This window comes from Lathyrus oleraceus, chromosome 2 (genome assembly GCF_024323335.1).
Source record: "Lathyrus oleraceus cultivar Zhongwan6 chromosome 2, CAAS_Psat_ZW6_1.0, whole genome shotgun sequence".
NCBI classification, from domain to species: domain Eukaryota; kingdom Viridiplantae; phylum Streptophyta; class Magnoliopsida; order Fabales; family Fabaceae; genus Lathyrus; species Lathyrus oleraceus.
Genome location: NC_066580.1, coordinates 5,238,395 through 5,310,483, shown reverse-complemented (window position 1 = coordinate 5,310,483; position 72,089 = coordinate 5,238,395). Strand labels below are relative to the sequence as shown.

The 72,089-nt window shown below is 34.1% G+C and overlaps 4 protein-coding genes across 4 annotated transcripts; 3 read left to right on the top strand and 1 right to left on the bottom strand.

Annotated features, from left to right (window-relative positions):
- Positions 1-978: 978 nt before the first annotated feature.
- Positions 979-4,657, top strand: LOC127117537 (cytochrome c oxidase assembly protein COX15). The gene is made up of 7 exons (XM_051047588.1): positions 979-1,284; positions 2,466-2,764; positions 3,089-3,314; positions 3,399-3,644; positions 3,758-3,868; positions 3,967-4,098; positions 4,293-4,657. The coding sequence occupies exons 1-7, from the start codon at positions 1,084-1,086 to the stop codon at positions 4,461-4,463; spliced, it is 1,386 nt and encodes a 461-aa protein (XP_050903545.1). The 5' UTR covers positions 979-1,083; the 3' UTR covers positions 4,464-4,657.
- A 476-nt stretch (positions 4,658-5,133) lies between these two features.
- LOC127117536 (probable amino acid permease 7) lies at positions 5,134-8,303 on the top strand. Its single transcript, XM_051047587.1, has 7 exons — positions 5,134-5,422; positions 5,742-5,978; positions 6,097-6,190; positions 6,282-6,496; positions 7,168-7,301; positions 7,430-7,657; positions 7,741-8,303. The coding sequence occupies exons 1-7, from the start codon at positions 5,329-5,331 to the stop codon at positions 8,140-8,142; spliced, it is 1,404 nt and encodes a 467-aa protein (XP_050903544.1). The 5' UTR covers positions 5,134-5,328; the 3' UTR covers positions 8,143-8,303.
- Positions 8,304-23,742: 15,439 nt separating this feature from the next.
- Positions 23,743-27,224, top strand: LOC127117535 (probable amino acid permease 7). The gene is made up of 7 exons (XM_051047586.1): positions 23,743-24,062; positions 24,166-24,402; positions 25,402-25,495; positions 25,641-25,855; positions 26,019-26,152; positions 26,245-26,472; positions 26,641-27,224. The coding sequence occupies exons 1-7, from the start codon at positions 23,966-23,968 to the stop codon at positions 27,040-27,042; spliced, it is 1,407 nt and encodes a 468-aa protein (XP_050903543.1). The 5' UTR covers positions 23,743-23,965; the 3' UTR covers positions 27,043-27,224.
- A 19,009-nt stretch (positions 27,225-46,233) lies between these two features.
- Positions 46,234-46,623, bottom strand: LOC127121005 (cyclin-dependent protein kinase inhibitor SMR9). Its single transcript, XM_051051626.1, has one exon. It carries the CDS (start codon positions 46,621-46,623, stop codon positions 46,234-46,236), a length of 390 nt encoding a protein of 129 aa, XP_050907583.1.
- Between the last annotated feature and the right edge of the window lie 25,466 nt (positions 46,624-72,089).

Sequence of the window (72,089 nt, the reverse complement as noted above, 5' to 3'; positions counted from 1 at the left end):
CGCAAACACTGCACTCTTTAAGTTTAAAAATGCAAAAATTTAAGTAAATATATGTGTCCGTAAAAGCTCGCGAAAAAAACGGGGCGGGACAGACACATTAGAGGGTGAGAACCTAAATCCTTGATCTGCCCCGCACTAAAGTACGGGTAAAACGGGCATGCCCAGCGCCATATCCGTTTTGCCAGCTCTAACTAAATGCCACCTTTCCAGCATCATGATGACATTCTATCTAAATTGAGAACTAATCCATTAGACTTTTGGATGGTTATCTATGAATTCTCCCTTGTATTTCACAAATATTTGTGTACTTTAAACTATTTTTTTCATTTAATTATAATTTTAATTCTTTATTTTACTTAATTTATAAAATTATCCTTATTTTAAATTTTAATAGTTTTGATCATTCTTTTTTATTTTTGCATTTAAAATTAAAAATATTTTCATTTTTTAAATTGTGAAACATAATAAATCACTGTATATGATTTTATTGTAGAATTTTATAGATAAAAATATAAGTTAAAAAACAAATATCTTATCTATTTTCTATGAAAAATCGGGAGAAAAAGATCAAAATTATTTGAATTTAAAATAAAAAAATTAATTTTATAAATCAAATAAAATTGAAAGACTAAAATAGTAATTTAGCCTTTTTTCCCTTTTTTTTCTTTCTTTTATATAATTAAAAATGGTTGTTTTTTCTTTTATATATATGTAATTTCTATTTGATTGAGTAAATATAGACATAATTATAAATAAAATTAGAAGAAAATAATGACACCAAGAGTCAATTATTTGACAGAATAAAAACGGCTAATTTATAAATAAAATAGTTTAAATAATTAAAAATAACTTACACAAAAAGTTGCATCCCTTATATATAATTAAATAATAAATTTTTTACTAATTTGGTTGATTAAAAAAATTACAAACAAAATTAAAGAAAAAGAACTTTGGTACGAGTCTCATTCATATTTTCATTCTCGGCTTAGAAAACGACACGTTGAAGCAATAAACGACAATAGAAATTCAGAGAGAACAAAACCTTGGTTAAACCCTGAAACTGAAAGTTTCATACAGAGAAAGATGTTTGGCAGAAACGCAATTGGATCAATTCTGAAGCGCAGCAAAGAAGCGTGTTTGATTCAGAAGCTTACCGGAAGGAGCAAAACGACGGCGTTTCCTTTCTCTCATCCATCTATCGCCGAACAGCAATCGTTCAAGTTTCTCAATCCCTCCGTTTCCACCCATTTCTTTCGAACTTTCCGATCTCATCTTGTTCCGAAGGTTCTCTATTCTATGTTTGCATTTGTGTAATATATTCAATTTATCATATTTATTGTTAATTTTTAGTTGATTCAAATTTTAGAGTTGTGAATTTTATGAATGTTTGTAAATATCTCTTCAAAATAATGCAAAAAATAATAATTTTTGGGCATTAGAGATTGGTAAATGAGTAAAGAACAAAGGTTTAAAAAAGTGATGTATAAAAGCTGGTTTGAAATTTTAAACTTGTATGTTTGGTTTCAAGATTGGAACAATTTAGAATTGATTCTCGATTGTAGAATTGATTTTGACATGTTTGGGTAGAAATGATTCTGCTTTCTAGAATTGATTTTAGTTGAATCTGGAATTTATAACTTTTGAGTCTAGTTAAAAGTGAGTTGAAGGTAAAGTGATTTATGTTTTGATAAATTCATGTAGAAGTGAGTTGAACAGTAAATTTCAATGTAAAAATCACGTTTAAACTCAAAATCTACAAATTTTAGCTTCAACTAGAATCAATTCTGGACTCTGGGGGCATAATCAATTCTGTTTTAGAAGAATCAAACACCTCAAAATCATTCCAAAATCAATTCTACATCACCTCTAGAGTTGCTTTTGGCTCTTCCAAAAGCTAAACCAAACATACACTAAACTTGAATTTTACACTTAAATGTATTGTTCAAGTTCAACTCACTTTTGCAAGAATTTATCAAAATATAAATCACTTTACCTTTAACCAGTGTTATCAAATTGCGGCGCCATGGCCGCTATGGAGGATATACATTGCAGTTTTTGGGTTCGCTGCAATGGTAAATATCGGCCGCTATTGCAGGTTTTTCCTCCATAATCCGCAATAATGGCGCCACGGAGTGGCCGGTATGGCGGGATTTTGGCTCTCCGCCATCCGCTATCAACAACACTTCCTTTAACTCACTTTCGGCCATAATTAATTTTACAAAATCAATTCGCTCATAATCAACTTTTTTTCATTGCAGAACCAAATACACACCTATAGTCATTGAAATATACTTTTAAACTTATTCTTTCTATAGCTGTTTGTTGTGAGATGTTTTATTTGAATTGATTTTTATGTGTGAAAATGTCAATGGCATTATGGGAAGTTACCTACTATGTTCATTGTGTGAATATATAGTATGTATAGTTAGTTATGTGTTCTGAGAAAACAATTATGATGCTATTAGGGTCATCATGTGCCATTCACGAGGAACTTTTCTAAGACGGTGTCTGCTGCGGCCGGACATAAGGAGGGGTTGAAGCTGCTCGTGACAGGAGGTTCTCGTGCACAGAAGGCCATTGGAATATGGCTGTTTAGCTCTGCCGCATGGGTGTTTAGCATGGTGATACTTGGTGGTTTAACGAGACTTACTAGATCTGGTCTTTCAATGACTGATTGGAAATTTACGGGTGAGTTCCCTCCTTTGACAGATGAGGCATGGTTGCTAGAGTTTGAGAAATATCAGCAGTCACCTGAATACAAGCGGTAAATTGCAAACACTTGCTTCACCTCCTGAGCATATGCTGTAATCAACTTATTTTTCTACACCGACAATTTTTCATGAAGTCTCTCTTCTAAACTGATCATTGTAAGAAAACAGATTGATTTACCAAATTCATTTTCTTTTTGGGACCAGCTTTCTGAAACTGTGCATATGAAAATACTTGTTACTGATAGTTACAGTTTTAGTAATGATTATGCATTTATTACAAAAATCAATGTATTAGAAGTGAATTGAGACTCAGTCGGAAAGAATTGTTTTAGTTTTTACAGATGTTATAGTAATGTTTCATTGCACGCTTCTTGCAGTGTTAACAAAGGGATGAAGATTGAAGAATTCAAGTTCATATATTGGATGGAATATGGACATCGTATGTGGGGGAGGGCATTGGGATTAATGTTTGCTTTACCGTATTCATATTTTCTCCATAAAGGGTATATTACAGTGAGATTAGGACTGAGACTCTCTGTTTTGTTTGGCCTGGGTGCCGGGCAGGGTCTCATCGGCTGGTGGATGGTTAAAAGTGGTTTAGAGGTTGGAATATAAAGAAAATAATTTGATTGTTTCAAGTCCGATTGATCACCACAGCTAGATTCTAATAGTGTTTTCCTTCCTCAGGAACCACCAACTGAATATTCTCAGCCAAGAGTAAGCCCTTATCGTCTTGCAGCTCACCTTACATCAGCATTTGCTATTTATTGCGGTCTCTTTTGGACTGCACTTTCTGTTGTTATGCCTGAGCCACCTGCCGAATCACTAACATGGGTCCGTGGGGCAGCTAAAGTGAAGAGGCTTGCGTTGCCTGTCAGCATTCTCGTTGGTCTTACTGCCGTCTCCGGTGCATTTGTTGCAGGAAATGATGCTGTATGTTAGCTTGTGCAACAATTTTGATGCCCAGTTTATTTGTACTTGAAATTATAATTGAGTTGTTGATGAGAAATAAAAGATGATCATTCTGTTTACATGTTGATGGCCAGGGGCATGCATTTAATACTTTTCCAAAGATGGGCGATACATGGATCCCAGAAGGCATTCTTGAAATGAAACCGCTGATTCGAAATTTCTTTGAGAATACATCGACTGTACAGGTCAATATTGTTACTTGTTAGACCCTTAAACTGGACTGTCATTCCGCCTATGCATGGAAATTTTGCAACATAATTTTTTAACACTTTTATCTTAACAGCTCAATCACCGGATCCTTGCTACTGCAACTCTAATTTCAGTGAGTGCCTTATGGCTGTTAACAAGGAAACTACACATACATCCTGCAGTGCGGTCTGTGATCGGAGGTGTCTTTGGCATGGCATCTCTTCAGGTTATTATTTCAATTTTCAATTTTATGTATCTGTACCATTTATCTTTGAATAGTGAATATTGTTAGGACCCTTTTGAGCCGAATACTCAAACGCCAAATCTGCTGCTCCATCTTCTTTCAATGTTTCATAAAGTTTTTAACATATATCGTTAGATATGTTTTGGATATATTATAATTGGTTTGTATTGTTACAGGTCACCTTGGGAATTTCAACCCTTCTTTCATATGTACCTGTTTCATTGGGTACTGCGCATCAGGCCGGAGCCTTAACGCTTTTGACGTTTATGTTACTGCTTAATCACACAGTTCGAAAGCCGTCCTTGGCGCTTCTCAAATCTCTGCCTCAGGCTGTCAAGGCACACTAATTTTCAAGACTTGAGACAATTGTTTATTTATTTTTGAAAGGATTTAGACTGTTATTATTTCCAGTCTAAGCTTGGTATTGAGCTCTTTGTCGTCCATTTTCGGAATCTTTTTCATTTGATTTGTACATTTGAAGCCTGAAAATTCATGATGACACAATTGATCTGTTAATAATGTCATGTACTATATTTATGTATTTGATTCTGAAAATTAATTATGTAATGTAAATCAATACATTTTCAAGGCACAGAAGTCTAGAATAATGCCTTGTTGTTTAAGTCACATAGTAGAAACTTTCCTAGTTGAATATTTGTTGATGATAGCATCTGTGTCAACAAGAATAGTTTGGCAATTGACTTTTCAAAAATATTTTAAATGGGAATCTCAAATTTGAAAATAATATTAAGAGTTAATTAATCAATAGTATGTGTTTTTGCCTCATACTTCAATAGAGTGGTCAAATATAAACAAGTTTCTGTCAAAATTTAATGACTTTGTCACATATGATGTAAATATGGTTGTGATTCCTTTTACAAGTTGTGATTCCTAACATCCTTGCGTGTTGGAAATTGGAATCTTAGATGAAAGTCAATTCATTTAATAACGTTTGGTTTTAGTTAGCTAACTTGTTCATTTATTCTTAAATTGGATGGTCTTTTTTATTCACAAGTAAACAACTGGTTTGTACGATAATGATGTATTGCACTAATATAAGACTGTGAGAACCATTGATTTTTTATTTTAGATTTTAATCTTATGTTTCATACATATCACTCAACTCCTTAATTTCAACAGCTTTATATATATATTGTTCATACTTCACACCTGCCATTGAAGGAGGGAAGGAAGAAAGAATCTTAGAAACTAATGGGAGAGGAAGGAGTTATAGACAACACTCCCTTGATTGATCACTACTCATCTTCTGGCGAAGTTTTTGTTAACGAGTCTTTCAAAAGAACAGGTAAACTAACTTCTGCTTATAATTCTATTCTATGTATGATTATGATTATTAATAATCTGTATTTTGTCTCTCAAAAGTGCTTTTGCATATAGAAGATTATTGTGACTAGATCTTGTTATTTCCTCCTAACAACTTCTACATGTACTCTTCCATGCACAAGCTCTGCAATAATCTGATAGTTTATTGATTAGACAAAAACAGTGGAATATAAGTTGGACTGGTTGGTGTATACGTGTGAATGGCAGATACCATGCAGCTATATAAACTATAGCCTATACTATAGTACCTAACTTCAATTATTTGTTCGTAACGTGATCAGGTAATGTGTGGAGCGCGGCGGCGCATATAATAACCGGAGTGATAGGAGCAGGTGTACTGTCACTAGCATGGTCTGTGGCGCAATTAGGATGGATTGCAGGTCCTATCTGTATTCTAATATTTGCAGCCACTACCCTCATTTCAACATACCTTCTTTCTGATTGTTATAGATTTCACCATCCTCAACATGGGAGCATTAGGTGCTCCTCCTACACGGATGCTGTCAATTTGTACCTTGGTTAGTCCCTAGAATCACATGATCAAGTTTCTAAAATGATATTTGAAATTGCAAAATCTTAACTAAGTATCTTTGATTAAGAATGTATCCTTATCATTATGATGATGATGATAATTAGGAGAAATAAAGGGAAAGGTGTGTGGAGTGTTGGTGCTTGTGAGCTTATATGGTGCTGCATGTGCCTATGTCATTACATCTGCTACCAGCATCAGGTATAAGCTATGGTTAATTTGGCTACCATTTCTTGTTGAGAAACTATCGTACTCGAATTATGTTGACATTCATGGTCTTTTCTGCAAACAGAGCGATTTTGAAATCAAATTGTTACCATAAGGAAGGACATGAAGCACCTTGTAAATATGGGGATGCTATGTATATGTTGCTGTTTGGAGTTGTTCAGGTCATAATGTCATTCATACCAGATTTCCACAACATGGCATTGCTTTCGGTTGTTGCAGCTATTATGTCTTTTTCATACTCATCTATTGGACTAGGACTCGGCATCACAAAAGTCATAGGTAAGGTTGATGTTGATGTCTATGTAATTAATAGTATGAGATGGACTTTTTTCCTATATAATACATCTTTCGTAGTGCTATTCAAACGCACGATTTAACCTAAATGTCTCTTAGTCTCTCCCAATTCAATAGGGTATCAGAGCCTCGCTTAAGATCTGGTGGGCCACCTACTATGGTTTCTGCTATCGGGCCACCCACCATTTATTAGTAGGTGGTTTCCGCTATCGGGCCACCCACCATTTATTTTCACGCTCCAGTTGTCTAATCCTGAGTGTGAGGGGGTGTATTAAGAGTCCCATATCAGATGATATATGACCTTAACATGTGTTTATAAGTGGAGACAATCCTCACTCTACCAATCGGTTTTGTAGGGTTGAGTTAGGTCCAACCACATTTTCTTAACAATGTTAAAGATTGTTTTTATAAACTCTTTAAAAAAGTCTTATAGTATTTATATCATTTTATATAGGTAGAAACAAAATATAATATGATACTCCCTCCGGAGTGAAATATAAGTAAAAGTGGTATGTGAAAAATTGATATATCTGGTTAAAAACAAAGATTACACACATCAACTTTTCAAATACCCTTTTTTGCTTAAATTTCATTCAGAGGGAAAACGCTATAGGAGAGCGACGAATCATCAGACTCATACATTATTGGACTTGTAGAAAATGGAAGAGTTATGGGGAGCGTAACTGGAATACCAGCTTCAAATATTTCAGATAAGTTATGGTTAGTCTTCCAAGCACTTGGTGATATTGCTTTTGCCTATCCATACACTGTCATCCTCCTTGAGATACAGGTAACCTTTACTTCCGCTTTCTCAAATTATTACTAGTGCCGATGTTTCAGTTCCGTGTCTATGTCTGTGTTTGTATCAGAAGCATGTTTTGGACGTTGATTTTTTTTTTTTTTTTGTATTGAACAAAGGATACTTTAAAGTCTCCTCCATCAGAAGACAAGACCATGAAAAAGGCTTCCATAATTGCAATCTCCATTACAACATTCTTCTACCTTTGTTGCGGGTGTTTTGGATACGCAGCTTTTGGAAACCAAACACCCGGAAACCTCTTGACAGGTTTTGGTTTTTACGAACCTTATTGGCTCATCGACTTTGCTAATGCTTGCATTGTTCTTCATTTGGTTGGAGGATATCAGGTAATTATAGTCCTAAATGCTAATAATCAAAGTTGACAATTCAGATTCTTCAATATGATTTTACTTGATTTTTCTCAATTCAGATTTATAGTCAACCGATATATAGTGCTGCGGATAAATGGTGTTCAAGAAGATATCCCGACAGCGGTTTTGTGAATAGTTTCTTCAGATTGAAACTGCCTTTTTTACCGGCTTTTCAGCTAAACATGTCGCGGATATGTTTTAGAACAGCTTATGTGATTTCCACAACTGGACTTGCAATCATGTTTCCTTACTTCAATCAAGTTCTAGGAGTTCTAGGAGCAATAGGATTTTGGCCATTGATTATATATTTTCCAGTAGAGATGCACTTTGTACAGAATAAAGTTGAAGCTTGGTCTACAAAATGGATTCTTCTTAGGATTTTTAGCTTTGTTTGCTTTTTGATCACACTAATGAGTCTTGTTGGATCACTTGAAGGAATCATAAGTCAGAAACTAAGCTGAAAGGTTTATACCAATACCCTTAAAGTTGATTGACTTATTTCATGTAATTTGTTAATGCTACATAAACAACTATATACACATGTAAAAGTCTATACTGTTCATTGTTTATAGTATCTTTAATATCAATGAAAAATACATGTCTAAAATTTATAGTAGTGAAATTTGTCTAAAGTATTAAGATAACAAACAATCATGTGTGAATAACACAATGAATCATCAAATAATTGTGTCATAGATATTGATGTAAAAATACGAAATATCTATAACAAGATTCGTCAGGTTATCCATTTTTATTTAATTTGTCGAAATTGATGAAGTGAATCGAAATTAAAGTTTAATATGTTCACACTCGCATAAGAATTTATTTATGCAACTATTATTATTATTATTATTATTATTATTATTATTATTATTATTATTATTATTATTATTATTATTATTATTATTATTATTATGACATCTTGTTGTTTAAGTTTTTGCAGAAATTCCTCAACAAAGAATTTAATAATTTTTAGATTTGATTGATAACTTATTGGTAATTTAATGACTGTCAGATTAAAAGAGATCACTTCACACATATTTAGATTGAACTTGATGAATGGTAAAAGAATTCTATCATGGATAAAAGTACAAAATTATTTTAAAGGAGTGTATTTGCATGATATTTTAAACAGAAATGATATGTTTACACTTACTTATACACCTATACCGTAAGAACAATACAATAAGACTGTTTTTTTTTGTAATTCATTAAATTAATTAGGGTAACTTGGTCATTTGCGCTTTATGTTTTAGAGTAACTTAAACACACAACCAAAAGCAGTAGCGTACGATGCTGAAGGATTATAACTCCTCTCTCGAAAAGTGGTAAAACGACACTCTCCGTCTCCGTCTCAATGTCCTTTCGTCTTCATCTTCTTCGTGTCACCGTCTGTTCGTCTTCATCTTCTTCGTCTCAAGGTTAGATGGTTCCACTTCCACCATATTAACAGGAACATTAGAAATTTAGGGTTTAATCCTTTTAGACACCATTTATAGTGGAATCAAAAGCATGTACAAGAGTCCTTTGAAATTTAGGATTTAATCCTGTTAGATTAGTGTAATAATTTTTTTTAATTCCACGGTTGTTGTACTGATTATGTGTTTTTTGGTTTTGTTTTGTTATTAGGTTGAGTGATTTATTGATGAAACTATGACATCATCAAAAAATGACGACGAAACTGAAGTAAGTAATAGGCATAAGTTTAAACTTTTATTTGTTTACATATTCTAGTTGGCCTGTGTAGTTGATTAATCAAGTTTTTTCATGAAGTTAAGGTGCGAATGAGGCATAACTGTATCTCGGTGAATTTGAGCAGCAATGAAAAGTTAACAAAAACTCAACGTGCTCACATCGAATGCACCCCATTCAAATGGGCGATGGATATTTCTAACAACTTCTCAATCTCAGGTGGTTTATTATGGGAGTTAGTAAGTAGATGAGACGTACGTAGTAGGAGATTTAGGGTTAGGGATATAATAATTCCCTTTACTCCAATTGATGTTTCTTTTGCTCTTGGAGTGTCTATTGTTGGTAAGTCTCTAGTAGTAGAAGAAGATCAACAATGTCAAACATTAGATTTATTTAAAGGGGCTGAGGTAACTGTAATACCCCAAAATTTACCCTTCATTTTTCATGGAAGCATGAGATTGTGTTTCACATTGCATTAGCATCATACTACGTCATACTCATTGCATACTGCATCAGTGGCTTTGGAAATCAGGGTTTGATTGATCACTCCTTACCAGAGGGAGCCCACACAAAGCAGGACTGAGAATTGGACTTCATTTTCTATGTATACAAGTCTCAAGGGTCTCAAGGGGTTCCATATGTCTTATTATGGTCCTCAGTTCATCAGTGGAAGATTCAGAGCTCTCAGAGGGTGCATCTGCACTTAATCAAGAAATTAGGGTTTCATGGCTATCTGCAACAGGCAATGTTTGGTGGGAAGAAAAGGGGGCTCATTCATGTCATGATTATAGAGGCATTTTGGCCTAAGAAGATCCACAATTATCTCACAAAGATCTATTGGCAATTAGTGCAATCAGTTCCTAGTCATTTTACTCCTAAACTAGGGTTTGGTATAAAATCAGTCTATTTCGGATTCCTTGGGTGAAACTCATTTCCATGGCCCTCCATATCTCCACAAGGGTCTACATACAAAAAAATAAACTCTTTATTTGAGCCAGAGGTGCTTCAATTGATCAATAGAATCGGGAATCAGACAGATTGGAAAAAGTCAACTGTGGGGCCAGAAAAGTCAACTCCTGACATTTTGAAAGTGGAATCCCAAAATTCATGTCTAAGGGAGCCTACATGTGAAATTTGATCAAGGTTGGATCATGGATTCATCATTTAATCAGGAGTTGGAAAAGTTACCAAATTTGGAAATAGTTGACTTTCCATATAGGGCAAGTTTTTATGGTTTTTGCACCCACTTTAAGCCTATATTCCATCAAGATGAAAGCTCCATTTGAAAATTTCTCCAACATGAAAGTTGTTCCTCTTGTTCCAATATTTCTAGAGATATAAAGTTTGTTTCATTTGGATTAAAATTGAGAAAGTTATGCTTGGTCAAAGTAAGACATTATTTTAGGACACTTAGAAAATTTTCTAAGTCCAAAATCTTCAAGATTTGTCAAGACTTATGTGCCAGATTTCTTGTACTTCAAGGCATATTTTGAAAATACTTTCTTCATGACAGTTGTATCTTGTTATGTCCTCTTTCACATCCTTTTGGAATCATGCCATTTGGATCATTAGTTTGAAAGATACACTCATCAAAAGTTGGTATCATAGACTGAATTTTTTTGACAGCATTTAGGCCAAACTGGCCCAACCATTTTGCAGCTATGGAACCTGAACTTTATAGCCATTTTTCACCTCTTTCCACTCATCATTTCAACTTGTGTTCAACATGAAAGATGTTAAGCTCCATGCCCTCTTTCTACTATTTGCATTACCTTGCCATTTGGTTACATATTCATCAAGATACAAAGCCTCAAAGTCACCCTGTTGGACTTATTTCCATGCCATGCTGCACAAACCAAAAACGACCAACACACACTTTTTACCTCATTTGGCCATTTGCTTTTGGTTCACTCACTTAAGTTTTGCCACATTTATCCATTTCTTTTCACACATCATTTTTGCACCTTTTGTTCATAAACCAAACCAAGCATTGCAAGCCCATTAAGACACACTAAACCCTACATATTTAAACATCAAAAACCTTAACTTGAAGAGTAGTGGTGGCTGCAAAAAGTTCAGAGCAACGCAAACAAGAGATTTCTCATTCCTTTCCATTTTCACAAGTTCTAAAATTTCTCAAAGCACAAAGTAGCATCTTTCTCTTCCTTTTCTCCATCCTCAAGGGGCAGTGGACCTTGCATCCACTAGGTAAACCTTTACTCACTCTCTTCCATGGCTTTGTTCATTTCATTTCATGCTTGTTCACAACTATTTGTCATGCCTACCATGCTTGTTTCATGTTAGTTTTCATTTATGCCATGATTGTTTGCCATTATTTCCATGCTTATTTTTTATGTTGTTATTGTGCCATGCTTGTCCATGAACCCTTCAATATGAGACATTGCTTTTAAGTTGGATTTTGTAACATTTATTTTTTGTTGAATCTGGGTGCATGAAGCCCCCTTGTTGTTCACTTTTCTACATGCTAAGGCCATTATTTTCATCGAAACAAAGCACCATTGTGTTCTACATGTTCCATACTTGAATTTTGGTTTTTACATCATCCCATTTGGTGCACTGAGTTGAGAGATTTGTTGTGTGGAAAAATGGAAAAATCGCTGGTTTTTTACGTGCATGCATGGTTGAGTTTTTGTTATTCCATGAAGAGACGACGTGGCGCCCTCGTGACCGCCTGATCCGCGCGTCCAGCATTAATCCTGAGCGTCCGTCCCTTTTTGTCTTCTTATGACTTAAATATGCCTTGCCCAATTGGTGTATGTGTCACATGATTATTTTAAATGAACATTATTTTTCTGCTGTCACACTTAAATAAATACCGACCTGGGCCTGGCACACGCGCTACCAGCACCCCCATCCGGCCCATCATCACCATTTATTCCTTTATTTTATTTTCATTTTTTTTATTTCTATTTTATTTTTCTGTTTTGCTTTTTAATTAATAAAAATATTTTATTTGTTCATAAAAATATCGAAAAATACCTTTTACATTTCTTAATGTTTTATTTAATTTATTTAATTTTAATTTTTATATTTTATTTAATGTTAATATTTTATTTTAATTATTTGTTTCAAATAGTCCATTTTAACACACTTATTTGTATTAATTTTATTTTCATGACTTAAAATTATTTTTAGATTCTGATTTTTGGGATGAAGGTTGACCAATGTCTCATGGTCAATTTGACCTTTTCTTGGGATTTTATTTCTCATTTTTACTTTATTTTGGATTTATTTTTGACCTAGTTTGCTTGGTTGACTTTTCATTTGACTTCTGTTTTATTTCAATTAATTTATACACTAATTTTCTTTATTTTTAAAATCTTTTTGGGGGATGATAATGTCCTGACCCCACCTAACTTATTTTAATTTTTCATAATTTTTGTGATTAATTTACTATTTATTTGATAATTTTCAAGGTGACTTAGACTTTTCAGTTGACTTTTCTATGATTGATGTTTGACTTAGGGATTGCTTAGGGCAATTGAAGAGATCTTTTGATCCTCCCTTGTTCATCTCATATGCCATATATTAGAGGCCTTTCATCTTGATTTTATTTGATCCTTGCATCATTTCCCGATTAAATTATTCATTGATCCTTTGTGTGCATAGTTGCATTTGTCTGATTCATCTGATATTTTCTATACTTGTTTCTTTCATCCATGCTTCTATTGTTTGATTGCTAAACATGTCTATACTTCTCATACATTGTTTAATATTCATTACTTCATTATTTGATTCTTTGACTTGATCATATACTTGTTTATATATCTGATTGTTTGATAACTATGGCCTACTTGTATGTTGTATGAGGCATATATTATTGTTGTTTGATTGCCATGAACAATCCCCATTCATAACAAATGTACCCCTTTCCCATGAATTGTATAATGTTTATTCTTTCATTCTTTATTCATCTGTTAATACAAGAAGTAAAATGAACATCCGATAACCATTTCAAAACAAGATCAAAACCTCGATCCAACGTCGAGTAGTCATTTTTCAAACTTAACAGAACCAGCACGTATTCATCCATTCTTTTGTAAGTCGATTGCTTCATGCATCGCCATTTCTCTTGTAAGTCGATTGCTTTAGGCATCGCCATCTACCTGTAAGTCGATTGCTTCGTGCATCGCCATCTATCCTTGTCTATAGCACCTCTCCTTGCCCCATTCGTCGATTCTTGTTCTGTTTAGGTAGCACCCATTAGGTAGAACCCTTTGTATGATAACATTAGGTAGAATTCCCTCATTCTTTTGTATGATAACATTAGGTAGAATTCCCTCATTCTTTTGTATGATAACATAGGTAGAATTCCCTTATTTTTTTGTATGATAACATAGGTAGAATTCCCTTATTCTTTGCATGCTAACATTAGGTAGATGTTCCCAGTTGTAAATCCTAACACATAGGTCCACATTGCATGACAACTCTAGGGCAGAGCTTCCCCATTTTTAGACCTTCTGTGCGTCTCCGATCCTGTGGCATGTCATTTCGTTCTATTGCAAAGAGGTAACTGCCTAAGACTCGATTCAGTGAGCTGCGACACCTGCTGCTAGGACGTGAACACATTGCCCACTTTCCTTTGACAGAACTGGTGTCCTCCTTTGTAAGTCTATGTTCAGATGGCAATCCCTATGTAGCCGAACTACAACAACTCTGATTCTCATTCCAGATGAGATACGTAGGCACAAGATGCGATGTCTTGCCAAGTTTTGACTAGCAACTAACAACTAATCCTTGTTTGCTTTCGCCTTCGTTGCGATTCTTTTCTCTCGCCCTCGTTGCGATCGAGACCTTCCCTTTCTCTTGCCCTAGTTGCAATCGAGACCTTTATTCCCGTAGTTAGTTGAACTACGTTTTGCTCTGATTCTCATTCCAGATGAGATACGTAGGCATAAGACGCGATGTCTTAGCGAGCACACTTCTCTTTCACCCATAGGTAGCCGAGCTACGAAGACTCTGATTCTCATACTCAGATGAGATACATATGCAGTGGATGCGACATCCGTGCGAGTCATTTTTCTTTTGATCCCTTCTTTTAGCAAATAACACATTAGATAAACACACACCCTTTAGACAAGAACAACAAGAGTGGATCCCGTAGAGTACTACGGATGCGTAGGGGTGTTAATACCTTCCCTTCCCATAATCGACTCCCGAACCCAAGATTTGGTTGCGAGACCTTGTCTTTTCCTTTCCTTTCTCCAGGTTTACTTCGAGCGTTTCCTTTCCCTCCTTTGGGATAAATAACGCACAGTGGTGACTCTTATGTCATTTCTTTTCTCGCCGGTTGTTTTTTCGCAGGTTGCGACAGTAACCATCAACAATATCCGCAAACAGTTTCCATAAGAAAAAATTAGTTAATTTTGTTAGACCTTACATATTACTTGCATTTGCGGAGTTTTACTTTCCCAAAATAGGGAATAAGGTATTTACAGGATTTCTTAAACAATTGGATGATTTGAATTCCCTTGATGCCCATAGTTGGGAAATTGCTGTTCATAACTTTGTGGTTTCTAGTTTATGTGAGTCTTCAGTTGTGTTGAAGGAGGGAAAAAAATAAGGCACAAAGACATTTAAACGGGTGTGCTGCCATATTGCAGGTAAATATATTATACACCTTTATAGTTCCATCTTGTGTTTTGAAACTTTGAAATTTTGAAATTTACAACTTCTAATATTTGTTATAGATTTGGGCATTCAATCACTTATCTTTGAGGAAAGCACATGTTGTTTCTAGGTTTAGTTTTCCACGTGTATTGAATTGGCCGGTTATAAGTATCCAGAAGAAAAATATTGAAAAAGAATTTGAAAAAAATATGGTAAGATTTTGTATTTGAATTGAGAAAAATAGATTTTCTATTGTTGTGTGTTGATTGACTTTTTTTTTGTTAGATAATTGATAGAGTGGTTGCAAGGAAGAACTAAAATATGACATAGTCAAGCTGCTCTGTTTGAACAAGGACAACAGTTTGTGGATGTTATTGATTATCATATATTGGTGGTTGTGAATAAAGATTTTAAAGAGAGGATAACAATTCTTGAGTATGAAGTGAGGATGATGAAAGAGGCGAGAGTTAACACTCCGTTTGAGGACGAGGTTGTTCAAGATGATCGACAACTTATGAACTTTATCACTGAAGATGAAGTAGGAACTTTGGCTGGAGATGTTATGCATAACACTCTATTTAATGATGATGTCAATATTGCGGAAATTCAATCAAAGTCTAAACCCAACATGGCTACAAATTTTAAATTCAAAATTTACTCCTTTGGGTTATTCGAGGGATAACCCCTCACATTTTAGTTTTTCGTTTTTTAAAATTTTGCATTGCGTAACATTTTACTTATATTAAAATGACTTTTTCGTACGAGAAATTTTATCCCTACATAGATTTTTGGTGATGAATGTGTTTTCTTATAATATAAAGTTTCATATATTTCAATATTGTTAAAAAGAAAAAAAATCATGAAATTCAAACACATGTTTCATGGCCACATATCAAAAATAAAAAACAAAAACAAATAATAGAGAATAAATTGAAATAATTCTAAATAAACTAAACATGAAGATATGTCACAATACCACTTGTTAGGATTAATCCAATAATTAATTTTACAAGATAAGCTTCCTAACAAGAATTATAATTATAATCATATTTTAGTGCAGAAGTAACATACCTATAAATTAGAATTTACAATATATTGATCTATTAAAGATTAATATATATATATATATATATATATATATATATATATATATATATATATATATATATATATATATATATATTTATATATATATATATATATATATATATATATATATATAAATAAATAAAAATCAAAATAATTATTAAAATATAAGATAAAAAATATTATATATTTATTTTTAAAATGATTGATTTTGTCATTTACAAAAGAAGTAGCAACACAATTTTTATCCGTTTACTTGTTATTTATGTATAATTTTTTATTTTTTGATATCAAATCCAATTGATTTTAAAAAAATTAAAAAAATTAAAATTTCAATAATAATGTACTAACTCATAAGTGCTAGAAAAAAGATAAATAGCAATATGAGAAAAAGTTATATTAATTCTCTACCTACAATTTCAGATTAAGTTGTCTAGTGCATTAATTTTCTGTTTTAATTTGTGTTGTTTTGTGGACATATAGTTTGTTATAACTTTTGGTTTGGCTAACGTACCCTTAGTTTCTTTTCAAGAATTAATTATTGAGGTTTACTTGTTCCTCTAAGAGACGTGTTACCTACCAATGTGAAGAATTATAACTGTATTTATATATATTTTTTAGTATTTTGTAAATGAGACTTCTTTATTTTTTCTAAAAAATTTGTTCAAAAATATATTTTCAAATTTCAGAAATATAATAGTGTTCCATCCTTAATGAGTTTGATGTATAAGCTATATTGTGATTAGATATTGGATGCGTTATTTAACTTGGAACTCTTTACATATGATTGACTTTTTAAGAATTTTCTATATCTATATTAATTGCAATTAAAACTAGTAACATATATATGATCATTTTTAATATATATATATATATATATATATATATATATATATATATATATATATATATATATATAATATGATTTTTTAATTTATTGTCGGCCTACTAGGAAGTGGGGTTACACTACCATATGATATGTCTTGCAAAAAAATTCTCTGACAACAACATGATATACAATGAAGTCATTTTGTGCTACTTAATTATATTTTATGGTACCGCATTTCGGAATACATTTATGGATATTTTCTTTTAATTAAATAGAGCTGTCTCACTTGCAATGTTTTTATTTATATAATTTTTGATGTATTAGTGTTGGCATATTTAATTCGGCGGTTAATATATGGGAGCATTTTTATATTTCTTGTGGTCTTTTTCTACGAGCAACAAACCTAATGATAGACACAATACATTATCACCTAAAACCTTAAGATAACATATGTGTGAATCCTCTCACTTATAGATGCTCAAGTCTCCACTTTTCTAATCAATGTGGGATTTTTCCACACTTTATTTTTCAAAGTTTCTAACCCACACTTGTTATTCTTGTTGGAACATAAAACATAAAACTGAAAATTGAAGGTTCAACAATGGTGGAAGAAAAGAAGATTGGGGAAGATGAAGTTGAGAGAGAAAAATAGAGTGAATAGAGTAATATTTGGATGAGTATGTATTTTTGCATTAACCTTGAATTGGAATGATACAAATGTATTTATACATTAGGAATAAAAGCTACAACTAAAGTGACTCTAAAGAAAATAAAATCTGTTAATTTTGGAAGGAAAAAAACAGAATTTTGATTTTCAATTAACACACCACCTCACTTTAGTTGCTCCAAGTCCACCATGCTCAAGCACTTCTTTAGCCTCTTGAACACATCATTTGTCACACCCTTTGTCAACAAATCCGCAACTTGGTCTTCGCTTCGGCAATAGCTCAATCTAAGCTTTCCATCACCAACCAATTCCCTCAAATAATGAAATCACATCTCAATATGCTTGCTCCTTCCGTGTGCAATCGGGTTCTTCGCAAGATTTATTGCGGAAACATTGTCTACAAACAGTGTGGTGGCAACATCATCACCACATCCCAATTCCTTCAATAGATTCATAAGCCACATAGCTTGGCACACACCTAACGACGCCGCAATGTACTCGGCCTTACAAGAAGAGAATGCTACAACCGGTTCCTTTTTCGAACACCAAGAGATTGGTGTACTACCAAACATAAAGATGTACGCCGCCGTCGATTTTCGGTCATCTTTATCTCCGCACCAATTGGAATCAGTGTAGCCAAGTAAATTGCACTTACGCCCCGTGTTCGATGCGGGAAAGAGAATTCTGCAACCAAGAGTACCTTTCACATATCTAAGGATCCTCTTGACCGCCGCCAAGTGAGACACATTCAGTCTCTCCATGAATCTACTCGCAATACCGACACTAAAAGCCAAATCCGGTCGCGTATTGCACAAATACCGTAACGATCCAATCAAGCTCCGGTAAAGCGTTGGATCGACATCATCCTTCTCATCACTTTTGGACAGCTGCACTCTAGCCTCACAAGGTGTAATGCAAGCATTACAATGCTCCATATCAAACTTCTTCAAAATATCTAGAGCATACCTCCTTTGGTGCATAAGCAGCCCCACTTTTGACTTGTGAAACTCTATGCCAAGGAAGTAATTCATGACACCAAGGTCTGTCATCTCAAACTCTCTCATGAGCTCACCTTTGAACCTTGAAACACTCTTGTCATGACTGCCCGTAATCAAGAGATCATCAACATACAAGAAAAGTATAATCACACCATCATTCATATCCGATCTCACATAAACTCCATGTTCGGATACGCATCGTTTGAAACCAATATCGACAAGAAAGTCGTCAATACGTTTGTTCCAAGCTCTTGGAGCTTGTTTCAAACCATACAACGCCTTGTGCAGCTTGTAATACTTCATCTCTTGATCTTTTATCACGAAACCGGGTGGCTGCCCCACATAGACTTCCTCAACAAGAGGACCATTAAAAAATGCAGATTTGACATCCATTTGGTAAACCATCCAATTATTGCTATGCGCAATACCAACAACCAAACGAATAGTCTCTAATCTAGCCACCGGTGTGAATACCTCCTCATAGTCTATATCTTCTCGTTGCAAGAACCCCTTCGCCACTAATCGAGCTTTGTGCTTGATTACTTCACCTTTGGGATTTGCTTTAACCTTATAGACCCATCACACACCTATCGATTTCTTTCCAAGTGGTAAGTCGACCAAATCCCAAGTACCGTTTTTCTCAATAGATTCCAGCTCCTCTTTCATTGCACATATCCACTTAGGATCACTTAAGGTTTCTTCCTCATTTACCGGTTCAGATTCGACCATAAGCGCGAAATGAACAAAGTCACCATCGTTATTCACTTCGTTATCTTGGAATCTTTCGTAATCTCGGAGTCTATGAGGCAAGGCTCTTTGCCTCACTGGTCAACCATCATTAACAACATCATTTTGCACTACTGTAGGTGCTGGTACAACTGTGTCATTAGCCTCAGGATCAGAGAACTCAAAAAACTACTACTGCTGCAAATCTTCTCTGTGTAACCGGTTACTGCAATTTGGGTAACCGGTTACTGCAACATTTTCTGTGAGTAACGGGTTACTGCTATTTGGGTAACCGGTTACTGCAACATTTTCTGCATTTTTTACTTCATCAAAAGTCACATTGCGGGTTATGACGACCTTCCGATTTCTTCCATCGAACAACTTGTACCCTCCAGTAGAGTGATATCCTACAAATATCAGCTTCTCACCTTTATCATCCAATTTCTTCCGAAGTTGATCTGGTACATGACGATATGAAATCGATCCAAAAACGCGCAAATGATTCAAATTTGGTTTGAAGCCACTCCAAGCCTCTTCCGGTGTGAGTTTCTCCAGCTTCTTAGTGGGACACCTATTCAACAAGTAGGTGGCTGTAGACACGGCCTCACCCCACAATTCCTTAGGCAAATTCTTCCCACAAAGCATACTACGCACCATATTCATTATTGTACGATTTTTTCTCTCGGCAGCCCCGTTTTGTTGAGGCGTATACGGAGGCACCACCTCACGCACAATTCCCTCAAGATCACAAAACGTCCCAAACTAACTAGAGGCATACTCACCTTCATCATCCGTTTTGAGAATTTTGAGCTTCCGACCGCTTTGGCGCTCCACCATGGATTTGAAATTCTTGAAAACTCCAAATACTTCATCTTTTCTCTTGATAAGATATGTCCAAAGCTTCCTACTAAAATCGTCAATGAACGTAACAAAATATCGATTGCCACCATAAGTCTCTACTTGCATCGGGCCGCAAATGTCGGAATATACCACCTCAAGTAAGCCTTTGGTTCTTCGACTCGCATCTTTGCTAAACACATTCTTGTACTATAACTATTTTGCTGAGTGTTCAAAAAATTGGAAATAGACCCTGACTCTGAAGATGTCCAGAATCTGAACCAAAGGATAAAAGCGTCTTTACAAACAAGTCAATTCTGATGCTTAAAGTCAACTTTTATCGATCAAAGTCAACATTTCTGAACAGAAACCAACCATATAGATTCTGATAAAGATTACGACTTCCTACCTCTGAAAGTCTCAGAACCCAGTTCTCTAAAGACTCTGAAGTCTCACCGAGTTCTAAAGACAAACTCTGATATTTACTTAAACTTCATCAACTTGCATAAGAAGCCTATGACTAGAAGATTTATATCAAAAGGTCAACGCTGATTGATGTGACAATAGTATAAAAGCAAATCTACTTTCTACGTAAAGTGTTGTACTTAGTACGAAAGAAGCTTCTCACGTCTCATCATCCTCTCCAACTCTCTGCTCCAAACGCCACTTTGTTGTTGCATATGAAGTGACCTTCATACAACGGATATGTTGAGGATAATTCCAACTTCACCTCCGACGGATCTATTTGCTACTATATAAAGAGGACTTTGAAGTTTGAAAAGAAATGAAGAACATAGAGAGAAGAAACACTGAACATATATCAATGTTTACACTCAAAGAAAATTCATAAATAGAGATAAACAAACTAAGTGTTTCTCACACTTATACACTTAGAACATAAACTCTTTGAATATTTTTTTTAAGTGTAACATTTGGTTTAAACTTGTGTATCTGCTTGTTGAAGCATCTTGTAAACACAAAACCTGTTATGTTAACTTTAGTTGATTTCCTTTAGAGACTAAGTGTAATCAGAGTTCTTAAGAAGTCATTGATAGCTAGTCTTTGAGGTTGTTTTCCTTGAGAGACTAGGGTATAGTCATAATTTCTCAAGAAGTCTTATACAACTGTTCTTTGAGTTGTATAATCATTTTGATTATTGGGTTAAGTCCTTTTTGAAGGCAAAATCTCTCAGGTGGGTGGACTAGACGTAGTTTCGTTAACAGCGAACCATGATAAAAATACTTATGTTATTTATCTTTGATGTTTGATATATTGGGTGGCAAAAAAATTTAAATCCAGAACCCAATTCAAACTCTCAATTTCTTGTGTTTCTTGTACCTTCACAATATTCCAGACAAGTCTTGTTGGCTGCTTGGTGATGGATCTAAAGTTAAATTTTGAAATTTTCTTTGGTGTGGTGAGCCTCTCATTAATTCCATCAAAAGTCTCCGATTTTATTCAAGATAACAAACGGTATTTCCCTATGGTCTGGTTGGATTTATTCCTCTTTTTAGAGGGTAAGGCATAACAAATAATATTAAATTATAATGATTATAGTGATCAACTAATACAACCTTCAGAGAGATCATCCATTTATCTTTAAAGGAAGCTTACATCAGTAAATAAATTTGGCCAGTTGGCGTTCCACCTTCTAAATAGTCTATTATTTGGAGATTAATGAATAGTAAAATATTCACGGATAAGATGATGTAGTTTAGAGTATGTTAAATGGCTTCCATATACTGTCTTTGTAAAAGCAACACTAAAGTAGCCATGGTATTCTTCATTAATGAAATTGGGATGCTAGGAACAATGCAATTATCAAAAATCAAATAATTCCTTTTAATTATATTTACTCAAATACATTGGTCTACGTTAAGTTAACAAGTAATAAATATACTCTAACCTCTAGATCCACTATGGATGTTTTTGTCATTTTTAAAACTTTCAATACAACAGTACATCCTCCAAAGGCCCATTCAATTAAAGAAGTGATTTGTAGTCCTCCTTATTTAGATTGGATCAAGTGCAATGTTGAAGGAACATATACATCTAACCTTTGTTGTGTTAGGTATGAATGTATATTCAGAGATCACAATGGTTCTTTCTTATCTAACTTTGTTGAGCATTTGATGTGGGATAATTCTCTTTTAGCTAAATTATGTGGTTTGATGAGATTAATTGGGATAGCTAGAGATAAAGGTTGGTCCAGGCTCTGGGTGAAATGCGACTCTTTTTTAATTATCAAGGTTTTTATTAATATCTACTCTGATTTGGTGCATACGGAATCAAGAAATGTGTGGAATGCTTAGATTAGAATTACTATTAAATATATTTTTTCAAATCATTTTGCATATATTTAGATAAGAGAATAGTTGTACGGATTTTTTTATCAATATATATCACATTTCCATCTCCCTAATTTATTTTGATTCCATTTCTTTGGATATAAGTCAAGACTCTAAAAACGAAATTACCTAATATTAACTCATCAAGCACCTACCTCCCTTCTTTCTTACATCCTAGTTTTCTCTTTTAATTTTTTCATCCACAAAAGCGGGGTAATTTTAAAATCAATTTTTGATCCAAAATCACGCATCTAAATTATTTCTTTCTCATTTTCATTCAAATAAATGATTGCACATAGATTTTTAGTTTTTTTTTCTTCGTGATTTCGTCGTCTTAGTGCGACATTGTGTTGATCGTCGTCTTATTACAGTATTATTTTATTTTTCCGTCTTGGTGCGATGTTTGTTCCGTCTCGATTGACAAATTAGTTTCGATTCATTGCATACTCAATCAATGAGTTTGACATATTCAACATTGCAGACTCAGAAATATAGATATTCCGCGCATTTTAATTTCGTCATATTTATATGTTTTGTCATTTGTAAACATTTTACCATTATATATTATTAACATGAATGCTAATTTGTTCGCATATTCATTCTTTTTGATTTATAATAATTTTAAATTTGTATTATTCGATATATTTTATTGATTTGAATCGTTTTTAGTAAAAAAAAACGCTAAATTTAATTGTTTTTTTAAGACGGAAATCTCATTAAATGAGTTTTGAGACAGAAATCTCTTTTTTTTTACCTATCAATCTATTTTCTTGGAATATAGAAGCTTTAATGAAAAAAACAAAAAGTGTAATAAATGTGATAAAGAAATAATTGAAAGAAAAGCAATCATGTGACGAAGACAATGGAAGCTAAAATATAGACAAGTGCCTTATCTAGAAAGCTTGTTTAATAGAGCCCACAAGTGTCACCTTAGCATAACTTAATAAAAATACATCAAATTATCATAATGAAATATCATATTATATTGCACAATTTATTGTACCAAATCATAAATATATCTTCAATAATAAATTTTCAAATTTAACAAAAATAAAAACTATCAAATGAAAATAAGAATTTCTTCAAAATCAAATTACATTAAATTACATTCTATTTAAAAAATATTTTTTCAATAATTTTATTTATTTTAGAATATACATTTTTTATCTGTATTTTAAACTTCTGCAATTATTTTAATGATGGTTGTTATTTTAGACTCAAATTTTTTTAATAATGTCAATCAATCCTGCAAAACACATTTCAAATTAAGATTTTGTATGGATTATACAAAAACAGATAAGAACAAAAATGAACAGATAATATGAAAAGCAAAAAAAAATATAATATAATCCCTTCAATCCTTATTATAAGAAAAAAAATATATATTTAACACATTGAACAATAATTGTATATATATAATCTATATGAATCATATAGAGTCTCATCCCAGGAAATATTTTTGATTTGAAGATGGGATTAGAATCTTCTGATTCAAGTGATGACAACCTCAACAACAACCTTAGCAACCCTTTGTTACTCTCTGAATCTCATTATCCTAAAAGAACAGGTTTTTTTTTTGTGTGTTGTTAATCTAAGATGTTTGTACTATGTTGATGTTTATTGTTGTTTTTTTAATGATGTTTTGTTATTGTTATTGTTTATGATATTAGGGACTGTTTGGACTGCCGTTGCACACATAGTGACAGGTGTGATAGGATCTGGAGTGTTGTCTCTTCCATGGAGTATTGCACAACTTGGTTGGATTGTGGGACCATTCTCCATTCTTCTTATTGCTTCTTCAACTCTCTTTTCCGCTTTTCTACTGTGTAATACTTATCGTTCTCCTAATCCTGAATATGGTCCTCATAGAAGTGCTTCTTATCTTGATGTTGTCAATTTTAATTTAGGTAAGTTTCTTGCAACCCTTTTCAGTTTCAGTTCTTTTGCATCAGTCATGATCTGATAGGATTTGATTGATACCTGCTAAGAAATTGATAAAGATTATGTTAGTAGTAATTTTGAACATTTTATTAAAGACGTGTAGATTCTGTGGTAAGGAGAGTAGATCAGATGGAGATGAATCAAACAGTCAAAGGTAGAGAGATTCTGTAGTAAGGAGAATAGATCATATGGATTGGAGTCAAACAGCTAGAGGTAGAGGGTAGAGGAAGACTTAGAAAATCTATAAGTTACTAAAAACGATCTCGAGATTAACAGTTTAGATAGAAGCACGGTCCTGGATAGAATATTACGGCGGAAGTTGATCTATGTAGCTGATTCACTTAATGCTTGGTTGTTTGTTGTTGTTATGTTTCATATATATAGTACATGTGTAACACCACCATGATGTGATCCAAGACATAGTCGACGGGTCCTAATATTGATATCTTCGTGCCGCGGAGAATTAGTCTTTAGTTTCTGGCTTAGGGAAATCTTTGGCAACCCAAAAATCAATACATGTGTAACAAAACTCAGATAGGAAAAAGAGAGGAAAGATAAGGTATCATATGAGGGGAAAATTATTATTAATAACGGTGATACTAATGACCATTTTTACGACGTTCCATGTAAGATTTGAACCATGTCCTCCAAGGTTACAAAGTCAAGTTCTTTTCGCGGATCTGACACCTCTTTGAAAAACATATTAACCTAGGTTGTCGATAGCGCGCTATAGCGGCATAGCGTAGCGGAACCGGACCTCACCGCGATGCTTTTGGGCTGCTAAGCGCTATCCGCGTTAGCGGGAATAGCGGTTAGCAACCATGGCATTATCTTCTACAAGTGTCACAAACTTCATACTCTCGTAACAAAGAGAGTGAAACTCGTATAATTTAGCGGTTCTCGTCTAAATTTCACATCTGTTTAGATATTTTTTTCCTTCTAAGATTTTGGTTTGGTGGTTGCAGGAGTTGGGAATGGACGATTATGTGGCCTTCTTGTGAATATATGTATTTACGGTTTTGGAATTGCCTTTGTCATTACATCATCTATCAGCTTAAGGTATGTCACAATGATCTATATAACGTCATTTCGTTCCATTCAACCTGTTGGAAAATGATATACTTGTTTTACTTTACTCAATGAAAACCGGTAGACCTATATTGGTACTAACGATTTTGACGTCGATTTGTTCTTGTGGATGTAGAGCAATCCAAAGCTCAATTTCTCATCATGACAAAGACAAGGAAGCAACAAGTGAATTTGCAGATGCATATTATATGCTGCTTTTTGGGATTCTCCAAATTGTTCTCTCGCAGATACCAAACTTACATGACATCAATTGGCTCTCAGTTGTCGCTGCGATGACGTCTTTTGCTTATTGTTTCATTGGAATGGGACTTGCCATCATGCAAATCATGGGTGAGCTTCGTCATCTGATTAATTTGATTAACCGAGTCTTTCCTTAGGCTTAGCTGTCATATACTGGCTTGTGCGTGAATTCTCGCTAGAAAATGTATATTGTCGCGATTATTAGTTTTGGCACCAATAAATACATATAACTTTCGAATAATCATTTTCTCAGAAAATGGATATGCTAAGGGTAGTATTGAAGGAATCAGTACCTCTAGTGGAACTGAGAAGTTGTGGTTGATTTCCCAAGCGCTTGGTGACGTGTCATTCTCGTATCCTTTCTCGACTATTATGATGGAAATACAGGTATCTATCTACCTCTTGAATCTCGATTTGTCAGAATACGAAGTTCGCTTGGTGACGTTTTATTGTTACATAACTTTTGGTAATTCTTGAAGGATACTTTGAAGACGCCTCCGCCAGAAAACCAAACCATGAAAAAGGCCTCAACCATATCAGTCTCTATCACATCATTCTTTTACCTCTGTTGTGGATGTGCCGGATACGCTGCATTTGGCGATAATACACCAGGAAACCTTTTAACCGGATTCGGACTCTCAAGGTTTCAATGGCTAGTGAACTTCGCTAATGCTTGTATTGTGATTCATCTAGTTGGTTCATATCAGGTACATATATATACTCAATGTACTATCATCAAATTTTATAATCGTGCTCGCTCACGTTTTTACGTCTCTTTGATTCCTATAGCATAGAATGTTACGAAATCATCTTAGCTTTAGACATTTCGTGTTTTCTGCATAAAGGGTAATATATATGACGTGTTTTAAATGCAGGTATACTGCCAGCCACTGTTTGGCAATGCCGAGAGTTGGTTACGTTTTAGATTCGCTGACAGTGAATTTGTGAATCACACATATACTTTGAAACTCCCATTGCTGCCAGCTTTTGAACTAAGTTTTCTCAGCTTATCATTCAGAACTGCTTATGTTGCATCAACCGTTGGGATTGCAATGATCTTTCCTTACTTCAACCAGATTCTCGGAGTTTTAGGTAGCATAAGCTTTTGGCCATTGACCGTATATTTTCCAGTGGAAATATACTTGAGTAGGTCGAATACCGATTCGTGGACTGCTAAGTGGATTATGCTTCAAACTTTCAACATTTTTGGATTTGTATTTGGATTGTTCACTCTGGTTGGATCCATTAGAGGACTCGTTACCGAAAGATTAGGCTAAGAAGTTCAGATTGGCATCGATGAATGCGGGCATTATTCTATAGTTGTAAGTTGTTTTGCAGGTCAGGTTTTTGAAGTTGGACCTGTAGAGTGGAATAAAGAAAAGTATGACTTGTTGGACAAAATCTGAGTTGTGTAACTTTTGTTTGAAGTCTTGGTAATATGAGATTAATTTTGAATGAATGTGTTTAGAAAACTCACTGATAGTCCTTTTGTTACTTGATGGTTAGAGAGATAAAGTTACAGAAATCTTTTAGAACAAAAACAAACACACCTCCCCAGGGTAGGGCAACATGCCCTTAAGTTGCCATTAGTTCATTTTTAGGTTAAAGTCTTTCTGCCATTCTTAGAAAGTGCAAGAGAAGTATTTAGTTTGGTTTTTATATCGATGAGAAGTACGACGTTGCAGATCCGAAATTGAAGTGGGAGTTTTCCGCTATTGAAATACACAAATATAAGGTGGGAGATATGCATTCATTCTCGGGTTGTTGTTTGTTTTGTAGAAAATATGGATTGAGAGACACCCTATTTATATAAGTATTGAGTTGCTTTGGACCTTAGAAACTTTATCATGACATCATGTCACTTTTCGGAGATGCATCTCCGGTTAAACCCTGATTGTTTACGAAAAAAGAGTGTTTTCGAATATGCATATCCGAAAAGTTTCTTGATGGTTTTTTTAAAATATTTGTGCAATTTAATCAGACACTCACATTTCTCGATCTGATGTCATCATGTTTCAACTTCCGAATCGGTGGAACATACGTGCCACTTCTCTCGCATCTCATGGTTACAAATGCTTGCCTTCTATTAGAATCACTATCGGACCTTCAAATTACAATGCCAAACCTCAATTTCATGCCCTCCATGCGGACACACTCAAGTATATGTTCACGAGCAGGAAATAGTTAATTTCTAATTTGTTGACCAACATCTAACTTGACATCAAGCGATCTAGCACATGATTTAACATCATCATTCATCTCATCCAGTTTAACATCATTACTTACAACAACTTTGGAAAATCAATTCGAGTGCACCATATCTAATACAAAGCAAAACCGAAAAACAGTTAAAAAAATTCATAGTCACAGGCAACTACGGAGATGCATCTCTGAAACAGATAGTAGGTGAATTCAGATATGCATCTCCGAATTTAAAATTAATTTTTTCCAACTCAAGAACAAGATTAATGCAAGCAATGAGGTATGAAATGAATGAATTTTATCTTAAGTTGCAACTTCTTTATCTCCCTTTAATGTGATAAAACACAAGAATGGTGATTAGGAGTCAAAAAGTTGATTAACAATGATTTTTTTAAGGATTTTGGGTTATGAAAGAGGTATGGAACATGAAAGAGATGATCATGTAAAGTGGTCATATATTCAATTTCCTAGTTTGAGATTTTTGAAGATGTATATCCAAAAATATTATTGAATGGTTAAATGATAAATCATCTTAATAAAACCGTTGTTAAATGGCTTCGGGAGTATTTTCGGGGATGCATCTCCGAACTAAATTTTGTCAAAAATAAGTTTTTGTGCGTCCGGAGATTCATCTCCAAAAAAACCGGAGGCATTTTTGAATTTTCAGAAATGCGACCCATACCATAAGCGTGAAATCAATTGGTCCCTTATTTCGTGGTTACAAACGAACATGATTATGTCAAATCAATCAAACTCATTACAATTACTGGTTTGCTTCTTTCATCTATAATGCATAGACCCAAATTTCTCCACATATCTCCTGTCCCATATCCTCTTATGTACTCCTCTCCATACCTCCTTTTCATACTCATCGATATTTTCTTCAACTTATCAATCTAACTGCATCTTCATCCCTTACCATCCTACCATCTCTTTTGCTATAAACACTTAACAATTACAAACTTTTAACAATTACAAACTTTCAAGTATAGAAAAATGATATATTGTTCAAGACATTCATACATAATTATATATTGAAATGAACGGGTGGAACAATGGTGTTAATTAACATGTCATCCATGATATACCAATAAAGATCAAATCTTTATGTGAAATTATTTCCAATAAATGGAAGAAAGATCTTTTAGTAGGTATAGTGATATATCCAACTCTTTTATTATTATGAAACATTTGATTTTTCACACACACTCTTATATTCTTTTTTGTTGATTACTAATCTTTTACATGTTACCTCAGATATCATTAGGACTTAGGATAATTATGTAACAAAATATTCAAGAATCCAAGGTAAATTTTCACTTATTTATTATTAAAGAAAATGAATGACCATGTTGCTACATCTAACTATGTTTTCATCTAAATTTGAATCAGCTGCCAACATCTCCTCCTTATATGAGTGTAAACTTAATGCAGGTCTATTTTGATTGATCACCCAATCTTTTTTCATCTCATGTTTATGTAATCATGTTTTACACTTTCTTATCAATATAAATTATATTTTTTTAGATTAAGTAAAGTGTTGATGAGGCTATTGTTGGATATGATTAGAGTGCTATAACAATAAGAATTGATTAATTAACCTCTCACTTAAGTTCTACATATATCTATAATGCATCGGTGATTTTTAATTATATTATTAACCTTGAAAGTATGTTAACGTTGGAATCAAACCTCAATCTTGAAGATAGTTCGAATTAATCCTGATGAACAAGAATCAATCTTTCTTATAGATTACGCATCTTATTCTTCACCCTTTACTTGAAATCAACCACACCATAGTTGTGAGATGATTCTACTTTGCACTTAGATTTAAAGAAATGAAAAGAAAAGATAAATTCATATTTGAGAGAATACAAAATTGTGGAGGAAGAAGAAGAATGTATTGCAGTGTGCAACTACAATGAATTATATTACAAAAGTAATAATATAGTGATGATATATATCTTTAACTACATATAGTCTCCTCATATTTATAATGAGATTACTTGCATTCTAAGTAATCTCAAAATAATTAACTCAACTGTTACACAAAAGTATTAAGTTCAACTCTATCAAATTCTAGCTGATTCGACTCTATTGAATATACGTTTTTTTAGACTTTATCGAAGTAAACTTCTTCGACAACTTCATACAGACTTCGACACTGTCGAATACAATCTTACCTAATACAAAGAATTACATATTTATCAGTTATCTAATTGTGTCATCCGTTAACCGGTTTTAATTTTCAATGAAAGTTAGGAGTTAGAAATAACATCCAAACATAATCCTGAACCGTTCACACCAGTTGCATATGCAAAAAAAAGGTTACACACCATAATTCGCACAAATGTGATCATCAACACCATGGAGGATCACTACTCACTCTCCGGATTCCCCATAGTTCATTAAAATATATAAGTGTCACAGACCATCAAGGTAAGAGTAGATGGACCGAAAATTCGAATAAAGTTGATTAAAACAACATTCCATAAATATTAGTTATGCAGGAATTATGAACCCTTTGGAAGTATATAATTGAAAGTCATCCATATATACATGCTTAAAAAAGGGATGTTAGAAAGACGTCTCCTTACAAATTATACCGTCACCCCAAAGATTTTTACACAAAAATCCCACGACGACAAGATATGGCTAAAGAGAATGAATGAAGCCAACACTCCTAGATGAAGGTGGTGAAGTTGCCACCGATACATATTGGTCATGCTACAGGAAAAAAGACACACTTCCACAAATAAAAGTCAAACATTATAAGCAAAGGGCTACCATCATTATAACGTAAAGTTGAATCCTAGGATATAAACATAGAAATCTATCGTCTTATATGTCTGTTACACCTGCAATTTTTGACAGAGTAAATTAAGGTTTAAGATATGCATCCTCTATTATGTTTGTATCGTCTTGCCTCGTTTTTATGGACATTGGCGAGTGCTACCATTAATAAGGCGAACATGGATTTTTACCATTTTTAAGCGCTAGAAATGCATGACCCACAGGCTCGCCCGCCCCAATTTTTACAGGGAGGGCAAAGCTTTTCGATCCACATTTTTTTACTATGTTCGCCTCATCCCATTTGTTTGTGGGATGAATGTAAATGAGGATGACATGCAAATTTGCCACCCCTACGTTCGACACGTGCATGAAATTAATTGAAACTAGAATATAACTCGCGAGTTGCGTTGTTGATCTATAATATATTAATGTCATTGTATATGAAATTTTAAACTTCATCAAAATTTTAGATTTTTTTTATTGAGTAATTTTAAAATAATTATATTTGAATAATTATTATATGTAGTTTTATAAACACATATTTGAAAAAAAGTTGAATTTTAAGAGTAATAGAGAAAATCAATTGATTATTTTGATAGAATTTTTTTTCTAGTAAATTTATTTGAATAACTATTTTATGAGTTTATTAGGACATTTGAGAATAATTTAAATTTTAAGGAGTAATAAAAAAGACCGATGTAATTGTAAATAATATAAGAATTATACTAAATTTTATCAATTAGTTTGTATCTTAAAAATTTAATGATTTTAATGATTGAATAATAGATAATAGAATAATGGTTAAATTTTTAATTTAGTTTAATTTATTTTTATTCAAAGAGAATAATTGATTGATTGGCATTACAAAGCAATAATAATTGTACTAAAATATAATGAAAAAAACACTTTCAAATTTTTTAATATTACATTAATTGTTGAGTTAAAAATTGGAATTGTAGATAATTATTATCAATAATAAGTAAGAAATATAATTTTAAAATTTCTAATAGTCCTTAATTATAGGTTGTGGATTTAGATTGATAGATAATTAGTAAATAGTGAGAAATTGAGATTCAATTTGATTTTTTTAAATATGATACTAACTACAAAATTAAAATTTTGATTGGTAGATAATGTTACTAATATTGTAAAATGGAGCTTCCGTTTTATTTAGAGTCAGAATTTGGATGGATGAATAATTAAAATAATGAGAAATGAATTTTAATTTTTTTAAAGTCATTAGTGATTAAATATGAATGTGGAATCATAGATTATTATTGGCCACAGTTAGAAAGAAATAAAAAATAAAACTTCATAACAATTGAAACGAAAATTAAATATTATCTATATGTATTAATTATAGTATTGTTAGAAATAAAAATTAAATATTATCTATATGCAATAATTATAGTATTGTTAGAAATAGTTTGTCTAAAGAAATAAAATATTTTTTATAAAGAATAAAAATATCAACTATTCCATATCGCTAAATCACAAAAATGTTTTAAAATCGAGGGAAGGAAATTAAACCAAAGAATAACTTCGTAACAATTAAATGAAAATTAAACAAAAAATAATAATCTAATTGGTATTGTTATATCTTGACGAAAATATGTGTATTATAGTTCAAAAAATTTGACGATCTAAATGATTATTATTCATAGAGACGATAGACTTTCAAATTGAAGACCCGGAAATTTATGTGAACTTTCAAATTAAAGACCCTTAAATTTATTTGCATCTTTGTTACAAAGACAATATATATCAAAATAATTCTGAGTATAAAATATAATTAAGATAATAATTAGAATTTATACTAAAGAAATAAATAAGAATTTATATCCGAAAGAAAGCATAAATACTACAATTCTAAAATTACGAAGAGGAAGGAAATTAAACCAAAAAAATTAAATAAAAATCAATACAAAAAATAAAAATATCTGAACAAAAGCATATATATTGCATTTTCTAGAATTGTGATGCTTCAAATGATTGTAAGAGACGTGTATTTCAATTTTCGTTCTAAGATTGTTGTTTGTAGGAGTTGAGACCGATTGAACTCTCACTCAAATTGCAAAACCTGCAAAATAATAATTAAAAATTATGTTAGACAATATAAATATGAGTATGAAATGAATTTAAATATGATAAAAATAATATTTATGAAATGAATTTGAATATGACAAAAACAAAAAAATTAAAATTTATACGAAAAAAATATGGGTAGAAAATTGATTTGAATAGATGTAAAACAAAAAGATGAAACCTTCCAAGAGCTTTTGGATTAGATAAAGATAAAAAAATCAATTTCTTTTTTGAATCGGTGTTGAATATTTCATCCATTCATCTCATTTTATGTCTGATTATGCATCAAGTTTTAAATATCCCTTTCATAAAACTCTTCCTTTTCTAAACATTAATTTTTTATAATAATTAAAAGAGTATAACTAAAAACTTGTAACTAATATTTATACCAAAAATAAATTGCAACTAATATACAATATAATAATGATAATATTAAAAACTAAAAACAAAAAATTAAATATGTTAGTAATTACTACTAACACACAATTTTCAACTAAATAAATAAAATAAGAATAAAATTATCAGTTACTTTATATAAAATCTGAATACTTCGTTATTTTTCAAAAGTATTTGTAAAATAGTTATTAGAAATTTTACTGTAGTATCAAAATCTCTCTTTTAAGCATTCTCTCTTTTATTTTATAAATAATATTATTTTTAATAGTGATATCTAGATATTATATTATTATTATTAGCCAAATATTATATTATTATTTATTATTTTTATTAATATTATTGTTGATAGTGGTGATTGTTTTGGTACTTTAAGAGTCAAAAAATGAATGTTGATAAATAATGGTGTTTTGATTGATGGTTTAATAGAAGATATACACATAAGCTAATAGGATGATGTAATTATTTTTGAAGAAGACTGTGTTAAGTGTCGCAATATAGTTTAAAGCATTGGATTTAATATATATAAAATGGTTATTAGAAACTTTACTGATAGTAAAAAAAAAAATATTCTTTGAAGATTTTAAGAATAAAATAATATAATAACATTTGAAAAAACTAATTAATTAATTAGATCAAAATCTATCTTCTAAACATTCTCTTTTATTTTATAAATAATATTATTTTTAATAGTGATATCTAAATATTATATTATTATTATTATTATTATTATTATTAACCAAATATTGTATTAATATTATTGTTAATAGTGGTGACTGTTATGGTACTTTAAGAGTCAACAAATAAATGTTGATAAATAATGGTGTTTTGATTGATGGTTTAGTAAAAGATATACACATACACTAATATGATGATGTTGATTGTTTTTGAAGAAGATTGTATTAAATTTAAAGTATTGGATTTAATATATATAAATAGAAATAGATATCTATATAGTCAAAAACATTTTTGAGAATGTCTTCCATAAACATCAACTAATTTACATAGACATCAACTAATTTAATGATTTATAAATATTTATTTTATTTAAAATAAATAAAAGTAAAGTGTAATGAATTTAAGTGTAGAAAGTTTATTAATTTTTATAAATCACAAATTTTAATTTTAAAAATAAAATTAATTATAGTAATCAAACAATTTTTTTTAACTATGATTAATTCAAACATAAAACTAAATATACATTTTTAGTGGAATTTGAATCTTTTATATATATATATATATATATATATATATATATATATATATATATATATATATATATATATATATATATATATATATATATATTATTTTTTCTTTCCTAAACTTATGTCTAAGTTTATGTAAGGGTAAATAATTGAGGGAAGGATTGGCACTAGTGACCAAACAAATACAAGTTCTGTCGCATTAAGGAAGAAAAAGTTGGATATTATTACACATGTAAACAAATACAACATAGGATTCCTCTTAGATTCCGTTGTCTATGCTTTCAACGACTCTATTTTACAAAGGCACTTTTTTCTTCTTATTTACCTTAACTAAGATTTTTAAGAAACTATTCTTGATATAGATAATTTAACAATAATTTTTGGTTTAGAAAACCATAAATCATGTTTAAATACAAGGTAGGCAGCCTCGGATCCTAGAAAAGTTTTTAGTATATTTTAAGAAAAACAAAATCATGAATCCATATGCACGTGTGACATTTTTCTTTACAATTAACTATATTTATTTTATATATAGTTATAGTTAAATGTTTTTAAACATATGTTGTATTTGAAAGAAAATGAGAGAGCCGCACGAGAGTTAGTACATTGGATTCTCAAAGATATGTGAGGCAGAATCCAAAGACACATGCATGCAATATAGCACCTGACACAATGATTTCATTTTTTCTTAATCAAACATTTCAACTTTTGTTTTGCTTTAAACAAACAAACAAAATCCTTTTCTCTTGTCTTGTCTTGTATAGACATAAATTTGAAAGATTAGCAACCGACTTAACGGCACCTACCACTGAGAACATGCACAAGTCTTTTGGTTGTAAAGAAAAACATGCACAAGTTTTGAGACAAGTGGTGTATGTTGCACAAATATTCCTAATCTTTCAATTTATTCATTCAGACACTTGTATAAGTATTATATCATAGATTTTCAATATATTACTTCCATCTATCCATTAGATTCTTTTGGAATAAAAGAGTATCTTGAGCTATTTCAATTTACAATATTTTCTTTCAATTCTACCATCTAACTAATATCATTTTTATTATTCTTAATATTTGACAATGATACTTTAGTAAAAAAATATTATTATATATTTTTTTTATTCTTTTCTTTAATTTGTGTGAAATGATCAATTGAATCATTTAATACTGTTGGTCAAAATAAAAGAGAGATAAAGAGAGTATGAAGAAGAAACAAGAAAAATAATAGTAAAAAGAAACAATAATGGTTATGAGAACTTTGAGAAGATGTTAAATAATAATCATTCATCTTTCTTGTTTTATTGGCTATAAAAGTCTTGTATCTTTCATTTGTAATCATCAGAACATAATTTCAATAAATTCTTTTAGTGTAATCGAGTTGTGAAATTTTCATGTGAGGAGAGGTTAATGAATTTATATATTTTATTTTTATTAAGTTTGTGTGCTTCCGCGTTAATTTGTTCTTCCACAAATCTGATAATATGGGGAAATTTTGCGTAGTTTCCTAACAACTGGTATCAGAGTCAGTTGGTTGATTTTTCTAATTTTTTCTAGTAAAGAAATTTTTAGAGACGATCCTGAGAAAATCAGATTTAAGTGGGAGTGATGGCTGCAGACAAAGGAAAAATGAAAATTGAAAAGTTCGATGGTGTGGACTTTAGCTTTTGGAAGATGCAGATTGAAGATTATCTATATCAGAAAAAGCTACATCAACCTCTCATGGAAACGAAGCCAGATTCGATGAAGGAAGATGAGTGGAACCTTCTCGATAGGCAAGCACTTGGCGTTATCCGATTGTCGTTATCTCGAAATGTTGCTTTTAACATTGCGAAGGAGAAGACAACCACTGGTCTTTTGAAGGCTCTTTCAAGCATGTATGAAAAGCCTTCAGCATCAAATAAAGTTCATTTGATGAGACGGTTATTTACACTTCGGATGACAGAAGACACATCAATTGCACAACATATCAATGAACTCAATATTGTAACAACCCAATTGAGTTTAGTTGGAATTGAGTTTGACGATGAAGTACGAGCATTGATACTTTTGTCTTCCTTACCAGATAGTTGGAGTGCTACTGTCACGACAGTGAGTAGCTCGTCAGGAAGTACAAAGATGAAATTTGATGATGTTCGTGATCTAGTTCTCAGTGAAGAGATCAGGCGAAGAGAGTTGGGTGAATCATCATCCTCTTCAGTATTACATACAGAGGAAAGAGGAAGAAATTCAACCAGGGGATATGGACGTGGTAAATCAAAGGACCGACGATCCAAATCCAGAAATCATCGTAGTTTCAATAATTCGAAGACTATCGAATGTTGGAATTGTGGAAAGAAAGGGCATTACAAAAATCAATGTAGACTCCCACCAAAGAATCAAGAGGTAAAGGATGAAGCAAATGTTGCTTCCACTTCAAGAGGAGAAGGCGCGTTGATATGCTCTTTGGAGAATAAGGAAGAGTCTTGGGTGTTAGAATCTGGAGCATCCTTCCATGCCACTTCCTAGAAAGAATTCTTTAATAATTATGTCTCTGGAAACCTCGGTAAAGTTTACCTCGGTAATGAGAAATCATGTGAGATTGCAGGTAAAGGTGTAGTGAAGATTAAGTTAGGTGGGTCTGAATGGAAATTGAAAAATGTAAGACATATTTCCGACCTGACAAAGAACTTAATCTCAGTAGGCCAGTTGGCTAGTGAAGGCTACACAACAGTCTTTCATGGTGATCAATGGAAGATTTCAAAGGGTGCAATGACAGTTGCTCGCGGTAAAAAGAGTGATACTCTTTACAAGACAGCGGGAACTTATCACTTGATTGCCGTTGCGAAAAATGAAAGTCCCAATCTATGGCACCAAAGATTAGGCCATATGAGTGAGAAAGGGATGAAGATCATGCACTCAAACGGAAAACTACCAGGTCTTAGGTCAATAGAAATTGACATGTGTGAAGACTGTATACTTGGGAAACAAAAGCGAGTCAGCTTTCAGACAAATGGGAGAACCCCGAAGAAGGAAAGGCTTGAGCTTATTCACTCTGATGTTTGGGGTCCAACTACCGTCTCATCTATTGGAGGGAAGAAATACTTCGTGACTTTTATTGATGACCATTCCAGAAAGGTATGGGTATAATTTCTGAAATATAAGTCTGACGTATTTGAGGCTTTCAAGGTGTGGAAAGCGATGGTAGAAAACGAGACCGGATTGAAGATCAAAAAGCTCTGAACTGACAACGGTGGTGAATATATAGACACCAAGTTCAAGAATCTATGTTATGAGTACGGAATCAAAATGGAGAGGATTATGCCAGGTACGCCTCAACAGAATGGTGTAGCTGAGCGTATGAATCGAGCTTTGACTGAAAGAGCCAGAAGCTTATGTGTGCAGTCAGGCTTACCGAAGCAGTTCTGGGCAGAGGCAGTCAACACATCAGCTTATTTAATCAACCAAGGTCCATCGGTACCATTGGAGCATAGAATACCAAAAGAGGTATGGAGCGAAAAAGAGGTAAAACTCTCACATCTTAGAGTTTTCAGATGTGTGGCATATGTGCACATTAGTGATCATGGCAGGAATAAGCTTGATCCCAAATCAAAGAAATGCATTTTCCTCGGTTATGGTGAGGATGAGTTTGGCTATCGACTATGGGATGATGAAAACAAGAAAATGATCCGCAGTAGAGATGTGGTCTTTAATGAAAGAGTTATGTACAAAGATAGGCATAACACAAGCACCAATGGATCAAAATTAAATGACCCAGTTTATGCAGAGGTTGATGATATCCCAGAAAGTTCTATAATTGAAAATCCTCAATTAGAGGAATCAACTGAACAAAGTGAGCAACAGTATGACGCATCAGAGACTTGTACTCCAACTTCTATATTGAGAAGGTCTTCTCAACCTCATGTTCCCAATAGGAGATACATGGACTATATGTTGCTAACTGATGGAGGTGAGCCTGAAGACTATGCAGAAGCATGTCAGACCACAGATGCTAGTAAGTGGGAGCTTGCAATGAAAGATGAGATGAAGTCTTTAATCTCCAACCAGACATGGGAACTAGTTGAGTTACCTAGTGGAAAGAAGGCACTTCACAACAAATGGGTGTATCGAGTAAAAGAGGATCATGATGGTTCTAAGCGATACAAAGCTCGACTAGTTGTCAAAGGATTTCAGCAAAAAGAAGGAGTTGATTACACTGAAATCTTTGCTCCAGTTGTGAAACTCAATACTATCAGGTCAGTTTTAAGTATTGTGGCCAACAAAGAGCTCTACCTTGAGCAATTGGACGTGAAGACTGCATTTCTTCACGGAGACTTAGATGAGGAGATCTACATGCACCAACCTGAAGGTTTCTTAGAGGAAGGGAAACGGAGTATGGTGTGCAGATTAAAGAAGAGCTTGTATGGCCTGAAACAAGCTCCAAGACAGTGGTATATGAAGTTTGAAAGCTTTATGCACAATGAAGGTTTCCAGAAGTGCAATGCCGATCACTGTTGTTTCTTCAAGAGATATAAGTCCAATTACATCATTTTGCTACTCTATGTCGATAATATGTTAGTAGCAGGTCCAGATATGAATGAAATTAGAAACTTGAAGTTGTAGTTATCAAAGGAGTTTGACATGAAGGATTTGGGTCCAACAAAGAAGATTCTTGGAATGCAAATCATGAGAGATAAGCAAAGAGGAATTTTGTAGTTATCTCAGGCAGAGTACATCAATCGTATTTTGCAAAGGTTCAACATGGGTGTAGCACCTCAAATTTGCACCTACCCTTTGTACATACATTCTCATATTAGGTCATAACATTAACATAGTCCACTGCATAACATTGCATTGTCCCTTTTGCCCAAGTGCAAGCCATTCAGAAGAATTAGGTCAAACTGGTCAGGAGATCAGTCAATCAAGCAAGTCAGTGCATTTTCCTTTGAGGCAAGGCCCTAGGGTTGGCCCAACATGTTCACATGACCTAGGGGTCCTTTTGAAGTGTTTTGCTAAAAGATTGGGTGCCCAGAAGTCATCAGTCATGGCTCAGTTCACCAGAAACCCTAAAAAGTCAACCATGGTCAACTGTGGTCAACTGTGCCTGATTTTATGGATTTCAAGGTGGGAAATGGTTTGAAGGGGTTCATTCATGTCCATATTAGCCTCATATAACATGTCAAACATCATCATGGAAGAATTTGAAGTCAAACAAGAAATTTCCAAAAATAGAAAGTTGACCTGTATTTGGAATTTGCCAAAAATGGAAAGTCTTGATCCTCAAAACTACATCATGATACAAGCTTCAAATGAATTTTTTCCCAACATGAAAGTTGAAGATATTGTTCTCCCATTTTCAAAAAGTCCAAGAACACTCAATTCCCATGAATGGTTGGCAAGTTATGATCAAATCATTCTCAAAAAAATTTGAACTTCAAAGTGGCATATCTTCCAAACCATTTGGCCAAATTGGGTGGGGTTTTTTGCTACAAGTCACATTTGATGCCCTCTTTCCAAATATGTCATCACAATTTACCAAAAACTCACCAATCAAAATGGCACTTTTTGAAGTGACTTGAATTATTTCAAGTGAGGTGAAAAAGTGATTTTGCAATTTAAGCCTTTCCAATATATTTTGCCAATTGAAATTGCTAAGAAATCATATTTGGAGTGTGTACAAGGCCACTTTCGCAGCTGTAACCACAGACCTTGCCATTTGAGTGAAAATTGACAAATTAGCAAAAACATGTCATTTTTCCAAATTCCAATTACCACCTTGCTTAATCATGCTTAGCAACTTAAAACAGCATACATATATCACTTTTTCTGCTCAAAGAAACCCTAGCAGCCGCACTAAAGACAGATTTTCTCACTTTCTCTCAATTTCATTTTCTTCCATTTGTGAAAACTCTGTCAACAAACCTCAAGAACTCGACCTGGCCTTTGCTTGCTTCATCACTACTCACCATTTGGAGCACTTTTCAAGCTTGAATCTCCAGCTGTAATAGCATCCTCGAGCTCTGTTTCACCAAGAACATTTCCATGGCAGTTCAAGTTTGAGGACATACCAAGCTTTCCTGAGCCAAGGCCTTCACTCATCCATCATTTCAAGCAATTTTGAGCATCTGTTTTAAGCCAACATCACCAAATCAACACTGTTTCACTATTTGTTTCAAAATCAAGTAAGGTTTCAAACCCATCCTTTTCCAAAATCATGATATGCAATGTGTAGATCTCACTACCCTGGTCACAATGAACTTGGAATCATGTTGAATGGTTGAGTAGTTTAGGAGAAATCTAGTTTTTAAGTTTGGTGATGCATGTTGTTTTTGCTCGATTCGTGTTAATTAGTTGGATTCAATGCAAATGAGTGATGGATTATGCATGCTTGTTGTTTGCTGATTACATTGATGTATTCAATTGCCATTTCTGGGTTTAAAATTTTTTCACGAATTTTGGAAGGGATGAAGTTGTTACTGTTCAGCATAAACCCTAATCTGTATTGCCATGCCCAGAACTTTGAACTTCACGTGCATTGCATGGTCCTGTTCATCCATTAGCCAATCGTTTTATTTCCTTTCCCTGGCCAAAACGCGGCGTTTAGATAAGTGACCCTGGTTATTACAAAAATGCCATCAGCGTGCCCCTTGTCTCATTAAACTCATGTCATTTTTCATTATTTATTTCAATTTGATACATCATTTTGCAAAATCCATAACATCATCAGTTTTAATCCAATTTTAATGGGATTTTTTGCATTTGATTCATCAGGATCTCTATTATTTTATCATATTTTTTCCTGATTTTTTGGATAAGTGGTTTTTATTTGGTATTAGGGTTTGCAACATGTATCCATTTCTTGTACCTTTTGCCAAATCATTTGTGAAATAGTGATGCTTCATCCTTTGCCCTTGAAATTTTTTGTGCTTAAACTAGACACATCCATGGTGATTTTGGTATAAAGTTCATGAATTTATCGTCTCTGGTATTAGAGTTATGATTTTTTGAAGTAGGGTGTGACAATTTGTGTCACACCATTGATGTGCAACTTGATGATTTTCATAGCCATGCCTCTTGACCTCAAAATGCTTTGATTTTTTGCATGAATTCACTTGGGTATGTCTAGTTTACATGTGATTTTTTGTGGATTTGTTTATGGTATTTTCCAATTGATTGAGATTTTTATCCCCTGTTTGGTCTTGTGTTGACTTTTTGTGATACATGTTCCCATTTCATTTGTGAAATCCTCATACTTTATTAGATGGACATGAAATTTGATATGTGATTAGTAGACATCTTAAGCTTTGCCATGGTTTCAATCCCATTCATTTCTCATATGTTATCACTGATTTATGATTTTTTCAAGTTGATGCATGTTTGGTTGACTTCTTTGAGCATGTTTGGAATTACCTTGCCTTTCTGATTTTCATTGACCACCTTCTACTTGTCCAAATGAATTGAAATTTGACATGCTTACCATGCTATGGGTTGTGTTTGACCATGATTTATTTGCTGATTTTTTGAAATGTTTGAGATTGGTTTTGAGTTAAGTCTTGCTGTTGACTTCTATGGGCTTCTAAATGCCATGCCTTGACCTAATTTGTTCATGAAATGATGATGATGATTGATATGAATGTGAAACCAATTGGGTTTGTTTCTTGATTGTTTGAACATGATTTTGGACACTTGCCATTTGCTGTTTTAACATTTTCATCCCCTTTTGACCCTAGGCTTGTCCTAGTGGTCCTGTTACTCACATTTGAGCTCATTTTTTCAGGTTAACCAACAATTATCCAATGAGACCAATTCAAATTGATTGAGTTTGCTTGTTTATCATGACTAATCTATTTTGTTGTGTAGGTTGCTTGGCTCACATGCCTTGAGCTTTGTGCATTGCACATTTAACCTGCTTGTGTTGATTGTTGACTTCTGTTTCATTTTGAGTTAATTTTGACTGTATACTAATGTTGCTTGACTGGTTTCAGGTACTTTAGTTGCTTTTAGTTCCTTGTGAACTTTGCTTTGCTTTGCTTGAATAGAAATTTGCATTGAGGTATATTTTCTCATCTTCATGTAGTCTGGAAGACCTGGCCTGTTACTTGGCCAGGCAAATGTCTGAAGTCCTCCTTAAGAGGCAATGTTTTTGATTGTTTAAAATTGTCCTTGTATAGAGTCAAAGACCTCCTAAGTGAAGAGGCAATTGGCAGAACCCAAGGGATATGCAATCTATCCCCTGCTACTCTGTGTGTCATCTGCTTTGCTCACACCACTGTGTTGATGCATTGCAGATACAAACCCAAGATCTTGTACAATTGTACAGTTGAGTCAGTTTCAAATGTGTAGAAGGGTTCCCACTTTCTGAACCCACACATTCTTGTCTTAAGCTCTCCCAGGCCAGGGATAAGAGCTGTGAAGTCTTATCTTCACTCACCTTTCATCTGCTTCACCTTAGCCCCTTAATGGCAAGGTTAAGAGCTAACACTACCCAGTTCCAGTGGTTTGTTTGTTGAGGTTGATATGACCCCTCGACTAAAACCTAACCTTGATTGAGCCCATTGTTTGCATATAGTGCGTGCTACTTGTGCTTGTGTGCTTGTTTGACTTGCTTCCTGTGCAAGTTAGGTTTGCTTTAGCTTGCTTCCTGTGCAAGATAGGTTTGGTGTGGCTTGCTTCCTGTGCAAGTCATGTTTAGGATAGGCTTGCTTCCTGTGCAAGTTAGCTAGAAACCTTAACTTAGGGATGATTTTGCATGATAACATCTAGGCTCGAGTCGTAGTCTCCCTAGTTGTGTCTCCCTCTGTTATCTGGTTAGGCTAGTCCTTTTTCCCTGTGTTAGGGGAACTACATCGCCCTGATCCTTGTTCCAGACGAGGTATGTAGGCAGGTGGTCGTGCGAGACCACTCCGGGCACCCTTTTCTTTCTTTTTGTGTGTGTTTTGGTTCGGATGCTGATGTAAGTCCAGTGATTGGCAGTCGGGCTCCACGTTTGCCCTTTTGTGTGTGTTTTGGTTCGGATGCTGATGTAAGTCCAGTGATTGACATTCAGGCTCCACGTTTGCCTTTGCCTATGTCTGTTTTGTTTGTGTGTCAGCCGAACTACGGCAACTCTGATTCTCATGTTCAGATGAGATACGTAGGCACAAGATGCGATGTCTTGCCGAGTTTGACTAACGACTAACAACTAACCCTTGTCTGCTTTCGCCCTTGTTGCGATCCTTTCTCTCGCCCTCGTTGCGATCGAGACTTTCCCTTTCTCTTGCCTTAGTTGCAATCGAGACCCTTATTCCCGTAGTTAGCTGAACTACGTTTTGCTCTGATTCTCATTCCCGATGAGATACGTAGGTATAAGACGCGACGTCTTAGCGAGCACACTCCTCTTTTACCCATAGGTAGCCGAGCTACGAAGACTCTGATTCTCATATTCAGATGAGATACGTATGCAATGGATGCGATATCTGTGCGAGTCATTTTTCTCTTGACCCTTTTTAGTAAATAGTACATTAGATAAACACACACCCTTTAGACAAGAAACAACAAGAGTGGATCCCGTAGAGTACTACGGATGCGTAGGGGTGCTAATACCTTCCCTTCGCATAACCGACTCCCGAACCCAAGATTTGGTTGCGAGACCTTGTCTTTTCTTTTCCTTTTCTCCAGGTTTACTTCGAGCGTTTCCTTTCCCTCCTTTGGGATAAATAACGCACGGTGGCGACTCTTCTGTCATTTCTTTCTCGTCGGTTGTTTCTTCGCATACCGTATTTTTCGGGCTGCGACAATGGGCAATGCCAAACCGATTAGCACACCTTTGGCAAGTCATTTTCGCCTATCCAAGGACCAGTCTCCTCAGACGGAGGAAGAAATAGAATTCATGGATAAGATTCCATATGCTTCAGTCATAGGAAGTTTGATGTACGCAATGGTATGTACTAGGCCAGACATTGGCCATGCAGTGGGAGTTGTAAGCAGGTTTATGGCAAATCCAGGAAAAACTCATTGGGAAGCAGTCAAGTGGATTTTGCGGTATCGACGAGGCACTAAAAAGAAATGTCTATACTTTGGCAAAGGAGAAATAAAAGTACAAGGATACGTTGATGCAGACTTTGCCGGTGAAGTTGATCACCGAAGAAGTACGACTGGCTATATATTTATTGTTGGTACTAGAGCAGTTAGTTGGATATCGTGAATACAAAAGATTGTTGCTTTATCCACTACTGAGGCTGAGTATGTAGTAGTCACAGAAGCTAGTAAGGAATTAATATGACTTCAAGGATTGTTAACAAAGTTGGGTTTCATGCAGGAGAAGAGTGTTTTGTATAGTGACAGTCAAAGTGCAATACATCTAGCAAAGAATTCTGCATTTCATTCAAGAACAAAACACATTGGTCTTCGTTATCACTTCATTAGATCTCTTCTTGAGGATGAGGTACTAACATTGAGCAAGATACAAGGAAGTGAGAATCCAGCTGACATGTTAACAAAGGTGGTGACAATTGATAAACTGAAGTTGTGCTCTTCTTCAGTTGGCCTGCTAGAATAATAAATTGATAAACGTTGTTGTTTGACCAAGGTGTGAAGACTGATTAAAATCACTCTTCAAGTGGGAGATTGTTGGTCAAAATAAAAGAGAGATAAAGAGAGTATGAAGGAGAAACAAGAAAAATAATAGTAAAAAGAAACAATAATGGTTATGAGAACTTTGAGGAGATGTTAAATAATAACCATTCATCTTTCTTATTTTATTGGCTATAAAAGCCTTGTATCTTTCATTTGTAATCATCAGAACATAATTTCAGTAAATTCTTTTAGTGTAATTGAGTTGTGAAATTTTCATGTGAGGAGAGGTTAATGAATTTATATATTTTATTTTCATTAAATTTGTGTACTTCCGCATTAATTTGTTCTTCCACAAATCTGATAATATGGGAAAATTTGTTCTTCCGCATAGTTCTTCCACAAATTTGTTCTTCCGCATTAATTTGTGTGCTTCCGCAGGAACTATTAATATCCCTATTCAATTTTTGTTATTATTTTATGTCATTTGCCTGATCCATGAAAAAAAATTATGAGCTGATTTTAAATGGAAAGAGGTATTCCTTCTGTCCTAAATTATAAACTACTTTATCAAAAAATAATTATGAGCCATTTTATAATTTTAATGTAATATTAATGATATGTTTTCGATATATCATTTATCATTTATTTCTATTTTATCTTCAAATTATTTAAATTTTTCTTTATTTTTTATCTGTAATAAATAAAAGACAATATTATAAAATTATGAATAAATTCACTTTTTCATACAACATTGACGATGTTTTTTAATTCGTATAAAATGTTGAAAACATCTTATAATCTGGGATATATTACGTAGACTTCCACTCTGATTAAGGTGATTTCATCATCTAGTACAACAATCACCGTCAATTACGGGTTGGATATTCTCCATTGTAAGAATTAAAACCTAAAAACCAAAACAACACAAATCAAAACCTAAAAATCATCATCAATATTCAACAGTATCCAGAAGAGAATTAAAACAAGGAAGCATATATATATAATAACTTTATTTTCTCTCAAGTACAAGTTTCTGCAAAACTCTAACACTCACAAAACCTCAAATCAAACCCATTACAAATAATATTTGCACTCACCACACTTTCACAAGTACATATTTCTTCTACCAGAGTATAAGAGATGAAAATGAAACTTAAAATCCAAATCTAGCTACTTTCAGAGTAACCAACTAATATACTCTACTAAGTTAAAATCATCATGATGATAACTTCAACATGATGATAACTTCAACATCAACTAGCAAACAAATGAAACTGGTGAATCTTGAAGTGCAACACACAGAAAGATCTCCAAGTCTGGTGGTGCAAAAAATGTTCTACGAAGAGAGAAATTCGAAAGCTCTCTTTGTCTTTGCTTCTTTGGTGCCGGTGGACATGTTGAGATTTCTGGTATCCGAAACTTTTGACCTTTTGGTGTTGAGCATATACTATTACTTGTGTTGGAAACAGAAACAGAAACATCGTCAACAACCTTATCAGCAACCATGCTTCTGTCTTTGTTTTGAGAGGATGTTTCTTGTTTTATGCTCTCTAGATGTTGATTCTTGAAGTGGCTGCTTCTTGTGAGTTTTCTTCCTTTTGTTGTTCTTGTCTTCTTTTTTGGTGTTGTCTTTCCTATAGGGACCATTTCTTGAGATGAGAGAGAGAGAGAGTTTTGTGAGTTTAGTTAGAAGAATGTGAAGTTTTTACATGGTGAGTGCTTTAAATTGTTGAAATGATGTGTGAATATATATTTGACTGAAAAGTGGGTTTTGTAGAGAAGTCAAATTGTGATTCCTCATATAATAATATTTGTGTAGGTGACACTACATGACAAAAGTAAGTCCCTCCACTATAAGGAATCCAAGAGATTTTGATTTTGGAAAAGGAGAGTTATAAGCCAATGCATGCTGAAATTTCAAACAAAATCACTACTTGACTACATTAAAGAGGCCTTGGAAAATCTATGGAGACTTTTAGGATCACTTTAGGATTTTGGAGATAGAATATTGAACCATGAAAGTAAAGTCATGTGAATGATTTAGTTCTATATTGATTATGAATTGATAAAATATCGAAAATGTTAAAAGATTTTGGATTTTGGATATTGCTTGATCAAATTGATCAAGTAAGGAACACGGCTAAGAGAATGGGATTTGTTGTAAATATTAGAAGGGAAACACTCATTTAAATTTACTTTTCAATATTTATTTGAGACTCATTAAGTAAATTTTATTAGGTTTATTTTTCTTCCTATTTAAGTAAGCTTGTTTTAGTATTGTAAACATGTTTTTCATTGTCTTGAAAACTCTATTGAACGCCATAATTTCAACTCTAGTCGACATCGGTATTTTTTTCGTTTTTCATTTTTGATTATTGTTATTTTTTAAGTATATTTTTTGTTATGGTTGGAAATCCACCACAATCTATGGAGAACTTTTATCAATCTTGATGAGCAAGATTGTTATCAACCACATCATGACAATGAAAAGAAAAGAACGATAGAGAAAGAAAGAAAAGAACGTTGGAGGAGAAGAAGAATATTTTCTGCGGAGTTTTTCTCTCCGCACATAACCTGTGGAAACTTCTTTATTCACTTTGCAACTGCAAGATTCTGTAAATACAATATTATGAATTCTTTCAAGAATAGAGGCTACTCCCTCTATTTATAGATTTATGTTAGCTTACTCCCTAAGTCAAAACTCAAAACTATAAAAGCACAAAATAGTTAACATTACTAAAAATAGTTCTAAGTTGAAATCCTATGTGAAGCAACATGTCTCAAAACACTAATACAACTTGACACACTAGACTATTCGACGCATCCTTGTTTTGTCGAGCAACCTACTTCGACACAAGGAATTACAATTCAACACACCACCTAATTTATTGTGTCTAAGCTATCTACATTCATCATAGCTCTTAGTCTTCTAAACACTTCGACATGCAATCCTTTCGTCATGATGTCTGCAATCTGATTCTCAGTTCTGCAGTGTTCCAAATTTATCTTTTCATCTGCTACCTGCTCTCGAAGATAATGGGATCTCATTTCGATATGCTTGCTTCGACCATGTGTTATCGGATTCTTCGCAAAATTGATAGTTGACATGCTGCCGATCTTCATGTTAATTGCTCCATGACTCTTCGTTGTTATCTCTTCGACCTGATTCACCATCTATGTTGCTTGACATGCACAAAGGGAAGCAACTATGTATTCTGCTTTGCACGAAAATAATGTCACTACTGGCTCCTTTCTCGAACTCCAAGCAACTGGTGCACCACCTAGCATAAACACATAGCCAATTGTGGATTTTCGATCCTCAGCATCACTACACCAACTTGAGTCGGTGTATCCCACTAGTTTGCATTCTTTTTCTTCATCAGCTACAGGAAACAAAATGTCATAGTCGAGAGTTCCTTTCAAATACCTTAGTATCCTTTTCGTCGCTGCTAGATGTGATACCTTTGACTTCTGCATGAATCTACTCATCATACCTACATTGTATGTTAAGTTAGACCTTGTGTGACAAAGGTATCGAAGTGACCCAATAAGTCTTCTATATTGGGTTTGGTCGACATCATCTTCATCTGAATTTTTCAACAGTTATAATCTGGGCTCGGTTGGAGTCGGAGTTGGGTTACAATCTTGCATCTCAAATCTCTTGAGTATTTCTCCTGCATACCTCCTTTGATGCATCATCAAACCTCTACCATTCTTGTAGAATTCGATGCCAAGGAAATATGAAATGTCACCCAGATCTGACATTTCAAATTCCTTGTTGAGATCACATTTTAAGTCTTTGATCTCCTTCTTGCAGCTACCTGTTATCAACAAGTCATCGACATAGAGACATAGTATAAGCAATTCACTCTTGCTTCTTCTTACATATACTCCATGTTCATTCGTGCACTTCACAAATTCCTTCTCCCTTAGAAAGCCATCTATCTTCTTGTTCCAAGCTCTTGGAGCTTGTTTAAGTCTGTGCAGGGCTTTATGCAACCTGTACACCTTTCTTTCTTCGCCTTGTTTCACAAACCCAACTGGTTATGCAACATAAACTTTTTCTTCTAAGGGGACATTCAGGAAAGCATATTTCACATCCATCTGACACATCTTTCAATTGTTCATGTTTTCTAGACCAACAACCAACCTGATTGTTCTGATCCTAGCAACAGGTGCAAAAACTTCATCGAAGTCGATTCCTTCTTTCTGAAGAAATCCTTTCGCCACAAGTCTTGCCTTGTGTCGAGTCACTTCTCCTTTGGGATTCAACTTCACCTTGTATACCCACTTCACATCAATTTCCTTCTTATCTTGGGGTCATTCGACAAGTGACCAAATGTTGTTGACTTCTATTGACTTCAGTTCTTCGTTCATTGCTTTCACCCACTTCGAATCTTTCAATGCCTCAGCTGCATTGGCTGGTTCGACATCTGCATAGAAAGCAGAGTAAAACAGCTCATGTTCTTCATTGACTACATCATCTGATGTAATCATACATTCTTGCAACCTTGTAGGCATGTGTCTTGTTCTTTGAGGTCTGCTTGGGCCTGCTTCACTTCTGACTTTTTGTCGAATTTCTCTTTCGACTTCACTAGTTGGTTCATCACATGAGATTCTCATTGAATCCTTCTTAACATTCTCAATCCAATCTCATTCCTTAATCCAATCCACAGTTTTCGACTGAAATAATTGATCCGCTGTCGCACACGGGTCAAAAATGAGTAATAAAATATAGTAAACGGGAAGCGACATCTCGAGTATTGTATCGCAAGGACTCTTGGAAAATTAACCAAATAAGAAAACAAAATAGGGGGTTTCGATTCGATTAAGAATAAGTGATTATAAAATATGATTATAAAAAATGATTATGATATAAGTCGATCTACTGGTTTGGTTTCCTAACTTATCATTAGTTAATATGATTTCCATGCCCTAAGCGGATTCTAATCCCTTTTCGATTATAGTAACAATAACAAGCGTATTGATACTAATATATGATATATGTTCCTAATTTCTGAATTAAACAAACTGATTCCGAATTAAGCAAACGGGTTAAGCACACGTGAATTAAGCAAACGCGATTATGGAACATATATCAATCGAAATTAATCAACACATATTATATAGAACTTGAATAAAGCATACAAGACATAGAACAAAATATTGAAATGGAAAAGACATTTGATTGAAAATTAAGAAACCTCAAAGTATCGGCGGAAACCGATTACAGCAGATCAACCTTGTGAATTTTAGTTCTCCATGAAATCTTCTAAGCAATATTGTATCATCAAAATTCAGAATAGGATTCTTGTAGCAGTGAAAGACCTAATATAATAAAAGGGGAATTCGGGCCCTTATGGGATCCGATCCGAAAATTACAAAAACCGGCCCAAACTAACTATTTTAATTAAGTCTGGAACTTCAACGAATTATTCGACCCTTCTTCATTCTAAATTTGCTTTTGAATTCAACATGAAACTTATATTTCTTTCTTAGCTTTCCAACGCATATTAGAACGCGTCAATCCGACTCCTATAATCCAAGTTATGATCTGCATAGTGATAAGGTATCAAATAACTATTTATGCTAAAAATAAAGTACAAAAATAAAATAAAGCCAAAAATAAACTTAAATATTAAAACACACTAAAATAGTAAAAATAATATAATAAACTATAGATTTGCCTAAGTACAATAGTAGAAGAAAGTGCACCAAAATGCATTGGTCAATCATCTACGAATGTAACAAAGTATATGTTACCTCCAACCGAATCCACCTGGATAGGACCATATACATCAGAGTATATGACTTCAAGAGTTGCCTTCAACCTGCTTCCTGCATCCTTACTGAGGTTGTTCTTATGCTGCTTCTCCTGCACACATTCTTCACACACTTCGTTTGGAATGTCAATTTCTGGTAATCCTGAAACCATATTTCTTCTCTTCAAATATCTGATGTCTTTGAAATTAAGATGGCCGAGTCTATAATGCCATGTCCATTCATTTCTGTTGGTTGCTGTTGCAAGGCACTTATGTTCCATCACATTAAGTTCAATCTTGAAGGTTTTATTCTGAGACATTGGAGCCTTCAAGATCAACCTTCCATTTGAGTTGAGAACTCTCATCATCTTGTCTTTGATCAACACCTTATAGTTCTTTTCGACTAACTGCCTTATGCTGAGCAAATTGCTCTTCATGCTTGGTATGTACAACACATTTAAAATTACTGACCTCTTGCCATTTTTCCTCATAATTAGAACATCACCAACACCTTCAGCTGCTAGAATATTATCATTTTCAAATTTTACCATGTTCTTCATTGAGGGCTTTATGTTGACAAACCAATCTTTCCTTCTAGACATGTGTGATGAGCATCCTGAGTCCAAGTACCACTGGTCATTGAATCTATCTTCATCTCTCGTTGTAACCATCAGCAACATCTCTTCTTCTTCATGTTTCACTAGCTTTGCATCAGTTTCTTGATTCTTCTGCTTTTCTGGATAATCAATAGAATAGTGATCGTGCTTCTGACAATTGTAACAATGAATGTGACTCTTATCTGGCTTTCGGCCACCACCTCTTCCTCTACCTGCAACACCACCTCTTTGGTTGCCTTGGTCCATAGGTTTTTTCTGATTCGACCAGTTTCCTTCTTGCTGATTTTGACCAGTCGAATTGTTATAGCCTCCTCTGCCTTTGTTTCCATTCCAGCTTCCTTTTCCTTTCCTTTCTTTTGTTGATTACGCCTGCAAAGCCACATCACTCTTCGAATTTTGTGCAGCTCTTTCAGCCATTCTTTGTTCATGAGATTCAAGCGTCCCTTGAAGCTCTTCCTTTGTCAGTTTTGACAAATCTTTCGACTCTTATATGGATACTACCATGTGGTCGAACTTTGGAGCCAACGACCTCAAGATATTTCCAACAAAAAATCTTGATGTCAACACTTCTCCACATACCTTAATTTGATTCACCAATTTCGTAACCTTAGTGAAGAAATCAGTTATGCTTTCATTGTCTTCCATCTGAAGCAATTCATACGTCCTTTTGTGAGTTTGTAACCTCACCTCTTTCACCTTCTCCGCGCCTCCAAACAACTTCTCCAGAATTTCCCATGCTTCTTTCGTTGACTCGATATCACTAACTTTTTCAAAGTTATTTGAATCAATACATTGATGGATTATAAAGAGAGCTTTATAATCTTTCTTTTTCAATTCTTTATGTGCACCCCTTTCTTGATCATTCCTTCACAAGATCCCAAAGATCTTAATAACATAACATAATCTTCATCTGCTTGCACCAATTCTCATAATTATTATTCTTGAGAATCAGAAGATTCGCTGGAAAATGCCCGTTTGGATGATTCATTGCCATCATAATTTTCTTTCCACGAATCGCTCAAACCGGAGCTCTAGATACCAGATGTTGGAAATCCGCCACAACTTATGGAGAACTTTTATCAATCTTGATGAACAAGATTGTTATCAACCATGCAATGACAATGAAAAGAAAAGAACGATTGAGAAAGAAAGAAAAGAACGTTGGAGAAGAAGAATATTTTCTGCAAAGTTTTTCTCTCTGTCCACAACCGTGGAAAACTTCTTTATTCATTTTGCAACTGCAAAATTCTGTGAATACAATATTATGAGTTGTTTCATGAATAGGGGTTACTCCCTCTATTTATAGACTTATGTTAGCTTACTCCCTAAGCCAAAGCCCAAAATTATAAAAGCCCAAAACAGTTAACACTACTAAAAATAGGTCTAAGTCGAAATCATGTGTGAAGCAACTTGCTTCGACACTTCGACACACTAATACAACTCGACACACTAGGTTATTCGACACATCCTTATTTTGTCGAGCAACCTGCTTCGACACAAGAAATTACGATTCAACAGTTATTTGTTTGAATCGTCAATATTTAGCATTATTTGTTTTGTTTCTAGTTGATGTTTAACCTTTATCATTGTATACTCATGTTTCACCCACGTAGAGATTGTTTTTCTCATCAATGCACTACAAAAAAAAGTGTTTGTAGTCACGTGATATTCACATCAAAACGTGAAAAATCACTTCACAACACGTTTTTAGCAACGTGAAAAGGTTACATTGATGGTAGCATTGATGGTAGAAAAGGTTACAGTGAGCTGCAACGTGATTTTCACGTGCCAAAGTTGTGAAATGAAAATCAAAAAATAATTTTTTTTAAATACAAAACTATAATTATTATTTTACGTTTTAATAGATACTAAAATTAATAATAAAATTGTTATGTTTAAAAAAACTATTTCACATCATTATGTTTAAAAAATAATATTCTATTTAAATATGTTACAAAATATAATATTCTGAAAAATAATATATTTTAATAATATATTATAAAAAATATTCTATTTTTAAAAAATATATATATAAACAGAATAATATATGGATTTAATTGAAATACATTGACAGTGTAAAATGATTTTACACCGTCAGTTAACCATAGCCGTTGGATATTGAAACAAGTTTGACTTTTATTTTAAAAATCTATAAAGTAATGCAAACGGGTGATGGTGATGAATCGATAGTGTAAAACTTTTTACATTGAGAGTGCATAGTAATTAATCTCATAATATATTATAAAAAATATATTACGAAAAAATAATATTCTGTTTTAAAAAAAAATTATGTTTAAATATAGTAATAATATTGTGTTTAAATATAGTAAAAAAAATGAGTGCAAGAAAATATAATATATATTGTACTAACTTCTTTATAAAAGTATAATATTGATAGTACTATTGCTTATGTGCAAAGATAAAAAATATGCAGAAAAGAGATTAAAAAGAAAAAGATAAAGGAGCAACAACCCAATCAAATCATAGTTGTTTTGAATTGTAACTTTCATAGGTTATAAATTATTTTTTCTCTTTACATCGTTTGATATGGTGGTGATAATATATAAAGTAGGTTTCTACTCTAAAACATAATTTTATTGTGTTTAATTTCAATTTCATTTTCACTAATGCGAGAATCTCTATCTAAATCCCTTTCAAAATTGTCTAATTTAACTTTTTAAATTGAAATATATTTATTTTTAAACATTAGAAAAGCATTAAAATTATAAAATTAATTATTTTGGAGGTTAAGAATATCTGTTTCTATTAAAAATATTTAAAATGACGTGAATAAATTGATTCTTTATATTAATATTATTATATGTACAACTCTATTTTTGACCTATAGACCTTAACATATACATGAGTTATAAATGCTTAGAGAACTTGTATTTTAGAGTGTCATTGATGTTGGAACAAGCACAAAAGCTTGTATGTGAATCAATGGAGGTGATGGATAATTTTGGTGAAATTGGAGGATTGGAGAAGATGAAGTTTAGAGAGAATAGAGATTAATTGAGAGGGTAAAAATCATATGGCATTAATTCATTCAACATGTTACAAAATGTATATATATAGTGCCTACTAACACTAAACAAAGTAACAAACAAAAGCTAAACAAAAACAGCCTAAAAACAAAAGTATTTTTCTGGTTTTCCTGCAGCATTCTGACAGTTTTTCCAAATAGCTTCTCAAATAAGCTATTCTCCAAACATGCTTCTGATCATAGTTACATTGCATTTGACTTATATAACATCCAACACACCACCTTAAGTCAAATGCTCGATGTTCTTCATCCCCAACTTCACCACGAGTCGCTTGAAAACATCGTTTGTAACCGATTTCGTCAACAAGTCCGCGACTTGTTCTTCACTTCTGCAGTAGCTTAAACGTAACTGTCCAGAACTCACCAAATCGCGCAAGTAATGGAACCTCATCTCAATGTGTTTGCTTCTCCCATGTGCTATGGGATTCTTAGCAAGGTTGATGGCTGAAACGTTGTCCACCAACAACAAAACTCCCTCTCTCGTGCAGTTGTCCAGCTCACGCAACAGATTCACAAGCCACACAGCTTGGCATGCACACATCGAAGCTGCAATATACTTCACCTCCCAAGAAGAGAGAGCAACCACCTTCTCCTTTCGAGAACACCAAGAGATTGGTGCACCGCCGAACATAAAGACATAACCCGCCGTTGATTTTCGATCGTCTTTATCTCCGCACCAATTGGAGTCGGTGTATCCAAGTAAATTGCAACTTCTGTCCGTGTCACTTGCCGGAAATAAAATTCCACAGCCAAGAGTACCTTTCACATAACGAAGGATCCTCTTAACCGCTGCCAAGTGTGATACCTTTGGCTTTTCCATGAACCTACTAGCAATACCAACACTAAACGCCAAATCAGGCCGCGTATTGCACAAGTAACGCAATGATCCAACCAATCTCCGGTATTGAGTTGGATCCACATCTTGCTCTTCCTCACTCTTGGATAGTTCTAACCGTGCCTCGGATGGAGTTATGGTAGCATTGCAATGCTCCATATCACACCTCTTCAAGATCTCCATTGCATACCTTCTTTGATGCATGAGCAGCCCCAACTTTATCTTTTGGAACTCTATGCCTAAGAAGTATGTCATAGCACCAAGGTCACTCATTTCAAATTCCCTCATAAGCTCTTGCTTGAACTTTGAAATGTATGATTCACAACTTCCGGTAATCAACAAACCGTCCACATATAGACAAAGAATGATCACCCATTCGCTAGCACCCGTTTTCACATACACCCCATGCTCGGACACGCATTTCTTGAAACCAATATCGTTAAGAAAATCATCTATGCGTTTGTTCCAAGCTCTTGGAGCTTGTTTTAAACCATAGAGTGCATTCCTCAACTTGTAGACTCTTGCCGCTTGGTCTTGAACAACAAAACCCGGTGGTTGTCCCACATACACCTCTTCATCTAATGGACCGTTCAAAAATGCCGATTTGACGTCCATTTGATATAACGGCCAGCTGTTGGTATTTGTAATCGCAACAACTAACCGGATGGTTTCATGCCTTGCAACTGGTGCGAATACCTCATCAAAATCGATGCCTTCCTTTTGCAAAAATCCCTTAGCCACTAATCGAGCCTTATGCTTGATTATCTCACCTTTTGGATTTGCTTTCACCTTGAAGACCCATTTCACACCAATTGCCTTTTTACCTTTCGGTAAATCGACCAACATCCAAGTATTGTTTTTCTCAATTGATTCCAGCTCATCCTTCATTGCACTCATCCATTTTGGATCGCTTAATGCCTCCTCCGTATTCACCGGTTCGGGTTCGGCCATTAAAGCGAAATGGATGAGATCACCATCATGATTGATCTCTTTTGCTTGGAGCTTCTCCCCAGCAGAGTCGCCATCTGTCGCATCTCGAAAAATACGATTCCTCACGATGGTCGCGGAAAAAATTACGTTCGAACAGAGTCGCCACCGAACTTTATTTATCCTAATGAAGGGATAGGAAAATATCGATAAAACCTTTAGGGAATGGAATAATGGTCGTCGCAACCATATTCGGGTTCGGGAGTGGATTACGTAAGGGGAAGGTATTAGCACCCCTTACGTCCGTTGTACTCAACGGGAACCTTTTAGTTCTAATGTGCATTTCGTGTGTTAATTTATGTTTGTTTGTTATCTTTGGGTTATAAAATTATTAAAAATAGAAATGGATGAGAACCTCAGAAAGGGAAAGGGGAGGTTTTTTATTAGTGTGCTCGCGAAGATACAACAATCTCCTGCCTACGTATCCTTATGGTATAATAAGGAAATCAGAGCATTCGTAGTTCGGGGAACTACGGTTGGTTGGTGTTTTTTATTGAACAACTGTTTTAAATCGCGTTCTAAAGGCTAAACACTAGCTTGTCTACTCTCGGCGGAGGCTTAAGCATTGGTTTGTTGTGCGCATTAGAAAGGATTAACAGTGTTATTTCTGAAAAGAGTTTCAGTCACACTGGGGTGACAAGTTGGATTAATATGTCGGATGTTTTGATTGATTGGTTTCGATCGCACGAGGGCGAGAAAGGATAAACTTGATAGGTTAAGATATTTTTGGTTGGATGACGATTACTCAGATAGTCGAGTAAGACAACTTGTATTCTAACAGTCGGGAAATGGAATAGAAGACTCTATACCACCTTCTTTTTCATCCTTAATTATAGAAAGGATTGGATAATAATTAAGGTGTTTTGAAAGGATGACGAATACTCGGATAATCGAGTAAGATAACTCGTATCCCAATAACCGGGAAAGGGAATAGAAGACTCTAAACCACTTTCTTTTTCATCTGAGTGATTATGAAAATAGGTTTGTGTATGGTTGATGTATTTTTTAGAATGAACGACAAGTGCTTGAATGACTGAGTAAAACAACTCATATCCAAGCATTTGAGAAGAGGAATTGAAAACTCAAGACCATCTCCCTTTTCGTACAGTTTGTTATGAAAATGATTTGATTAAGTTGTATGTTTGTAAAAATGACAATTATTCGACTGACCGAGTAAGAGAACTTGTATTCAAACAATTGAGGAGAGAAGTTGAAGACTCAAAGTCATCTCTTTTTTTCATTTAGCTTATTATGAAAATAATTTGATTTAATCGCGTTTACGAAGTTTGTAGAGGAACGACAATTATTTGACTAACCAAGTAAGAGAACTTGTATTCAAATAATCAAGGAAAGAAATTGAAGACTCAAAGTCATCTCCCTTTTCGTTTCTTATTATAAGATAATTTGATTGTTTGTGCTTAGATGGGTAGAAGTGACGACTATTTGACTAACCGAATAAGAAAACTCGTATTCAAATAATCGAGGAGAGGAATTGAAAACTCAAAGTCATCCCCCTTTTCATTTCCAAATGAAATGTTGTTTGATTGTGATTGGATATTTTAATTTGATTTGAATGAAAGTACTCGATATTTGATCGAGGTTTTAATTTTCTGTTTTGTGAATAATATGAATTCTATTTAGTGTATTATTCTTCTACTCGATAAATCGAATAGGTCTCATTGTAAGAAAGCCCAAGAGTAAGCTATGTGAGGTTGATGGCGATGTTTTTAAAAGCGATCGACTTACAAAGGGTTTGTTTTGAGAGTGGGCTTGATGTTAAATCAAGAATTGTGTGATTTGTGTTTGTGGTTTGAATGGTACAGAATGTTAGTAAAGTTATTTACATGTGAGGATGTAAACATGAATCATCTAAATAATCAATTAAACACATGAGATTGATTAAACGATTAATTAAATAATTTGCTAAATGATTAGAAAAATAATTAATTATCTAAAAAATAATCAACTAAAAAAAATCATTTATCAAAATATGAATCAAATTAATAAATATCTAAAATTAAGAAAATGGAGTTATTTACAAAATGTCATCTATAATAATTAAATTACTTAGGTAATCATTTAAATATAATGTGTTAGTTAATGAGTAAATAACTTTTTTTAAAAAAGTTAGAAAGTAATTCTTCCTGTACTAGCTATACCACATACCAATTTCCGGTTCTCGTCGATCTAGTAAATTATATAAAATTCTCATACCAATCCTAAACAAGACTATAATGAAACAAACTGAGGTCAAATAAAAACGTTTAAAAAAATTAGAATGATGGTAGTATAAATGATATAACTCTGTGTCTCTCATTCCCATTTACTATATCCAATATGCCATTAAGAAACATAAAGACATTCACATGATATGGATTAACAAAACGGTGATTAAAAGGAAGAAAAATAAATAAGCAGTGCTATCGAATGAAAAAACACACAAACCAACATTTACATTATTATACCAATATCATAATGTCAAAACAATTCTGAAGACCACCATGTTTGAATCCGTACGCATGAGTATAAGCAATTCTTAGGCCACCATGAAATCATGAACAACAAGCCCAATCTTATTACGTGAGTTATGTCAAAAGTAAAACAAAATATTAATGGATAAACAATTAATTTTCTTCATATCTCACACCAACTTTATCATGCCTCAATATCAATTTGTTCAATCTTTTGTATCAGTTATGCTAACAAAATACTGTATTAAAAAACTTATTTTCTTTTACTAAAAAAACAGAATTTATGAATTATAACACAAATTCACTTTTTTCAAGTTTTAAGAAACTCTCTGTTATAGATTTAATCTTCAATAGATTCTGCAACTTTCGAAAGAATTTTAAGAAAATGATAATAACAAACAGAAACAAATTTTAAAGCGATATACCGACATGTTCAAAGTTCTTCGACGGTCGGGGAAAGGCGATTTCGAAAGCATATAAACTTCAAATAATAAACTAGCGGACTAAAACTAATTTCAAACCTACACTACAAAAGTAATGCCAATGCTAAGGTTCATCAAACAACCATGTCAACATTATCACAGACAATATAGACCAAAACTCCTTATATCATATGCTTGGCACCACCACAACAGAACTACATTACAGAAGGTACAAAACACTATAGCTCAAAATCAACTCACATGTCTGAACTGAATAAAAGCCATGAAAAGGGGATCTTGAGAAATAAAGGAAATTAGAAACAAACAGAACCTACATTTTAAGAATATATAGTCATTCTCCTGTTAAAACCGAAGCAGAACTTCTTTATGGTCATTTCTAACTTCCCAGCAAAATCAAATGGAAAACATGAGCATACTTAGAATCAAGGAGAAAAAATAGTTACCGCGAGACCGAACACATGGCGACGATTTTGTCGGAGGTCACGATGCCAGATTTGAAATTGATGATGCCGAAAATGAGAGATGGGTGATGGCGGCGTGAAGGTTGTGTCGAAATGGTTTTGACGGTGTTAATTTGGTTGTGTCGGAGGGTAGGAGATGCACGGCGGCGGTTGACCGGTGAAGATGGCGTCGCGGTATTTGGACGGTGGGCCGACGGAGGTGTGGTGGTGAGTGCGTGCAGTTGTGGTTCGACGGAGCTGTGGTGGAAAGTGCGTCGGAAGTGAGGACGGCGATGATGTTGGTGGTGAAGAAAGATGATGAGAGGACGAAGGAGGCTTTTTGTTTCTCCTTTTCTTGCGTTTCCGTTTTTTTTGGATGAGTGGAGAGAGAAGACAGATTTGTGAGTGAGGTGAGGTAGTGGTAATGAGTGATGGAGGAGTGTCTTTAATGAGAGAGGAAACGTGTAGGGAGTGTGAAAAGTGGCGTGTGAGAGGAGAGAAAGTCAGGAGCGGAAATCTTATGAAAAGATTTTTGTGAGATAACGTGTTAGGAGAAAAGAAAAATGGTTTTCTTTTAATTTTATTTTCTTTTTCTTTTTATTAATAATTCTAATATTAGAAAAGAAAATATTCATTATAAATAAAAGTCGGATGTGAATTTGCTCGAAAAATTAAATCAGACACACTAAAATGATCAGCACAAAATATACTTATTGAAAAAATACAGCGTTTCTTCAAATTCTGAAATAAGTTTGCATCGGTTAAAAGGCTCAGGCGGGTCAAAACGCAACTAAAACAGTCGCTGAAAAATATAACGAGCACACCAGATTAAACTATGTGAACCGTAGATTAATAATACTGATGTCTGTAATTTTAATTCTGAAACTTTTTACCCGCTGATTTTACATGTTCTTGAGAAATGATTTAACCAATTTGTCTGTATTTTCAATAAATTTATTCTGACTGATATTTTAGGTTTTATTCATGATAAAATGCATGTCATGCTGTGCGTATGATGCAAATAAAAAATGAAATCGATTTTACAAAAATTTAAATATGCCCGGACAAAATTGGGGTATGACACATACCTCTCTGCCTCGTTGGTCGTCTAATCGTTTCACCATCCTCCGTTGCGAATGGTTGCTGTCCATGATCATTAATAGGCTGGAAATTCAAATTTCCTCCCAGGAAATCGATTTCTGGGCCTGAAATTTGACTTCCAGCAGCACCAGGGGGCTCTGTCACGGGCTGGAAATCGATTACCTCATTTGGTAAATCGATTTCCTGTACAGAAACAACAGAAATTTTGCTGTCAAATGTTCGGATTTCGTCCACAATCACGTCCCGACTTACCACAATCCTCTTGCTACTCATATCAAACAATTTGTAGCCTCCGGTAGGATGATATCCAACAAGTAACAACTTCTCACCCTTATCATCAAGCTTCTTTCTAAGCTGTCCCGAAATGTGTCGAAACGCAACCGAACCGAAAACGCGCAAGTGACTCAAACTCGGTTTGAATCCGGACCATACCTCTTCTGGAGTTATCTTTTCCAGCTTCTTTGTTGGACACCTATTCAACAAATAGGCAGTTGTAGATACCACTTCACCCCAAAGCTCTTTCGATAAATTTTTGCCTTTTAACATGGTTCGTACCATGTTCATGATTGTCCGATTTTTTCTCTCCGCAATGCCATTTTGTTGTGGAGTGTAGGGAGGCACCACCTCACGGATTATCCCCTCATCATTGCAATAGCTCATAAACTCACCGGATGTGAATTCACCACCACCGTCAGTTTTGAGAGTTTTGAGCTTTTTACCGCATTGGCGCTCAACCATTGACTTAAACCGTTTGAACACTTCAAACACCTCATATTTCCTCTTAATGAGGTAAATCCACAACTTCCTACTAAAATCATCAATAAATGTGACAAAGTATCGATTGCCACCGTAGGAATTGACTTGCATCGGTCCGCATACATCGGAATACACCGCCTCAAGGTGATGCTTGGTCCTATGACCCGCATCCTTGCTGAAATTACTCTTGCGTTGCTTCCCGTGAACACACTCTTCACATATTTCAGCTGGAATATTAATCCTTGGCAGCCCGGACACCATACCATGTCTTTGTAACGCGTCGAGATCACGAAAGTTGAGATGACCGAGACGGTAGTGCCATAACCATTCCTCATGACTTGCAATAGTAGCTAAGCACCTATGCTCCATAACTTTCAACTCAATCTTGAAAGTTCTATTGGCAGTCATAGGAGCCTTAAGGATCAAAACTCCATTTTGGTCCAAAACACGCAATACTTTGTTTTCCATGCGAATTGTGTAATTCCTTTCAAGTAATTGGCCAATGCTTAAAAGGTTACACTTAATTCCAGGAATGTACAAAACGTCCTTGATCAAGGAATGACCACCATCCCTCCTCATGAGACATCACTGACACCGTCGGCCGCTAAAGTCATATTATCCGCGAATCTCACTCTACTTCGCGTGGCTTGATTGATCTTCACGAACCAATCTTTTCTACCCGTCATATGCGTCGAACAACCAAATCCAAGTACCACTCATCACTACCTTGGACTCCATCTCGAACCGTTACTAATGCGTTTTTCTCCGAACGCATTTTCTGCATTTTTTCTGCACTGCAGTAGTTGCTGTCCAGCAACTTTCTATTGTTGTCCATGTCATTATTCTCCTCCGTAATCACCACAAGAAGTGTGTTATCATCATCCACTTCTTGCCTAGCAACCTTAGCTCCATCCGCATCACTCTCCTTGCGCTTGAAACGACAATCTCTTGAGAAATGTCCAAGCTTTTGACAATTGTAACATCTCTTGGTACTTTTGTCGAGCGGCTTGTAGTTGCCTTGACTACCATCCTTGGAGGTTCCTTCTCCTCTTTGTCCTCTTGAATTTTGTGGATCTTTTCCACCAAAATTCTGAAAATTCTTCTTATCTCTAGAAGACCATTTCCCTTTCGATCTCTTATTCTTCTCATTGAAACGAGCTTGCAAAGCCACTTCCGCTTTTGCCTTATCGTTTCCTCTTTCATCCATCCTTTGTTCATGAGCTTCCAATGAACTTTGTAGTTCATCCTTCGTCATGGTCTTGAGATCCTTCGATTCTTCAATCGCAACAACAATGTTGTCGAATCTTGCCGTTAAAGAATGCAACACCTTCGACACAATGTTTTCCTCCGAAACCGACTCACCACAAGCCTTCATTTGATTCACCAAACGCGTCACACACGTTATGTAATCGTTGACCGTTTCCTTCTCTTCCATTTGGAGTAATTCAAACTGCCTCTTGTGAGTTTGTAACCTCACCATCTTCGCTTTGTCAACTCCCGCATACGCCTTCTCGATTATATCCCAAGCTTTCTTCGCCGAGTCACAATCACCAACCTTTTCGAAGTTGTCTTCATCGACGCAAGAATGTATCAAGAAGAGAGCCTTGTAGTCTTTCTTCTTCTCTTCTTTGTGAGTGGCTTGTTGGGCAGTTGTAGCCTCTTCAACAAGAGGGGTAACACCGGTAGTAATCACATCGAGCACGTCTTGGTAGCCAAACAAAACTTTCATTTGTTTGCACCATTTGTTGTAGTTCTTTGAATCAAGAATGGGAAGATTGGTGGGGATCTTGTCGTTTGAAACGGATCTTGTCGTTTGAAACGGACATTGTAGCGGAATAGGATCGGAATCAATGCTCTTGATGCCAAATGTTGGAACAAGCACAAAAGCTTGTATGTGAATCAATGGAGGTGATGGATAATTTTGGTGAAATTGGAGGATTGGAGAAGATGAAGTTTAGAGAGAATAGAGATTAATTGAGAGGGTAAAAATCATATGGCATTAATTCATTCAACATGTTACAAAATGTATATATAGTGCCTACTAACACTAAACAAAGTAACAAACAAAAACTAAACAAAAACAGCCTAAAAACAAAAGTATTTTTCTGGTTTTCCTGCAGCATTCTGGCAGCTTTTCCAAATAACTTCTCAAATAAGCTATTCTCCAAACATGCTTCTGATCATAGTTACATTGCATCTGACTTATATAACATCCAACAATTGAGACTATTATTTAAGTTTTGATTATGTTTCTAAAACTTCCTTTTTAAAGTTCCTTTTTTTATATTATATCTTTTACTATTATATCCATAGTTTCAATTTTCTTCTATTCTAAAATATTATTCTCATTGATATCTTTTTATAATGACATCTTAGTATATTAAATTTAATTATTTTTCAGTTCAAGTTTTACTCGAGTGTCATTTTCAATAAAAAAAATTATTGGACAATTATATATGTGATATTTATTTATAAGTGATAGCAATTTTTAAAATTAAGTTTAATTCTTTCTCCATCTTTTTAGTTTATTTTTTTAGGTTTTTTAAAGTTATTTAATATAATTAAATTTATATAATTTATTATAAATTTATACATGTATGTAGAGTCAAATGACACGGGACACAATCAATTAGATCTAGATAATAAAATATGTATAAATATTGCTCTCAATGATGAAAGGTTTGAAATCTTAATTATTATGTGCTCTAATTTTTCATGGTTATATAATTGAAACAATTGAAGGACTTTCCAATGGTACAGAATTACTACACTAGTCAACTATATCATAAAAGCAAAGACAATTTCAAATAAAAATATTGATTGAAAATAAATTTTACATTCCTAGAATGTCTTTGTCTGTCTTCCAAATCATTCTAACTTATCTGAAAACAATTCTCTATTATAGTCTGATTTGTTATATTGATAAATAAATCTTAAGATCAATCATTTTATTAGGTTGATTTATACTTCCAAAAGAAAAATTTTAGTCACAAACATCTCTGGATCGCAATTTAAAGAGTAAAAAATAAAGTTTGATTGAATATCTTGATTCATGAGAAACACAACAGAGCATTATGTCAAACTACCAATGGTATTTAAAAAAAAAATACTCCATAATATTATCTAGGTACAAATTTATTATACTTTTTTATTTATTTAAATATATATAACCTTAAACATTTAAGTCGCAACTAACACTTCTATAGCAATGCTGCTAATATCCATTTCCATGTTTGAGTGCAACTACTTTTGTATGACTTCATTGGTGAGATATTATTTCTATGATCCAATATTACTTTTATTATCATTTTAAAATATCACTATTGACTCATTGATTTAAGATAGTGTCAAATAGCTCTAAACAAATTCTAATATAACATTTTAATCGTGAAATTTACAATTGTATTTTTTATATGTTTCGCTTCAAACATTTTGTTTTACGCATTATATTTTAAATACAAACACTATATCATAAAACAATATTAAATTAAATATTTTCAATTATTGTGTTTTCAATTATAGTTCATTAAGTTTTTTTTCCGTCACTTCTTTATTTTAAGTGGAAAGTCCTTGTCCCAAATTTTTCATATTTATCCTTTTTTTATATTCTAAATATTCTTAAACTCTCATTATTTTTATGATATTTCAACAAATAATTTAAAATATAAATGAACTTTTCCCGTGCGGACGGGTCCTTATAAGCTATCTTAAAATACCTTCTAATTTGAAGATGAAAATTGAAGGCTGAAATTTGAGACAGAAGAGGAAAACTATTAGAGGAGGAAAAATGTTGGAAAAAGAAAAATGGTGGAGGAGGAAAAATTGAAACAAGAAATTTAAGAAAGAAGTTGAATCTGAGTTGTGTGAGTGAGAGAAAATCCGAAAATATATAGAACAATCAACCGCGTGATTTTCACTTCACAATTTTCCCTCCTAAACATTTTTTTTATTTTTGAATTTAACGTTATGAAGTGATTTTCACACCACAACTTAAATTTTGAAATTTTGAAATTTCCCCTCATTTGTCAACCTGTGCACGCCTGACTTTTTTATTTCACGTGGTAAAGTTGTGAAGTGAAAATTACGTGACAAAGTTGTGAAGTGAAAATCACGTGACAAAATTGTGAAATGAAAATCACGCATGACTTTTCTCTCTCTCAAGCAACCCAGATTCGGCTTCTTCCTCAAATTTATTTCACAACTCTGCCATATGATTTTCACTTCACAACTTTTCCACGTGACTTTCACTTCACAATTTTCCCTTCTAAACATTTTTTTATTTTTTAATTTAACGTCGCGAAGTGACTTTTACGTCACAACTTAAATTTTGAAAATTTTAAATTTTCCCCTATTTGTCAACTTGTGCATGTCTGACTTTTTTATTTTTTTTATTTTACTTTTCAAGTTGCGACGTGATTACCACGTCCCAATATTTTTTTAAAGTTTTTTTCCAGCCTTTTTCATATTCAAATCTGACTCTCAATTTTTTAATAATAAAAATATGTATCGACGTGATTATCACGTCTGAATTTCCTTTCTTTTGTCACATAATTTTCACGTCACTATATCATATGACTAGAGAGAAGTTTTCTTATAGTGACGGTTCCACCATCGCGATTGTTGCCCCTAGATTGTATATTCATGCTATACTTAATGAGAAGCCTCATGATTTGTTAGCACTAATAGCTAGAAAATCAGAAAACATAGACCACCAATATCCTCAACCAAGAAAGGACGTGAAAACATATATTGTGAACACTACAAATGGATCACATACAAAGAACAAGTGTTCCAAATCACACAGGAAGGAGAATGTTCTTAAATGGTGATGAGACACTTTAAATATGTACCAAAATCAGACACATTTTGCTACACGTGCCCCTAACATTGAAAGTTTTGCAAAAGAGGAAATGGATATTTCCTCCTTCGACCCGAGTGATGTGGAACAATTGAAGTTTCTTCTTGAGTTTATTAGTAATCCTTCTAGAACTAAATATTTAGCAATTAGCAGTAAAGTTGTATGCTCCTGATCTTTTACTATTTATAGTATTATGTCTTAGAATGTTTGAATTCTCTACTCAGGTGCTACTAATCTTATGAGATTTTATTCTACTATATTATCCTTTTATACTGCTTCATTGATTGTTCCTTATATCAATGATGTTTAAGTATTGTTGACAGGTATTCACATGTGTAACCTTCATTTAGCTTACAATTTGTTATTCATATTCTCACACTTTCCAAACAATTTAATTTTCATCAATAAACTTACTCGTGATCATAATTGAAAAATAACCTTTTTACTTCTCATTATGATTTTTCAAACCTTACCACCAGTAACAATTGAAATTTCTAAAGAAACATAAGGTTATCCTAATTATTTGAGGATCTAAAGGTCCAAAGGTGTTATCATCATATCTCTACTCCAAATTAATCTCTTTTCCTCACAATGTTCGCTTCAACACGAACATTTTATAATATTTTGTTGAGCTTTTTAAGTGTGGTGTTAATTAGTTAATGTTAGGAAACTATGCAAAATTTTCCTATATTATCAGATTTGTAGAAGAACAAATTAACGCGGAAACACACAAACTTAATAAAAATAAAATATATAAATTCATTAACCTCTCCTCACATAAAAATTTCACAGCTCAATTACACTAAAAGAATTTATTGAAATTATGTTCGGATGATTACAAATGAAAGATACAAGGCTTTTATAGTCAATAAAACAAGAAAGATGAATGGTTATTATTTAACATCTCCTCAAAGTTCTCATAACCATTATTGTTTTTTTTTACTATTATTTTTCTTGTTTCTCCTTCATACTCTCTTTATCTCTCTTTTATTTTGACCAACAATCTCCCACTTGAAGAGTGATTTTAATCAGTCTTCACACCTTGGTCAAACAACAACGTTTATCAATTTATTATTCTAGCAGGCCAACTGAAGAAGAGCACAACTTCAGTTTATCAATTGTCATCACCTTTGTTAACATGTCAGCTGAATTCTCACTTCCTTGTGTCTTGCTCAATGTTAGTACCTCATCCTCAAGAAGAGATCTAATGAAGTGATAACGAAGATCAATGTGTTTTGTTCTTGAATGAAATGCAGAATTCTTTGCTAGATGTATTGCACTTTGACTGTCACTATACAAAACACTCATCTCCTGGATGAAACCCAACTTTGTTAACAATCCTTGAATCCATATTAATTCCTTACTAGCTTCTGTGACTGCTACATACTCAGCCTCAGTAGTGGATAAAGTAACAATCTTTTGTATTCGCGATATCCAACTATCTGCTCCAGTACCAACAGTAAATATATAGTCAGTCGTACTTCTTCAGTGATCAACTTCACCGGCAAAGTCTGCATCAACGTATCCTTGTACTTTTATTTCTCCTTTGCCAAAGTAAAGACATTTCTTTTTAGTGCCTCGTAGATACCGCAAAATCCACTTGACTGCTTCCCAATGAGCTTTTCCTGGATTTGTCATAAACCTGCTTACAACTCCCACTGCATGGCCAATGTCTGGCCTAGTACATACCATTGCGTACATCAAACTTCCTATGGCTGAAGCATATGGAATCTTATCCATGAATTCTATTTCTTCCTCTGTCTGAGGAGACTGGTCCTTGGATAGGCGAAAATGACTTGCCAAAGGTGTGCTAACCGGTTTGGAATTGCCCATATTGAACCTTTGCAAAATACGATTGATGTACTCTGCCTGAGATAACTGCAAAATTCCTCTTTGCTTATCTCTCATGATTTGCATTCCAAGAATCTTCTTTGTTGGACCCAAATCCTTCATGTCAAACTCCTTTGATAACTGCATCTTCAAGTTTCTGATTTCATCCATATCTGGACCTGCTACTAACATATCATCGACATAGAGTAGCAAAATGATGTAATTGGACTTATATCTCTTGAAGAAACAACAGTGATCGGCATTGCACTTCTGGAAACCTTCCTTGTGCATAAAGCTTTCAAACTTCATATACCACTGTCTTGGAGCTTGTTTCAGGCCATACAAGCTCTTCTTTAATCTGCACACCATATTTTGTTTTCCTTCCTCTAAGAAACCTTCAGGTTGGTGCATGTAGATCTCCTCATCTAAGTCTCCGTGAAGAAATGCAGTCTTCACGTCCAATTGCTCAAGGTAGAGCTCTTTGCTGGCCACAATACTTAAAACTGATCTGATAGTATTGAGTTTCACAACCGGAGCAAAGATTTCAGTGTAATCAACTCCTTCTTTTTGCTGAAATCCTTTGACAACTAGTCGAGCTTTGTATCGCTTAGAACCATCATGATCCTCTTTTACTCGATACACCCATTTGTTGTGAAGTGCCTTCTTTCCACTAGGTAACTCAACTAGTTCCCATGTCTGGTTGGAGATTAAAGACTCCATCTCATCTTTCATTGCAAGCTCCCACTTACTAGCATCTGTGGTCTCACATGCTTCTGCATAGTCTTCAGGCTCACCTCCATCAGTTAGCAACATGTAGTCCATGTATCTCCTATTGGGAACATGAGGTCGAGAAGACCTTCTCAATATAGAAGTTGGAGTACAAGTCTCTGATGTGTCATACTGTTGGTCACTGCTTTGTTCAGTTGATTCCTCTAATTGAGGATTTTCAATTATAGGACTTTCTGGGATATCATCAACCTCTGCATAAACTGGGTCATTTAATTTTGATTCATTGGTGCTTGTGTTATGCCTATCTTTGTACATAACTCTTTCATTAAAGACCACATCTCTATTACGGATCATTTTCTTGTTTTCATCATCCCATAGTCGATAGCCAAACTCATCCTCACCATAACCGAGGAAAATGCATTTCTTTGATTTGGGATCAAGCTTATTCCTGCCATGATCACTAATGTGCACATATGCTACACATCCGAAAACTCTAAGATGTGAGAGTTTTACCTCTTTTCGCTCCATACCTCTTCTGGTATTCTATGCTCCAATGGTACTGATGGACCTCAGTTGATTAAATAAGTTGATGTGTTGACTGCCTCTGCCCAGAACTGCTTCGGTAAGCCTGACTAGACACGTAAGCTTCTGGCTCTTTCAGTCAAAGTTCGATTCATACGCTCAGCTACACCATTCTGTTGAGGCGTACCTGGCACAGTCCTCTCCATTCTGATTCCGTGCTCATAACATAGATTCTTGAACTTGGTGTCTATATATTCACCACCATTGTCAGTTCAGAGCTTTTTGATCTTCAATCCGGTCTCGTTTTCTACCATCGTTTTCCACACCTTGAAAGCCTCAAATACGTCAAACTTATATTTCAGAAAGTATACCCATACCTTTCTGGAATGGTCATTAATAAAAGTCACGAAGTATTTCTTCCCGCCAATAGATGAGACGGTAGTTGGACCCCAAACATCAGAGTGAATAAGCTCAAGCCTTTCCTTCTTTGGGGTTCTCCCATTTGTCTGAAACCTGACTCGCTTTTGTTTTCCAAGTATACAGTCTTCACACATGTCAATTTCTATTGACCTAAGACCTTGTAGTTTTCCGTTTGAGTGCATGATCTTCATCCCTTTCTCACTCATATGGCCTAATCTTTGGTGCCATAGATTGGGACTTTCATTTTTCGTAACGGCAATCAAGTGACAAGTTCCCGCTGTCTTGTAAAGAGTACCACTCTTTTTACCGCGAGCAACTGTCATTGCACCCTTTGAAATCTTCCATTGATCATCATGAAAGACTGTTGTGTAGCCTTCACTAGTCAACTGGCCTACTGAGATTAAGTTCTTTGTCAGGTCGGGAATATGTCTTACATTTTTCAATTCCCATTCAGACCCACCTAACTTAATCTTCACTACACCTTTACCTGCAATCTCATATGATTGCTCATTACCGAGGTAAACTTTACCGAGGTTTCCAGACACATAAATATTAAAGAATTCTTTCTAGGAAGTGGCATGGAAGGATGCTCCAGAGTCTAACACCCAAGACTCTTCCTTATTCTCCAAAGAGCATATCAACGCGTCTTTTCCTCTTGAAGTGGAAGCAACATTTGCTTCATCCTTTACCTCTTAATTCTTTGGTGGGAGTCTACATTGATTTTTGTAATGCCCTTTCTTTCCACAATTCCAACATTCGATAGTCTTCGAATTATTGAAACTACGATGATTTCTGGATTTGGATCGTCAGTCCTTTGATTTACCACGTCCATATCCCCTGGTTGAATTTCTTCCTCTTTCCCATGTATGTAATACTGAAGAGGATGATGATTCACCCAACTCTCTTCGCCTGATCTCTTCACTGAGAACCAGATCACGAACATCATCAAATTTCATCTTTATACTTCCTCACGGGTTACTCACTGTCGTGACAGTAGCACTCCAACTATCTGGTAAGGAAGACAAAAGTATCAATGCTCGTACTTCATCGTCAAACTCAATTCCAACTGAACTCAATTGGGTTGTTACAATATTGAGTTCATTGATATGTTGTGCAATTGATGTGTCTTCTGTCATCCGAAGTGTAAATAACCGTCTCATCAAATGAACTTTATTTAATGCTGAAGGCTTTTCATATATGCTTGAAAGAGCCTTCAAAAGACCAGCGGTTGTCTTCTCCTTCGCAATGTTAAAAGCAACATTTCGAGATAACGACAATCGGATAACGCCAAGTGCTTGCCTATCGAGAAGGTTCCACTCATCTTCCTTCATCGAATTTGGCTTCGTTTCCATGAGAGGTTGATGTAGCTTTTTCTGATATAGATAATCTTCAATCTGCATCTTCCAAAAGCTAAAGTCCACACCATCGAACTTTTCAATTTTCATTTTTCCTTCGTCTGCAGCCATCACTCCCACTTAAATCTAATTTTCTCAGGATCGTCTCTAAAAATTTCTTTACTAGAAAAAATTAGAAAAATCAACCAACTAGCTCTGATACCAGTTGTTAGGAAACTACGCAAAATTTCCCCATATTATCAAATTTGTGGAAGAACAAATTAACGCGGAAGCACACAAACTTAATGAAAATAAAATATATAAATTCATTAACCTCTCCTCACATAAAAATTTCACAACTCAATTACACTAAAAGAATTTATTGAAATTATGTTCTGATGATTACAAATGAAAGATACAAGGCTTTTATAGCCAATAAAACAAGAAAGATGAATGATTATCATTTAACATCTCCTCAAAGTTCTCATAACCATTATTGTTTCTTTTTACTATTATTTTTCTTGTTTCTCCTTCATACTCTCTTTATCTCTCTTTTATTTTGACCAACAGTTAAGAAAACTAAATGTATTTCTTTTCCTTGTAATTTTAATAAAAAATCTTGAACGATTTAATATTATTCATTATGATATTCGCGAATATGTCCATACATATAATATATTTTATACAAAATAGTTTTTTTTATTGATGATCGTAATCGAGTAACTTTGGTATTCTTGATGAGTACTAAATTAGAAGTACCCCATTTATTTATTTAATTTAATATTATGATACAAAATACAATTTGAAAAAGATATAAAAATAATTTGTTTTGAAAAATATCAAGAATGTGACAATCAAGCATTTTCCAACTTCACCTGCAAATATGGAATTATCCATTAATTCTCATATGTCGACACCCCTCAATAAAACAACACCGTATAAAGAAAAAATCAAAATTTTAT

Bases quoted from the DNA above. Each gene is read 5' to 3' on its own strand.
- LOC127117537 (XM_051047588.1), top strand. From the start codon at position 1,084: ATGTTTGGCAGAAACGCAATTGGATCAATTCTGAAGCGCAGCAAAGAA. The intron at 3,315-3,398 runs GTTGGAATATAA...TTCCTTCCTCAG, and splicing joins TGGTTAAAAGTGGTTTAGAG to GAACCACCAACTGAATATTC. The intron at 3,645-3,757 runs GTATGTTAGCTT...GTTGATGGCCAG, and splicing joins TTGTTGCAGGAAATGATGCT to GGGCATGCATTTAATACTTT.
- LOC127117535 (XM_051047586.1), top strand. From the start codon at position 23,966: ATGGGATTAGAATCTTCTGATTCAAGTGATGACAACCTCAACAACAAC. The intron at 25,496-25,640 runs GTATGTCACAAT...TTGTGGATGTAG, and splicing joins ACATCATCTATCAGCTTAAG to AGCAATCCAAAGCTCAATTT. The intron at 26,153-26,244 runs GTATCTATCTAC...TAATTCTTGAAG, and splicing joins CTATTATGATGGAAATACAG to GATACTTTGAAGACGCCTCC.
- LOC127117536 (XM_051047587.1), top strand. From the start codon at position 5,329: ATGGGAGAGGAAGGAGTTATAGACAACACTCCCTTGATTGATCACTAC. The intron at 5,423-5,741 runs GTAAACTAACTT...TAACGTGATCAG, and splicing joins CGAGTCTTTCAAAAGAACAG to GTAATGTGTGGAGCGCGGCG. The intron at 7,302-7,429 runs GTAACCTTTACT...TATTGAACAAAG, and splicing joins TCATCCTCCTTGAGATACAG to GATACTTTAAAGTCTCCTCC.
- LOC127121005 (XM_051051626.1), bottom strand. From the start codon at position 46,623: ATGGTCCCTATAGGAAAGACAACACCAAAAAAGAAGACAAGAACAACA.